Source organism: Mus musculus, chromosome 1, assembly GCF_000001635.26.
Source record: "Mus musculus strain C57BL/6J chromosome 1, GRCm38.p6 C57BL/6J".
Lineage (NCBI taxonomy): Eukaryota > Metazoa > Chordata > Mammalia > Rodentia > Muridae > Mus > Mus musculus.
Window position 1 is genome coordinate 6,079,198 of NC_000067.6, and position 72,089 is coordinate 6,151,286.

Here is a 72,089-nt window from a genome sequence, read left to right on the forward strand (position 1 = left end):
AAATGAAGTAAGAGGAGCCAATAAGGAGAGGCACTCAGTAGGCATGCATGTAGTTGGACCTATACACATGTTATGTATACATTTGCCTTCACACATTCTTACGTGTAAGGCCTCCACCACTCGATCACCACATTGACAAAGAACCATGGCACAATGTTCATTCACCCTTTCTCATGCATATATTTTTATTCAATGCAATGAAGCAAAAGACTTTTTTGTACACCTTTTCCTGTTATTATTGTTTATTATCAAAAATGAAATAAATGTAACTCATAATCACACGGGTATTTTGCATTAATTACATTGTTATTGAACATTAAAATCCTATGAAACAAAAATCCACTTTAGGTGCATGACAAATTTTGCTTTAAGTTTATTTTCTTCAGAAATCATGTACCCAAGTATGTGACCCCATAACAAAGCATACCCACAAGAGTATTATTTTTAATATTAATATCAGTATTCCTTGTATGTTATTACTTTATATAAACATTTGACCATTGCCAACCATGGACCAGATAATCACCCTAAGATTCATACCTGAAGAACATAAAGATGCTGTAATGAATATGTTCAAGTGCTGAGGCAGAGAACTGGCATTTGAAATAATGTTCACACCTTTGCTGATAAAAGGGATAGAAAGGATTTCTTTCATTTCTAACAAGGGTTTAGCAAGAGCTAAATCATATTGGTTCCACATCTCTAAACTTGAAATGAGTATTTCTGAGAATTCAATCCTGGTGCTCGAGGCAGCAATGTATGATCTTATAAAGTCATCTCAGAAAGGTAGCTACAGGGCATCTAAACCCCTGGAGAGCCTGCTGCCTATCAGTGCTGAGCTCTGTCTCTGGCTCATCAACACTAACGAACAGCTGGACATAGTGTCTTCACCAACCTGGGCCCAGGCAAGAAGTGAGTGCTGCTAGGGCTTCCCATTCCCTATTTCCAAGGCCATAAAGCACAGCACATATAGTGTTCACATTTGTTTGATCATTGTTTCAAACCTTTCAAATATTACTACTATAGCCAAGTCTACCAAGTGAACCATTTAAACTGATCGCAAACAATAGGAGTCACGGTTGAAACTCTAGCTCAGTGGGAGAGCACTTGCTTAGCTCATGCATGAGGTTCAGGGTAGAGTCCCAGGAAAGGGGTGAAGGGGTGGTGGGAAGACATGGGCATGTATTTGCAGTCCTGCAGTCCCACTAATCAAGAGTCTTGGGAAGAGGAATTTTTAAGTTGAAGGCCATCCTGAACTTCATAACAAGACACTACCACCATCCCACCACCACTATCACCAGCCTGTCTAAGGGAAAAAGCAAACAAACACATAAACACAAACAAATAGAATCAGGCCAATTCATAGTAAACTTTATGATGAACCATAAGACCATGGCAATTTTATTTTTTACACAATAAACATTTGCCAGTAAGTATTTATAGACACTATCAAATACATTTTTAAACTCTATTATTATTTTCATTATTGTACTATAATCATTATTATTTTTTATTTTACACAGGTTCTCACTATGCAGTCCTGGCTGCTCTGGAACCGTGTGGACCAGGCCTGCTTCAGAGTTCTATCTGCCTGCCTTTGTTTCCCTAGTGATGATAAAGGCATACACCACCATGCCCAGCCATCTTACTTTTTTCTGTAAACAAACAAACAAACAAACAAAAACAGATACCGGTTTTGAAGATAAAATGTTGTAATTCTTTGAGTCTAGTCTCAGCCTTTGGGCATGCCTGTGAGAGACTTCCTAGCTTATGTTAATTGAGGTGGTGTGGTGGCTTGAATATGCTTTCCCACACAGTGGCACTATTAGGAGGTGGCCTTGTTGGCGTAGGTGTGGCCTTGTGGTAAGTGTCACTATGGGAATGGGCTTTGAGACCCTCCTTCTAGCTGCATGAAAAACAGTCCTCTCCTGGCTGCAGATGAATTAAGATATAGAACTCTGAGCTTCTTGTTTGGCGCCATGTTTCCCACCTTGATGATAATGGTACTGAACCTCTGAACGTGTAAGCTGGCTCTAATTAAATGTTGTCTTTTGTAAGAGTTGCCTTGGTCATAGTGTCGTCTCTTCATAGCAATGGAAACCCTAATTTAGGCAGGTGGAAAGAAATACCCTAAATATGGGCAATACCACTCCATGGGCTGGTGACCAGGACTGCAAAAAAAAAAAAAAAAAAAAAAGGAGAAATGCAGTAATGAGCTGAAAAATGAATCTCTCTCTTTGCATTCTGGTACTCTTCTGCTTCCATTCCTTTTCTGCTGTGGTGGATTATACCCTCAAACTGTGACCCAAAATTAACCCTTCCTTCATTTAAAAAAAAAAAAAAAAAAGCCTGTCTCAGGTCAGACTTTGATGTTATATTTTGGGTGTAATTTTTTTAAATTCTTAAAGTACTAAGGATACTTACAAGGCTGGAAAGCACTGATAGGTCTGACTAATGAACTCTGACACAGAATGATGTAAGCGATATTCAGTAAGCAGTGACTGAAGACAGGAAACATGGATTACATGGAGAAATTCAAATTTACTTGATCTTCATCATCACATATTCTATAAATGTATTGAAAAATCACTTATACCACAGCTGTGTAATTTTTATGCCAACTTTATTTTTAAAAATATCAATGAGCACATTTAATAAAGAAGAAGAGAGCTACGGCTCTGGTGCAGTGAGGAGTTAAAAAGCTGACACTGTGTAGGGATGAAGTTACCTCACAGATGTGCTAAACTGTTATGCTGTTAAACTCTCCTCCAAATATTTATGTTCATATCTGTAGATCAGTGCTTCTCTCAGCCTGACCAGAGAAGCTTTTTTTTTTTGAACAGTGTACTGGCTAATACACAGACTCAGCTGGTAGGAATAATGCTGACTCAACAATGCTGAGAATAAGCTGTTTTGTAGAGCACATCAAATGCCACCAAGCTTAGAGAACACTGAGGAAGAGGCAGGTCGGGAGGAGTGCTGTGAAGTTCTGTCCTCTGGACACAACACAGCTGTTATATACATAACCTCACAGAACCTGTACCTGCCTAAGACCTTCACTGTTGGGGCCCGAAAAGCCCGTGGAATGTCCCTGGACCATCATCTAACACTCTTTTGCGTCTTCCACTATCTTGCTTCCATTCCATAATTGGGACATTTTACAATGAGGGCATTCTTTTCCCTTTAAAATGAGGACACTCCTTTCCCTTTACAATGAGGGAACTCCTTTCCAGACCTTTTTTACAATGGGGACACCACAGGTTTGGCCTGTGTACCTACGCAAATACCGTTTGCAGTTTTCATTTTTAAAAGCCCTCCATTTCCCAAGAATAAACGAGGCTTGAGCAGGATTTTTATCTTTCCTCCTTTCTTTGAGTCTTCTGATTCCAAAATTTATTGTTGTAACTTCCTCCCTTCAAGAACCCTGTTGTTTTAAGTCCTGCAGGTCAGACCACTTCACAGGACCATGATTGTAGCTGCCAGCAGCCATGGGTTACTGAGTTCCTGAAAGGAAATCTGGGGTGGGATGAGAAAGGGGGCAAGAGAAACAATGAGCCAAGACAAAGTTCTCTGATCAAGGCTCAATCTTGAATGTGCGGCACTGAATATATATGGGGGAAACCCAAGGACCCATCCCTTTGTTTTGGCTGGGTTCTGTTGCTAGTTTCAGCAGGACTTCAAGTTGCAAAGTAGGCTCTTGAGCAGCTCAGAAGTTGGGCAGTTCTCAGGTCTCTGGCAGGAAGATGGAAGTATAGCAAAGCCAGACTCCTGGCTCCAGCGTGTGAGGAGGTTTGTTTAGCCAACTCAAGGTGGGGGAAGGGCACACAGGATAGTTAAAATTTCAGCATAGAGGTAGGAGAGGCTTCCAACAACAACCCCCCTCATATCTTACAGACAGACTGATAGACAGATGCTGAGGTTGGGAGAATCACTTTGCTTTGGGGAAAGGTGCAGCTATTGATGGGTTATTCATGTCCCAGTGGCTGACACAAATTCTTATGTATGGGTACCACTAATTAGACTTAATAGGATATTGTGGTGGTTTTTAATGAGAGTAGCCCCCACAAGTTCCGATGTTTGAGCACTTAGTCCTTGGGTGACAATGCTTTTCAGAGAGGTTGACAAGGTGTTGTACAAAGTACATAACTTGTACATAACTGGGAATGAGCTTTGCGTACTTAAAACTTGTCCAACTTTCAGTTCACATACTCTTTCTCTTTTGTTCCTGCTGCCACTTGCTGCTGTGGTGGACTAAGCCCTCCTGAAACAGTGAGTCTGATAAGCTTTTACCTTCAGTTCCTTTCTTTTTGAAAAGATTTACTTATTTTCTTGTGTGTGAGTTGTATGTGTGTGTGTGTGTATATTTGTGTGTGATGTGTGCATATGTGTATGGGGTTGGGGAGGATGCTAGCAAATGAGCCTATATAGAAGCACGGAGACCAGAAGAGGGCACCAGGTATCCTTTTCTGTCACTTGCCACCTATTCCTTTGAGGCAAGGTCTCTCCTTGAAACTGGGACCTTAAGAATTTGAACAGTTGGGGCTGGTGAGATGGCTCAGCAGGTAAGAGCACTGACTGCTCTTCCAGGGGTCCTAAGTTCAAATACCAAAAACCACATGGTGGCTTACAACCACCCATAATGAGATCTGAAGACAGCTACAGTGTACTTACATATAATAAATAAATAAAATCTTTAAAAAAAAAAGAATTTGAACAGTCTTTTTGGTGTAGTACCATGTGGTCTACAAGTAAGTAAGAAAACTGGCTTCTTTCTGAGCATTAAATACAAGCAGCAGGAGTAAGCACCCTGATCTTAGATTAAATGCTCTGTGATTTCCCCATTTAGGTCAATAGTGGATTTTTCGGTTTGCTGTACATCTATCACCTGTTATACTGATATATGCTGCTTCTATTCCTAATTTATTCTGGGCTTTCATTATGAAGAGATGTTGGATATGATCAAAAGTCTTTGCTGCATCTTTTAAGGTTTCTGTCTTTAAGCTTTTTTTTTTTTTTTTTTAAATTTATTTATTTATTATATGTAAGTACACTGTAGCTGTCCTCAGACACTCCAGAAGAGGGAGTCAGACCTCGTTAGGGATGGTTGTGAGCCACCATGTGGTTGCTGGGATTTGAACTCCTGACCTTTGGAAGAGCAGTCGGGTGCTCTTACCCACTGAGCCATCTCACCAGCCCCTGTCTTTAAGCTTTTTAAGTGATGTGTGTATATTATATCTTTACTTTAATATTAAATCCTTGCTTTAAAGTGTTTAATTTTAAACTTTTGTATACCCCATCTTCCTGGATTACTTAAAGCAATTGGTCCAATCAGATAAATTACTACTTCTAACTTTAACTCTATTTTCTAGAACAAGGGATATGCAAAAGCTTAAATCAACTCTTCTAAATTAAAATAATGTCTCCTTCATCTGCTATCTTACCTTCTATAAGACATTCTATATTCTAGCTCATTTTAATTTCTTGGTTATTTTAATTTTAAAGTATCACCTGCAAAGATTATTGCAAAAGTAGTACATAAAACAGCAACAACAAAAACAAAGCAGAACACAGTGGTTAATAAATTAATATGATCCAGAAATTTTTCCCTTAATGGTTTGGTTATCAGATCTCTCTAACAATGCACTTTCCTAACATCTCAGTTTTATCGTTATAAGGTCTAGAATATGCTTCTAGGCACAAGAGCCATAACGTTATACATGCCACATGCACAAAGTCTGATGTTTGACCAACAGGAAAATATGGACTGAGGATCCCCAAAGAAGCTACCATCTGCTGGGCATGGTGGTGCACACCTTTAATCCCAGCACTCGGGAGGCAGAGGCAGGCAGATTTCTGAGTTCGAGGACAGCCTGGTCTACAAAGTGAGTTCCAGGGCTATACAGAGAAACCCTGTCTCGAAAAACCAAAAAAAAAAAAAAAAAAAAAAAAAGAAGCTACCATCTCTGTTGAAACTTCAACAAATTGTGCCTACATTATTAAAACTCTAGCAAGTATAGAGAGTTAGGATGTTATGGGTACAAACCCCAAATTACCTTGAGCTATTTTAGCCTTTTAAATAATTAGTACCAAGAGAGATGGATCAGCAGTTAAGACCACATATTGTTCTTCTTAGATGAACCTGAGTTCTGATCCCAACACCCATGTGAGGTGGTACACAAGTACCTGTAACTCTAGCTCCATGGGATCCCATGGGCACCTGCACTCATGAGCACTTACCCACACAAGACATATATGCATAATTAAAAATAATAATAATAATAAAACAAAATTGATAATAAACTAATATTAATATTATAAATTTTAAAAATAAAATATTTTAACATGGCCATCAATCACCTTCCTCTGAATATGATTTGTGATAGGAACTCCCAAACTGCTTAGTGGAATTAACTTCATGGATATATAAAATGACTCTACAGGAATCTTTCCTCCATGATGCCTTCTCTACTACTTTTCCTAATTTATCTTCAACATCCAAAAATAGCCCCTCAAGATGTCTGTTCTGTCATGGACATTTCCGTTTATTTCATCTTTCTTTGTGTGTGTGTGTGTGTGTGTGTGTGTGTGTGTGTGTGTGTGTGTGCTTGGCTATGTGACCCTAGCTTCCCTGAACTCACAGATATCTGCCTGCCTCTGTCTACCCATTCTAGGATGAAAGGCATGAACCATCATGCCCAGGTCATCACTATCTTCTTAAGAAATTTGATGCAAATTTCACTTTAAAACTTACCTCCTACCTTTCTGCTATTGATCCATACCTTTGGTTATTCCTTAAATGATTGTTTTAATTCTTTAGTCTGTATGACCTTCTGCAGTCCCACCAGTGACGACATTATCCATACTACCTGAACGTATGTGGACATCTTCTGGATTTATAAAACCTAAATACCAGCCTTTAACCCAGCCACCAACACCTGACTACCCACTATGGGATTTGGAGGCTCCATCCCAATACTACTATGCCCTGAGTCAACCTAAAAAGAGCAGACTTGACTTTAAGGTCTGTATCATTCATGGCTCCTTTCCTATAAGTTAATTCCTTTATTTCTTCTCTCTCTCTCTCTCTCTCTCTCTCTCTCTCGGCTAAGATTTATTTATTTATTTATTTGTTTATTTATTTATTTATTTATTTAATTTGAATACACTGTCACTCTCTGCAGACACACCAGATAGGGCATCAGGTCCCATTACAGATGGTTGTGAGCCACCATGTGGGTGCTGGAAAGAGCACCTCTGGTAGAGCAGTCAGTGCTCTTAACTGCTGGGCCATGGGTTGGAGAGATGGCTCAGTGATTAAGAGCACTGACTGCTCTTCCAGAGGTCCTGATTTCAAATCCCAGTAACCACATGATGGCTCATAACCACCCATAATGAGATCTGATGCCTTCTTCTGGTGTGTCTGAAGACAGCTACAGTGTACTTATATATAATAAATCAATAAATCTTAAAAAAAAAACAAAAACAAAAACTGCTGGGCCATCTCTCCAAGCCCCTCTCTTTTCTCCTCCTCCTTCTTTTTTAATGTAAAACAAAAAGGCTAAAAATGTTTATGTGCCTGCTTCTTTAGGATGCTGGATACTCAGATATTAGATCTGAGACCTGTAGAAATCAGGTCATTCTCCCTGTAATTTGAACTAACAGCGCCTGAAAGATATTAAAGCTAGAATATGCCCTGTGTTTACATGACTTTTTTCTCTAAAAACCTGGTGTGCCCTGCCCTACTTCTAACCTCATGGTGCCTGAGGTGGCTATCTCTTTTACATTATCATTTTTCTTTGTCTTTTAAAAATATTTATTTATTTTTATTTTATATATATGGATGTTTTGCTTGCATGTATGTCTAGTCTATGTGCCACATGTATGCTGATGCCTCACAGGCCAGAAGAAAGTGGAGTATGCCCTACAACACAAGTTACAGTCATGACCCACCATGTGAGTGTTAGAAATTAAACCTGGAAGAGTAACAAGTATTTGTCATCACTGAGCCATTTCTCTAATCGTAGGCTGTCTCTTATAATGTTTTCATAATGTCTATAATTCTCCTCATCCCAAGGCTTGATCATGGCCCCATGGTTTTTCTCTAGCTCGTTTCTGGAGGATAATTTATGTCTGTTCCATCCCCAAACTTGATGTTACGATTTGTAGCAACGTTTCATGTTTACTTCCTATGTGCATTGAATTACCTTTTTGTACCTCTGATGAAACCAAATTGACAATAGTAATGACCTTAATGTGTTCTCTGACTTGTTTTGTGAGAATGTTGTTGATAATTTTTGTGTCTAGATTTTTATAGAAATCAGTCTGTAGTTCTCTGGTTGTTGCTATTCCTTATTTGGTTCTGATACCATGGTAGTGCTGGCTTTATAGGATTCCCTCTTCATTTTCCATTGTTTTCTATCTTATGGATTGTTTAAGAAATATTTTTACCTCTAAATTTATGGATTTGGGGTTTCTATTTTTGCTTATTTGCTATGGGTTTGTCAGTCTTTTTAAAGAGTCAAATTTTTGTTTGATGAATTCTATGTTCTTTCATTTCCATTTCACTAATTTTTGCTCTCCTTTTTATTTCCTAGACAGGGTTTTATTATGTAGACCAAGCTAGTCTCAAACTCAGAGATCTGCCTACATCTGCCCTCCCAAGGACTGGAATTTAAAGTGTGTATTACAATACTGGCTGCCCTTGTTTCTTAATACAACAGAGCTGAAATTATTTCCTCTATCTTATCAGATCATATCTGCGGTGGTCAAAATAGGGAGTCAAATCCTATGTAACTGGAATTACAAGTAGTTGCAAGCTACTTGACATGAGTGCTGGGAACCAAACTCAGGCCTCTGTTAAAGCTGTCCATGTTCTTAGTTGCACAGTCATCTTTCAGCCCTGTGACTTAGCTTTTGAATGAGACTTCTAATTCTATTGTTGTCAGGAAGCTGTGTGGCTACAGCTTATTTCTTAAAAGCCAACCAAAGAAAGCACCAAAAGTATGCATCTCACATGCAAACTGTGTTTGACTCTGATATCCTGCTAATGTGGCTATGCCTCCTTGAGGATATGATAAGGAATCTATACTGGGCTAGGGTGGGGCTGGTGACACTTTGTAGCTTGTGAAGAACTCTGGATTCTGTTTCAGCACATACACCATAAGTAACTGAATAAATAACAGAATGAACATGCTGCTTCATTAACATGGACAGTTAAAAGTCCCACAATGAGTGTAGGTGAATTGGGTTTAACATCTGTCAACTACTTTTGTTTGTTTTTGAGACAGGGTCTGGCACAAACTAGTTTAGTCTCTAATTCTCTGGGTCGGTTTGGATGACCTTAAACATCTGATCCTCCTGCTTCTACCTCCCAAGTGCTGAGTGTACAGGCATGCACAACTACTTAGATTGTTTGTTGGGAATTGAACTCAGAGCCTTACTAATATTAGGCAAAAACTCTACTAATGAAGCAACACAATCAGCCCATAATTTACTTGATAGTTTAAGAAAAAGTCTTATGTATCACAGCTAGCCAGGAACTATTTAGCCAAGGATGCTAAATGTGAGCCTCCTGTCTCCACCTTCCATTGCTGACATTACAAGGTCCCCATCACTACACATAGTTTTTCAGTTACTTTTTAAATTTTTCCTAAGAGATTACTCCAACTTTCAGGAGCTGTTCCTCTCCTCTCACTATGGATTTCTGGGGATCATGCCCCAGTCAACAAGCTTGCATGAGAAGAACTTCTTCCTGCCCACCACTATCACCTATCCAGAAATCTGAAACTAAAGAACAAACTGCTGTAGCAATATTTATAGTCTTAGTAACAGTAATCTTTGTAAGCAATAACAATGCAATAGATGTAGTAAAATAAATGAAAAACATAATAAATATCATGTATATAATAAAAGTGGCTAATACAGACCATTAAATTTATAGGGCTGAATTAATTGCTTAGCTCAGAAAAAAAGCAAGTTTGGGTCAATTCCAAAATACACAAAAATGAGTTCTAAGGCTAAGTCTTTTTATTCTCAACACTTAAGTGAATTTATAAAATTAGAAAATACAAATAAGAATAGTTACATTTATAGACAGAAGGAACTATTATCCATTTGCCATAAATAAAATGAAGAACAAAATATAGACCATTATTAGTCACTAGCCTAATGATTACCTGGGTGAGAAGTCTATAAAAATCTTACAGAAATTTGTAAAATTAATAAAAAAATATTATTTAGCAAAATAAGTTACTTCTATATTATGTAGTAAGTGCATGTAATATAATTTATACTTGTGTATATGATATATCAGTGTGTATCTGTGTTTGGATGGATACACTCACGTGTATGTGTGTGTGCGTGTATGTGTATGTGTAAGAACACTCACCACTGAGAACATGGGTACACTTGCGGGTGTGCATGTTGGGGATACACTCTCCTGAAGTGGAAACTTAAGGGTTCTTTGGAAAGTCAGTTGTGTTGGATGGTGTTTTGCTGGAGCAAACACGTGAAGGCATGTTTTTCTGAAGTGGACACAAGTGAAAAGATGTTTTGCTAAAGCAGACAGGTGAAGGAATGTTGCAGTGAAGCAGACACAAATGAAAGGTTAAGGCAGACTAGTGTAGCCTCGCCTCCCCCAGCCTTAATGGTTCCACTGTTTACACCTGGATGGAGCTTGCCCTTCAATCGTTCTGCCACGCCCACTGCTGGAACCTGCCGCTTTGCTGTTCGGAGCCATACACGTGGTCACCCTGCTACTGGACACCAGGATTATTTGGTGGGAATCAGCCCCCCTTCCCCTCCTTCATAACTGCGTGTTGGAATAGTAAAATTGAGCTTTAATCAGAGTCTGTTTTGACTTGGCTCCGTTTTTTCTTCCATCTGTTTAGTTCCTCTCTTTCAGCCCAAGCTACCATCTCAGTTGTACCGTTCCTCATGAGCTGCTGGTCGGCCCGCAACAGACTAGCGAAGGAACAGTTTGCTGAAGCAGACACAGGTGAAAGGATGTTCTGCTGAAGCAAGCACATGAAAAGACAAATGATAAAGGATTCTTCACTAAAGACATTCAGGTATTGGTTCGTCTTACACTGTGTTGATGAGCTCCTTTTGTCAGTACTCCACAGAGAAAAATGCAGCAGAAAACTACTGGTGGTATATTACATGTTCTTACCACTGCTGCAGACTTCAGTTTATTGGCAGAGTAATGTCAGCAGAGACAGACTCCTGTGGAATTTTGCTAAGACAGACTCATGTGCTGAAGCAAGACACATGGTGAGGCAAGACCCATGGAGAACATGTGATGATTGTAGGGAGTATAAATAGGATGCAATGGACAGTAACAGGAGCTTTGCTAGGCTTGGCTAAGCTTGGCTTGCTTGCCAGTAGAGCTAGCTGTGCAGTGCTTTTGAGACAGGCACAACCAAAAACTTCTCCTTGTGTTCCTGTTGGCCCTGGTTCCTCCTGCTGACTCATGTCAATTTGGCTGAGGCCTGGCTGTCTCTGCTAGGTTGTGCCACACCAAACTGGACTGCTGGTATATTTGTGAAATATTTGCAAGCAGATCAAGCTGATGCTGTTGACCTGTGAACTGAACTGCTGATATCCTGACAATGCAGAATGAGAGTTGTTTCAAAGAACCATTTCTAAACAGTTCCATGTCTCCTGTATTCTTTCTTTTCTACTTCCTCTTGTGGGTGGTGAGATAGAGAAAGGTTAAAGCATTTAAGAACTATCATTAAAAGTAGAAAAATTAAAGTTGCACTCTCTGGTGAGCACATATTGGAAGGGAAGAACTCACTAGAGAGCATAAGTGCATGTGTGGGTATACTCACATGTGTGTGTGTATATGTTGGGGGGTATGCTCTCTTGTGAACACAAGTATATGGGAGAACACTAGCCTGTAAGGACATGTATATGTGGGCACACGTACCTGTGTGAACATGTGCAAAAGCTAAACGTGGGCAGAGGGTCTCTTCCTCTGTCATGTTTCACTTAATTTTTTTGGTATTTTCTTTTTTCCTTTTATAGAAAATCAATTCTTTTCTCATATATTGGATTACATTTTACCCTCTCAGTTCCTCCCTACCTTCCCTCCTATACAGATCTACTCCCTTTTGTCTCTCAGTAGAAAAGAATTAGCCTCTAGGAGATAATATTAAAGTATAAGAAAATAAAATAAAACAATTTAAAACAGCAACTATCACATTGAAATGGGATAAGACAAACCAACAGAAGGAAAAGAGCTCAAGAGAAGGAACAAGAAGCAGAGACCACTCATTCACACACATAGGAATCCCATAAAATCACTAAACTAGAGGCCATAATGTATATGCAAAGGACCTGGTACAAACCCATGCCTGCAAGACCTGTATATGCTGCTGCAGTCTCTGTGAGCTCATATGAGCTTTGCTCGTGTTGATTTAGAGGGCCATTTTTTTTCTTGGAGTCCTTCATCTTCTCTAGCTCTTACACTCTCTTTACTTCTTGCATGGGGTTACCTGAGCTCCGAGGAGAAGAATTTGATGGAGACATTGAATTTAGAGCTGAGTGTTCCAAGGTCTCTCTCAGTCTCTGTGTAGTGTCTAGCTGTAGATCTTTATAGTTATTCCAGTTTGCTTTGGAAGAAGCTTCTCTCACAATGGCTGAACACAGCACTGATCTAGGACAATCAAATGACTCATTAAGAGTCATCTTATCGCCGGGCGTGGTGGCGCACGCCTTTAATCCCAGCACTCGGGAGGCAGAGGCAGGCGGATTTCTGAGTTCGAGGCCAGCTTGGTCTACAGAGTGAGTTCCAGGACAGCCAGGGCTACACAGAGAAACCCTGTCTCGAAAAACCAAAAAAAAAAAAAAAAAAAAGAGTCATCTTATCACTACTGTTTTTGTAGACAAGTATTATTTGGTTTTACCCTAGGTTCCTGTGCTATTTAGTCTCTAGTTCTTAGTCAACCAAGCATTGTTAGGTTTCAGTCTCATTTTGTGGAGTGGGCTTTAAGTACAATCAGTTATTGGTTACTTATTCCTACAGCCTTTATTCTACCATTGCCCTATCATATCTTGCAAGCATTATACCATTGTAGATCAAAGGGTTTGTGGCTGGCTTGGTGTTTACATATCTGTTTTAGTAGCATGCAGAGCACCTTCGTGCACCAAAGACACTGGAGCATAGAGTTTATGTAATTAAAAAAATTGAACAAAATCTTTTCAGACTATCTTCAGAGGTCATTATATATCTCCATATTCATAAATTGTTATATATGACTTTATTTTATATATGATGTTAATGGCGATAATTCCAGGATTGTGTGTGTGTGTGTGTGTGTGTGTGTAAAACCTAACACTGAGTTTATAGAATATTTAAATAGATCTAAAATAAGAGAGGGACATAATGTATTCATGGATTTAAAGCTTCAGACTATAAACATAGGCGTATAGGCTAGCTTATATAAGCCTTATCAAAATTTAAAACACTGTGTTAGGAGTCTACATATTTGTGCATTTGGAGAGTATACATTTGTGTATCAAGGGATGAATCTATTCTAAGATATATGCAGAGTGAATGTATTGATTCACTGTAATCCCAAATTTTGAGAGATGGGAAGGACATCTGGAGAGAGTTTCCTTGGCTACATGCTAAATTTGAAGCCAGCCTGATATCTCAAAAGAAAAAATAATGGGGTCCGGCTTAACAGTTCAGTAGGTAAAGTCTAATTTGATAACAAGACCTAAATTCTAATTTGATGCCTGCATCCCACATGGCAGAAGGACAGCTCAGACTCATAAAAGTTGTCTTCTGACTTCCATTACCCCCCCCCCCACACACACACACAATATAAATAAATTCAGTTAATCAAAAAAGAAACTTGTTTTCCAAACCATTTTTCATGCCTCAAAGATACTATGTAGAATGGGGTATAATTCAGCAGTTAAGCGTTCAGCTAGCATAAGGCCCTGGTTTCCATCTCTGGTGCTAAGGAAAAATAGACATTGTATAAATACAGAAAAAAAAAGATTCTATGTATTTGTATTTTTCATATAATATATGAATAATAAATGTTATTCATCAATATTGACTGTTACCTTTTAAAGCTAAACATGTTGGCAGACATCTACAATCCCAGAACATAACAGGACAAGGCAGGAAAACAAAAATTGAGCCTAATCTGAGATATGGAACAAGCAAGACTGGAAAAATAAACAATATAAATGTATATTATTTCAGTTTCTCTAAACTTTCTAATGATTAAGAAGTCATGCTGGCTGTGGTGTCACATGCCTCTAATTTCAGTATTCAGGAGGAAGAGACAGGTGGGTCAGTATAAGTTACAGGCAGATGATCCTGCTATACATAGAGAGTTCCAAGCTGACAGTGAGATTTTGCTTCAAAGAGAAGAAGAAAAGGAGCAGGAGAGAGAAAGAAGAAGAGGGGGAGAAGAGGAGAGGGAGGAAAAGAAGGAGGAGAAGGAGAAAGTCATATAGGCATGTGGTTCAGTTACTTACTTGTCTCATGGTTTTCTAGAAGCTGACTTCTATCCCTTGCAATAATAACAAACAAGGTTATTCCTTAATTAGTGACATTAGACAATTATCAAGTAATAATCCTAATTTCATGTCATCAAATGGTGTGGGTACTGTCCTCTCTCCATTCTCACACAGGGAACTGGTACTGGGGTTGTTAGAAAAAAAAAAAAAAAAAAAGCTGGAAGCCACTCTGCTTAGACACACCAAACACTCACGTCAGGCAGACAGCTTGATGGGGAGAAGGGAGAACCTTCCTCCTCTGTTTGCAGAGACATGTGTTCTAAGGCACAAGAGGTTACATGGTCAAGGTGGTCTACAAAAACCCTCCCATTCTACCTATCTCCTTTGACCTCCTGTGGCCCTTAGCTTTAGGAAGCTGAGAGGTATGTTTCATAGGAAAACATGATATCACTGAGATTCAGAAACAGGCAGGGATGTGAAAGACAAATCTGAGTAATTTGAAGTTCATCTTTGTGAACTGTTCATGCTTGTTTTTGTATGGTTGATTGATTACTTGTTCATCTGTCTTGTAGTGCAGGAGATAGAACCCAGGGCTTCACAGGCATGTCCCGTCTGTGCTGTAACAAGTCAGAGATGTTTAGCATGAGATTCATCACTCAGTAAATATGTGCAGAGGGAGTAGACACAAGCAGATGGACTATGAGGAAGAAAAAGCCCACACAATATACCACAGAGAGGGTTTCAAACATAGCCAAGGCTCAAAGCCTCAGTACCATTTAGTCTTTAAAGCCTGATACTTGTTTACACCTAAGAAGACAACCCTAACTTACAGGGCTTTTCAAGTTAATGGATTTTGGTTAATCCTAGCCAGGTGTCAGTTCTTGATATAGTGTAGATTCTGAACAAAGTTACTTAACCTCATTATAATTGAAAGCACGTTGCTAGGAAACTACATCCATGGTTCTCTCTGATCCCAAATCAAGATATTCTGCCAAAAAGCATGTAAGCTCCTTTGAAGAGCAGAGTGCTAATGCTCTCTCATGAGAACTATGATCATCTTTCACTACACAGCTACATGAACAAAATCAGGCATTTCCTGACAGAAGCAGAGCATTCACAAGCCTAGTCCTGTGAGGGGATCCGGATCTCTTTGATGGAGATGGAACCCAGTTTAGAGGCAAGTTTTCTACTACTGCATTAGATGCCTTGCTCTTTTTTAGTGTTTATTTTATTCCTAATTTTACATACAATTTTATTTATTCTCTGAAAAATTCATAAACCTATATAATATATTTTGATCCAATTCACCCTAGTTACCTTCCCAACTCCCTCAGAGCCTCCCACTCAACATGCCCCCACCACAACTTCATGTCTTCATTTTTCTAAATAACTCACCGAATCCAATCATTGCTGCCCCCGTGTACATGGGTATGGGGCTATCCACTGGAACATGAGTAACATATTAGTGCTCATTACCCACAATTCCTTCCCCTAGCATCCATCACTGACAATAGTTTCTCAGATAGGGTGGGGCCTTGCTCTCGATCTTGCAATTCTCCTTTTTCAGGCACATGTACCATCACACCCAACTGCTTGGGAATATTTTTTAGCACCATGAGAGAATAATACACATTTCTCCCATGGAAGCGCTCTCTCTGTTGTTGTTTTTGTTGTTGTTGTTGATGATGATGGTGTTACTGCTTTTATTTATGTTTTGTTTCAGAAAGTAAGATCTCACTTTCTAGCTCAAGTTGGCCTTAGATTCACAACGTACCTCTAACTTGAGCATCCTGAGTGCTGGGATTATAGAGAAGAACCAAGCCCACTCTCTTTTGTTTGATTGACTTACTTTTGTAGACAAGGTCTCCTATAGCCCAAGCTGACCTGGAATTCACTGCATAGCCACATATGACCTCACAATCTTAATCCTACTGCCTTCACCTCCAAAGTGCAAGGATTACATGTATATACTACTACACCCAGCTTTCTCCTTGTTTGCAGGCACAATTAGAAAGGTATGAAACAGGTTGTGTGCAGAAAATATGGTTTCAATCAAAAGAGAGAATCTGTTAGAGTGATTGAATGCATGGAAAAGAGCTGTTCCAGAAGTTAGAGCATGGTGTTAGATGCAGGGCCATTAAGTTCATTCAGCACATGGACTCTATTCTCTCAGACACCAGGAAGGAAAGGCAGCAATACAGCACCTAAAACAAACACGAGATGAAAAAGGCATGGATGAGCACACAGCACTCAGCTGTCAAGAAGAACAAAAGCTCCAGGTCTGCCTGTGCTCCAAAGCAATACCTGTCTCAAACACACAGAGAATGAAGGAAAAAGAGAGGATAGGAGAGGGAAGGAGGCGAGAGGCTCCATGTTAGGGGTTGACGACAGACACAGAGGCAGGTTGTCCTTTGGAGTTAGAGATTGTTATTAGAAGAGTTACCAACACTACAAACAGACAGACAGGCAGACAGACAGCATGGCAGGGGCTCCAAGGAGTTCTGGCTCATATAGCAGAATGAGGGAAGGGGTTATAGACATGGTTGATGTGTAGTTCACAGAACAAGCCTGTAGTTAATGTTGCTCGGGCTGTCTCTGATTCCTGTATGACAATGGTAAGAAAGGAGGTTTTGTATTTAAAGGAAGAATTTTATAATTTGAGAATGTGTAATAAGTGGGAGGAGGGAGTCCTTAAATTAATGTGTATCCATCACATGGATACACTACTGCCAGTAGTCTATATATATAATCATCTATAAGGAAGGAGAGATACCCAGCTGTAGGTGACTGTGACCTAAGCAGTACTAGTTCTAGGTTTTAATAGCAGGAAGGAAAGGGGAGAGAAAAAATAGATGGAGAGGAAGCAGATGTGGGGTAGAAGAAAGAGGAGGAAAAATGAAGGGAACAATCGTGCAAGAGAAAAGATGTATGGAAGAAAAATGAAAAATAGATATGTAAAGAAAGGAGGAAAGATGGGCAAAGAAGGGAGGGGAAAGAAGGAAATGGAAGGTTCAAGATCTGCATACTATCTTCAAGAAAAGACAGGAACAGACTGTGTGATCTCCAAGGGTTGTTCTGTGCATACATTTTCACAAGATTAGCTCAAGTATCCCTACAATACAAGCCACTTACTATGAATTTTTGGTCAGTAATATTAATAATAATAGTCACTGCTGAAAGAGTGTGCCAGTAAAGACTTTTGAGACAAGTGTTAATGCCAGAAGCTACATTAGACATATTAATGCTCTGGAAGAATTCATTCACACAGGTTCATCTATTCACATTCTCCCTAAATATTGTTTGATTAAAATATGATGAAATATGGTGTTTTTGGCACAGAAGCCAAACAGATGTGGAAGAGCAAGTGTTTCCCATAAAGCCCTGAGGGCGGGCTCACTCCCTCTCCTCTGATTTTGTTTTTCTAATTAAAATCCAATCTATGACATACTCAGACTTCTCTACAGATAACGTGATACAAAGACAGCAACAGACTGAGTCAGCCTGAAGTGCAATGGAAGGCAAAGGCTTTCTGGTTTCCAAGCTCTGTAGTCTCAGCCATCAGAACCCAAGGAGTCACAGATTTGCTTGTCCCTGAACCTGCCCTGTAGGCACCAGCAGGACACAGTGACAGATACCAGGAAAGCTGATGCCAATAGCACACAATTCTTCCCCATTGTACTGGAAGAAGGTAACATAGCAATTCAAGAGCTAGGCCGAGGGGAAATTATTTCGTCTCTGAGTAATTAAAGCATGGGTAGCTGGCAGCCCTAGCCCTTTCTAGTATAATTGCTCATCTCAGCCTGGGTTTCCTAGCTGAGATGTATTTGGCTGTAAGTCACAGGTTCTCTTTTACAAAAGCAGTCATGCTTTTCATGGACTTGCCAGTCCCTTAGCTATTGGCAGAGTCCATCCTCTTCCAGTCAAAATTTGACAGTGAATACAAACAGCCCTAAATGGTTCAAGATCTGCATACTATCTTCAAGAATTGTGGAAAATAAAGCTTTCATTTTTAAATTAAATGTATTAAAAGAAAGTTGTGTCTATACAATAAGTACACATGGTTATTTTTTAGCCTGAAATATCTGTTTGAAGGTTAATTCTAGGTTTAGTTCTATAGTTTTCTTGGAATGTTCCTGTACTGGTCCCTGATGGGACTGTTTGACTAAAGCCAAGGGAAGTTTTCAGTGGTGTTCTGTTAAAGGAAAGGGAGAAGAGGTCACCATGCCTGTCTGTGACATGTTGCTGCAGAGACAGGATTCTTGATTAACGGTGCTGGCACAGTGGGTGATCTGCCAAAGGTGCCCATGAGGAGGAATCAATTTGTCCCCATAGTAGTGAACAGTGAGCACAGTAACAATATGACAGGAACTTAGTATATAAAAGAAAATGATATGATTTAAAGAGGAAGTAATTCACTGAACGTTTCTAATTGTGAAGGCTTCATCCCCAGCTTCATAGCTATTTGGGGAAGTTCTAGAAAGTTTAAGGTGAGAGAAGACCTGAAGATAGGCCACAGGGCATGGCCTTAGTGGGTCTGTCTTATCATAGCCTTCTCTGTCTCTTTCCTTCCTACTACCTTGATGTCAACAACCTCTACTATGTGCTCAAACAACCATGATGCTCTGCTAAACTTACCATGACCACCATCATCACAGCAAAGGACCACAGACTGAAATGTCTGAAACTGTGAACCTAAATAAGTAATTCCTCTCTTTAAGGTGTTCTGTCAGATACTGTCACAGTATTTAGACAGTCTGAATGTCAAAGAAGGGGGTTAATCTACTCATCTCTTTTCTTAAATATTAAATTATTTATTTTTATTTTATATGATAAGTGTTTCGCCTTCACATGTGTGTATATATAATATATGTATGTCTGATGCCTGCATAGGCTAGAAGAGGGCACTAAGATATGCTAGAACTAGAACTAGAATTAAAGGCAGCTCTGGGCTACCATGTTGGTGCTAACAACTAAGCTCAGGCCCTCTGTCAGAACAGCCCATCCTCTTGACTACTGAGTCGTTTCCCCAGCCTTCCTTTCTCCTTTTGAGACTTTATTTGTTTTTACTTCGTGTGTGGGAGTGTTTCGACTAACTATGTAAGTACACCACATTCATGCAATGCCCACAGTGGTCAGAAGAGAGCACTGAATCTGCTAGAACTAGAGTTACAGAGAGTTGTGAGCTGCAATGTGGCTGTTGGAAACTGAACTTGGATTCTCTGCAAAAGCATGCAGTACTCTTAACCACTGAACCATCTCTCCAGGACCTCCTTTTATTTCGTTCTTTCTCTTTCTTTCTTTCTTTCTTCCTCCCTCCATCCTTCCTTCCTTTCTTCCTTCCTTCCTTCCTTCCTTCCTTCCTTCCTTCCTTCCTTCCTTCCTTTCTTTCTTTCTTTCTTTTTTTTTTTTTTTTTGACAAGGTTTCTCGGTAGCCTGGAGCTCACTTTGTAGACCAGGCTGGCCTTGAACTCAGAAATCCGCCTACCTCTGCCTCCTGAGTGCTGGGATTAAAGGCGTGCACCACCATGCCCTACTGTTTTTTGTTTGGTTGGTTGGTTGATTTGGGTTTTTTTTTTCTTGTTATTGTTGGTTTTTGGGGGGTTTTTTTGTTGTTTTGGTTTTTTCCCTCTTTTTTCTTTTAAAAAAATCAGTGTAAAATCACTTCTCTTATCTAATGAATTTTCTCTTTTTTTCACATTTTTATTGGATATTTTCTTTATTTACATTTCAAATGTTATGCCCTTTCCCGGTTCTTCCACCAACACTGGAAACCCCCATCTCCCCAACCCTGCATCTATGAGGGTGTTCCCCCACCCACCCACTCCTGCCTCCCCACCTTCTGTAAAATTCCCCTTTTGTAAAGAAGACTATAAAATATTTGATGAGATAACTATACAGATTCTAGATGAGAAAAATGTGCTGACAAGATTTGAAAAGGAACTCTTACTAGGTAATAGGTAAATGGTGGTATAGAACCGTTTTGTTGTTGTTTGTTTGTTTGTTTGTTTGTTTTGCCTTAAATGAGGTTATTAGCTGTTCCAATTATTTTATTCAAAATATTTCCCAGAAATATATTTTTAACAAGTTACTTTGCAACAATTTAGTTAGTTGTGTCCAAATTCTTGATTCAGCAGGAATCAAATCAGACCAAAGAGAGTGAAGGAGACTTTTCCTTTTTCAAGTGCTCTTTGGTTTCCACCTTTCCCCCCTGCATCTGTCTATCATTTTTGTCTGTCTTTTGTCCTCACAGGTTATCTCCTTTCACTCCTCCATAGTTACCAGGCTAGATGCTGAAGTCAGGACAGAGGTTAGTCCACAGCGAACATGGGACATCAAGTTTCCGACTTCTTTCTAAACACATTACATACTCTAAGCATAAGACTTTAAAGAGCCAAGCATGGTGGCACTTTTAATCCCAATCCTGGGGAGAAAAATTCAGGCAGTGATGGACTTGTCTGATTCCATCTCAGGGAAAAAAAGCCATTTTGCTATAACAGCATAAGTTGTTTCTGTTTGCTAAAATTCAAGTTTGGCTCACCCATACTCTACCCTAATAAGATAAGACATTCTATCAAAGAATGATGAGATGCCCTGTTTCTGGAATGGAGCTTGACTCCCGTGGACTCCATCCTGATAAGATATGATGTTCTGTCAAATAATAGAATCTACTATCTGCTTCTGTAAAACTCACTTGCAATATCCTTATGGAATAAAATCTCCAGTTTATACTCATTCCCTATAATAAGAAGCCTCAAATTTAACCCACATTGTACTCTTAAGTCTCATTTTTGAGAGTTAGACCTATGCATAGTAAATAAAGATTGCTGAATGGGCTTTAATTTGGATGGTGATTTTCATTCTTGTTTGGAGGGATTAGCAGGAGATCCCCATAACTCAAGGCCAGACTAGTCTGAATAGTGAGATCTAGACCAACCAGTGTTACATAGTGAGATCTAGTCAGGGAAAAAGAAAAAAAAAAAGACTTTAAAGAATTTCAAAGTTGAAGCCTAGTTCATTCTTAATAATCTAAGAAGCAGACTCTTGTACAGGGAACAAACCCTTAAATGAAGGTTTGAATATTGCACAGAGCCATTTTCATATGTACAGTAATGCTTTTCACAAAGTTGCATTATTCTAGATGCGTATGTGTGTGTCTGCAGACTGAACCAATTATTGTAATTATACTCTTGAAAAAACTGCTTGAATTCAATTTAAAGTGGCTTCTGCTAGCTGTCATTTTAACATCCTGCTTATGATTAAAAAGACTTGACACTTGGAATAAACTATTTTGACTGTTCTTTGACCCTTAGAAACCTCACATTAGCTTGGAGCAATCAAATTAAAATTTTCAACAAATATCATTAAACTTCACTGAGCCAAACTATATGAAGTGTCAGGCTCACAGAACATTTATAACAAAAATAATATTCCTTATAAGGAAATATGTTTTTCCTTTATTTGCCTCTATATTTAAACAAAAGAAGTTGAAATAAGCAGATATAAATCAAAACCATAAAATATAGTTATCCCACCTATATGTTAAGTACATATTGACTGTCCTTGTTAGGGCTATTATTGCTGTGGTTAGACACCATAACCAAAGAAAACTAGGAAGGAAAGGGTTTATTTTGTTTATGTTTCCATATAACTGAACATCAATGAAGAAACACAAAACAGGAACTCCAACAGGGCAGAAACCTAGAGGTAGGAGCTACACAAAGGCCATGGAGAGGTGCTGCTTACTGGCTTGCTTCCCATGGCTTGCCCAGCCTGCTTATAGAACTTGGGGTCACCAACTGAAGGAAGACACCCCCCATATCACATCAGGCGTTAAGAAAATACCCTACAGGCTTGCCTAGAGCCTGGTCTTGCAGAATTAGTTTCTCAATTAAGGATTTCTCCTCTCTGATCACTCTAGCTCATGTCAAGTTCACACACAAAACTGATTATCATGTGGATTAATAACACTAGACTCTTAAAAAAAAAAAAACAAAAACAGTAGACCCTTAAGACATAATCTTTATCTGAGTGAAAGTTTCTAAAGGACAAAGGAACTCCTCACTCAGATAACAGTGTGGTCTGTGTCTCTTGCTGCACCAAGGCTAAGTCTCTTTGGGGGCTTTTCTGGGATCCATCACCAGTACTGCTAGTGAAATTTTTCTTGGTTGCTGCTTTCTCTGCTTAGCTGTACTCATTCCGCTTGATTTTTTTTTAAACCCATATAACTTAGAAAACCCTATAGATATGCTGTGCCCATCCCTGGGTCAGATTGAATAGTGCATTGGTTGCCCAGGAGGACATCCTATAAATATTGATGTTCCTACATCACAGCAACTTTGAGAGCTACCCAAGACTCTGTTGAGGTGAGATGAGTTCCACTTGGAACTATTGACAGAAAGACAAGGCCTATTGTTAGAGGTCCCAGATAGATTATAGCACATTTCAGCAAATCTTGGAGGCAACAAAGATGACTCTAGTGCCTCTTTCCTAGAGCTGAGTGCAAGTCAATCATCCAAAGACTCACAGCAAAGAAACACACGGCATCTGGGTGGTGGTAGCTCACATTTTTAATCCCAACACTCATGCTGAAGCAGATGAGTACAAGGACATACAGAGCTATACAGTGAAAACCTGTCTTGAAAAAAATGAACAAACAAGCAAAAAGTTGTACACTGAAAATGTCTTATTCCACCAGAGAATCAAAATTCTATTGCTCCAAGCAGATTTGAAAAACAAATTATTAAGCAACTTCATGACTCATGACAGCTCAAAATACAGACATTAACTGTGCTAGTCCTTTGTGTCTTTGGGGGAAAGTATTTGAGTCAACAACAACAAAAATAAGGGCCTATCTCTGTAAAAGCCTAGACTATAAAACCAAGCCTCCCCCTTCTTGTAAGCTAGTACAAACATGTAAGAACAATCTGGAAGATACTGGCAACTCAGGTTCCTCCTTCATGCTGCCCTACCAAACAAATGTCTTCTGATGTTTGGTGACACCATCTGGCTGAGTAAACGCCTACCCCACCCCAACTAAACCGAATTCCAAAAGAAGTACATTCTTTAAAACAACACTGTCCTCAATAATCGCCTTCGCACTATTTTCCTTATAATCTACTCCACCATTGGATTCCCTCTAGAAATTGTTCTTTTTGCTTTCTGTTTGCCTAGGATCAATGTACAGCTGTCAGTATGCTCTTCTATACCACAACAGATCTCTGTCCTCAACTCAAAAGCTAAGATGATCAAGGAAGACTGCAATAGCCTATGCAATTGCAACAGCAGCACAAGGAGACTCTGTGCCAGAATTCATAAATCTCAAATCAATACTGCATTGTGTCCTACATTTTAAAGGGCATTTGAAACACCATGCCTCTCAGTCACTCTGAGACAAATGGGTCCTGATGATCTCAGAATGAGTCTTATCCAGCTGCTGTATGCTTTGTTGATTATGTGGTTTTGAGATACCTAGTGAAGGAGAACTCTTTGGCAGTAAGCACAGACCTTCCAAGATCAGATAGACCAAGACTCTTGATCCCTGAATGGTCAAGATCTATGTGTATGTTTAACAGCAAAAAAAATTCCAGGAAATGAAACTTCATGCTTTTTAATATTAAAGAATGAATATCTCAGTGGAGGAGATTCTTACAGGATGGAAGACAGGGGAAAGTATGGGGATATGGGGAAGGAGAGGAAATTCTCACTGCAATGTCTGGTTGAAGCCTCTCTCAGGAGTTCTAGTGCAATTAACAGTCTCTGCCATGGCAGCCTACATAGATAGCATTCGTTTACATAGAAATATTGAAATAACAACATTCAAATAGCTCCGTGTGATGGTGCATGCCTTTAATTCTCACTTGAGAAATACCGAATGCCTGAGAAACACCTGAAAAAATGTTCAACATCCTTAATCATCAGGGAAATGCAAATCAAAACAACACTGAGATTCCACCTCACACCAGTAAGAATGGCTAAGATCAAAAATTCAGGTGACAGCAGATGCTGGCGAGGATGTGGAGAAAGAGGAACACTCCTCCATTGTTGGTGGGATTGCAAACTTGTACAAACAGTCTGGAAATCAGTCTGGCGGTTCCTCAGAAAACTGGATATAGTACTACCGGAGGATCCCGCAATACCTCTCCTGGGCATATATCCAGAAGATGTCCCAACTGGTAAGAAGGACACATGCTCCACTATGTTCATAGCAGCCTTATTTATAACAGACAGAAGCTGGAAAGAACCCAGATGCCCCTCAACAGAGGATTGGATACAGAAAATGTGGTACATTTACACAATGGAGTACTACTCAGCTATTAAAAAAGAATGAATTTATGAAATTCCTAGGCAAATGAATGGACCTGGAGGGTATCATCCTGAGTGAGGTAACCCAATCACAAAGGAACTCACACAATATGTACTCACTGATAAGTGGATATTAGCCCAGAAACTTAGGATACCCAAGATATAAGATACAATTTGCTAAACGCAAGAAACTCAAGAAGAATGAAGGCCAAAGTGTGGACACTTTGCCCCTTCTTAGAATTGGGAACAAAACACCCATGGAAGCAGTTACAGAGACAAAGTTTGGAGCTGTGTCAAAAGAATGGACCATCTAGAGACTGCCATATCCAGGGTTCCATCCCATAATCAGCTTCCAAACGCTGACACCATTGCATATACTAGCAAGATTTTGCTGAAAGGACCCAGATATAGGTGTCTCTTGTGAGACTATGCTGGGGCGTAGCAAACACAGAAGTGGATGCTCACAGTCAGCTACTGGATGGATCACAGGGCCCCCAATGGAGGAACTAGAGAAAGTACACAAGGAGCTAAAGGGATCTGCAACCCTATAGGTAGAACAACATTATGAACTAACCAGTACCCCGGAGCTCTTGACTCTAGCTGCATTTCTATCAAAAGATGGCCTAGTCAGCCATCACTGGAAAGAGAGGCCCATTGGACTTGCAAACTTTATATGCCCCAGTACAGGGGAACACCAGGGCCAAAAAGTGGGAGTGGGTGGGTAGGGAAGTGGGAGGGAGGGTATAGGGGACTGTTGGGATAGCATTGGAAATGTAAATGAGGAAAATACCTAATAAAAAGTAAAAAAAAAAAAAGTAAGAAGCAGATATATAAAATATATGAGCAACTTGCATGCTTGTAGCTTTTTATAACAAATATCTGTAGTTTCCAAACTGAAACCATTCCTCTGTAGTATCTCTTGAAAGTATGATCATTTTCCTCCCCATGAATGTGATCTTTAAGTTTCAGAGCCTAATGCTTTTACCCTTTATTAAACACCAAAATACCTTTTATAAAATGCTAGATTCAAACCTAATTATACTTTTTAGAAGTTCATGTTTCCTGCAAACCCATTCCATTTAAATATTTTCACTGCTTCAATTACTTTCTACCAAAACAAAAAAGAAGCAATAAACTACCTTTAACAGCACCAGTAGACACCCAACAAGCATACTGTCTGTTAGATCCAGAAGGCAATGTATACCTGCAGTCTCAGTCCTCGGACCAGCCTTTTGAATACGCCATTATTACTCTACAGTCATTGTCTTCAGTTTCAGTTTCCTTTTTTATCTTTGGAATCCCTCACTTATTTCTTCTCTTTGCTCAAGACTCCTTCTTCTCTCAGACTATGTTATTAAAATAGCTTTCTTTCATGATTTCAAACTGCATCTATACACCAAAAGTAGTTCTGTGGCTCTGATGTCTGAATGCCACTTTTTTTTACCTCAGCACAATCCCCTCTCATTGAATCAATTCTGAACTGCTACTACTCTTGATTTTAAAGAGTGGGAATAATAGCCACCCATTTATCTTTCTATTATTCTCATTGGGTTTTAGCTTTCTTTCCTAATCTATCAGGACAAGTCCATCACACTCTTAAGCAAAGACCACACTCAGTCTCATTTCTTTAACCCATCACTTAGTAAGTTATCTCTTCTTGAAGAATCAGGTCAAGCGATGCCTCCCTCAAGCCCTCAGATTGTAACTTTTCAGATCCCTGAATGTGATTTAGAGATGAGTTCACACAAATTATTAGCTAAATTGTTTTTTCTTTCTTCCTTCCTTTCTTTCTTTCTTCCTTTCTTTCTTTCTTTCTTTCTTTCTTTCTTCCTTCCTTCCTTCCTTTCTTCCTTCCTTCCTTCCTTTCTTCCTGCCTTTCTTTCTTCCTTTCTTCCTTTCTTTCTTTCTTTCTTTCTTTCTTTCTTTCTTCCTTTCTTTCTTTCTTTCTTTCTTTCTTTCTTTCTTTCTTTCTTCCTTTCTTATTAAGCTTTCAGATACAAGCTTCTTTCTTAAAAGACAAGAATGAAATGAAAACAAGAACTTTCTATATAGCAACAGTAAGTATAAAATAGTGTAACAAAATGTTCCTGCCTATAATATCACAGCAACAGTAAAGATGAAATCCGTAGAAATCTGTAACAAAGGAAGTTGAAACAAAAGAGAAGCGCTGATGTCATTGTAGGAGCCTTTTTATTTTGAGAAGTTGCAAACCCAAATTAATCTATGAGTATAAGACAGCTACCATTTTCCCTATATTGACAAGTGGTTTATAATTTATTTAGACAATAAATGCAAGAATGACTTAAGTATTTTAGAAAAAATATATAAGTGATTAAACTATCACAGAAAATAATTGATTGTGATTAAACTATCACAATCAATAATCAATAATACTCATAAAAGTCTAATTTTACAAGTATTAGATAATGAAAAGAGTATACTTTTGCCAGAAGAGGTGACATAGACCTCTAATCCCAGCACTCTGGAGGCAGGGGCAGGTGGATCTCCAAGTTTGTGGCCAACTTGGTCTATAGAGCTAGTTTCAAGATAGCCAGGGTTACAACAGAAAAATTCTGCATCAAAAATCCAAAAGTAAATAAATACAAAAGAGTATAAACTTATCCAAGCAGAGTGTCATGCCCCTGTAATCTCAGCTTTAAGGAGGCTGAGGCATGAGAAGCCTGCCTAGGCACTGTAGGAAGTTCTCGCTCAGCCTGAGGTACACTGTGGGATCCTGACTCAAAGAGCCAAGGCCTGAGGATAGACACAATGATAGAATATGTGTTTAGCATGTGGCAGGCCCTGGGTTCAAGCCTCATAACTGCAAAGAATAGTATTACTTAATATAATTTAATATAAATAGATATTATATATGTTCAAGTCAGATTAAGCACCAAAAAAAATAAAACTAATGACTCTACTTTCTGATTTTTTGGAAATAGTACAATTTGGCTATGTCTGCGTGTGTTTACTTAGTACAATAGAAATAGTTAAGTGCACTATAATATATATATTATTAAATAGTATTTAGCCACTATAAGAAATATATAGACATATTTGCATATATCTTTAATGTTTCTAAGCAGACCACTTCATGGAAAAACCAAGTAAGACAAAAAGACATATATTTAATATTATTTGTTGGGTTGTAATTCAGTTTGTGGATGTGTATAAACGTACTGGAATGCTAAGGACTAAGCAGGGTGGTACACAGGTGAGTGAATGTGCAACCAGGGACAGAAAAGGAAAGTCAGTTTCAGATGGACCAGCAAGTAAAAGTTTGCTATGCAAGAATGGTAACATGAGTTTAATTTCTAGAACCCATACACAGGTAGAAAGAAAACGAACCCCAAAAGTTGTCCTCTCACCTCCCATAGGTACTGTGGCACAGGTATCCCTCCCCCATGCACATCATGCATACACCCTATAATAAAGTTTACAAATAAATAAATTGGTGACCTGTATAATAAAAATACAGTTAATTATTTCATGCCAATAGCAACCTAAAGAACTGAGAGATTCTCCAAAAATGAAAACAAAATACAGTAAATTTCAGACACAAAGAGCTTAACATAAAAAGATGTTTAAACTAGCAAAATACATGAAATTTTAGTAAGCTACTTTGATACAGGTTTCTTAGTTTGGGAGACCTAAGGTAGAGGTTAGTGTGACTTCAACAATGGAGGTGCCACTACTGGGTATGTTAGTTACTCGTCTTGCTGCTTTGACAAAAGCCGCTGGAGGAAGGAAGGGTTTATCTGAGCTGACCGTTCTTCATGGAAGAGAAGGCATGGCAGCAGGCATATGAGGCAACTGGTCACATTGCCTCTGCAGTCAGGAAGATGACAGCAATGACTGTTTGTGCCCAACTCACGTTCACCTTTCTGTTCTGTCTGAAGACCCAGCCCATGGAAGAGTTCTATCTATGTATAAGGTGGGTTTCTCATCTCAGATAATCTAATCTAGAAAATTCCCCACAGACTCCTCGAGAAAGTTGCATCTAAGGTGAATCTAGAACCCATTGAAATGACAATAGGTGACCTCTCCAAAACATCTTTCCTGGGTATAACAGTTTTAAAGGATATCAAATTTGATCCAGTAAGGTGGCTCACTGGGGAAAAGCACTTAACACAAAGCCTAATGGCCTGGGTGCAATCCTTGGTATCCATATAGAGGAAAAAGAAAACCAACTTCAGCAAGTTATCCACTGACCTACATAAACACGTGCATGTACAGCGCACACACACACACACACACACACACACACACACACACACCTAATAAAATGTAATTGGGATGGAGATGAGACAGGGTTTCTGGGTAGACCAGAACTCACTACGGCCAGACTAACTTCAAACTTACTGAGATACAACTGCCTCTGCCTTCCAAATGCTAAAATAAGGAATGTATGTCACTGCTTCTGACCCAGTTCATGTAATTTGAAAAAAAAATGTCAAATGTCAAACTCAATGTTAAACTCAGAGAGAGAGAGAGAGACAATGGTAAACTGACAGACATGGGTTCTGAGGTCACTCAAAATGGCTCCAGCATAAACTATCTTATTTACTTCAAGAAGAGAGTTGTGTTTTTAAAACAATCCCCATTGTAATCGTAGAGACCCACTGTTGTGTCAGGCTGCAATCCTACACAAGGCACCACTGAAGTCACCCTATAACCTCCTTTATTAAAAAAAAAGAAGAAAGGTTATTTAAAACCCTTTGAGGGTTAGTGAAATGGTTCCGTGGCAAAGGTTCTTGCTGCCAAACATGACACTCTGAGACCAACCCCAAGACCCACCTAGTGAAAAAAAAAAAAGGAACCATTTCCTGCAGATGATTCTCTGACTTCTACCCATGTGCTGTGTCATGTACACATACACATGCACACACATTAAGTAAATAAAATTTTTAGATAAAATAAATCCTTTGAGATATAACTTGAGACCCACCAAATTCATATATTTGGTTACTGATAAGACATGTAAGTGTTCTCCCCCTTGAGAGAGTGGCATCCTCACTTGGGGTATACTGTAATTTACCTGAGCACTTTCTTTCTATGAACTTCTATTTTTAAGCCTCTGATAAAATCTCTTTGTTGGGGCTGGAGACATTTTTCAGCAATTAGGAGAGTGTGCTGTTTTCTAGACATGAATTTAATTACTAGAATCCACATCAGCTAACCATGTAAAACTACCAGCCCAGAAAGATCTACCATTTCTGACTATATGTGCAGAACCACATTCAAACAATAAAAAAATAAATAAAATAAAATCTTAAAATATTTTTAATTGAAGCATCCACTGCTCAGGTTCAGGTTACTTGAACCAGAACAATATAGATAAGAGCCCAACTTGGTATATGAATCTGCTCACTCCCTCCATTCTGAGGCTAAACACCTAAGTTTCAGACACACCCACCCACCCCAACTGCTATGGTCCATATCCCTACTTGGGGATATATCCATACTCAAATTCAGGCCACACTAGTCAGAAGAATAGAGATCTGCTTGCTGGACCAAAGTCCATGTTAACTACTAGAAGTCCAGGCCTCAACTCTGACTGAGACTCCCTGCTGGACCAGCAAGCAGTCAGTAATACGGTCCACAAGGTCCAGAAGACCAAAGGCAAAACAGAAACTAAGGAACAAAACACACACCCAGGGTTCTGGAGAGATTGCTCAGTGGTTAAGAGCATTGACTTTTCTTCCAGAGGTCCTGAGTTCAATTCCCAGCACCCGCATGGTGGCTCAAAACCATCTGTACTGGGATATGATGCCCTCTTCTGGTGTGTCTGAAGACAGCTACAGTGTACTCATGCATAAAATAAATAAATAATTATTTTAAAACACTCACACACGCATCCAACAACAACAAACTCAGAAATTGGCTGCAAGACCTATACTCATCTCAAAGACACATGCCTAGATACCATTATAAGATCACTATCAACAAAAGCCAGGGCAGTATGGCACCACCAGAGCGACCTGAAATACTTTAACGGAGTTGAAGCACAAGAAAATGACTTTGCAGCTAACTTTATGAGGATGATAAAGGTCCTTAAAGTTGAAATGAAAAATAAAATACCTTTAAAAATTCCAGAAAATGTAAACAAACTATGGGAAGAAATAAATAAATCTGTTAAGAAGAGCCAAAAAATGAGTAAATTGTTCAAGACCTGAAATTGAAGATAGAAGCAATAAAGAAAACACAAGAAATTCTGTGGAAGGAAAACCTAGGTAAGGGTGGGTCTTCCAGCTCTTGTGGATTGTCAGTCTGTACAATCCATATAGGCAATGGGAGCAAAGACATTGAACAGGGAGTTTAGAAGCCCTATAAGTATGTACAGTGAATAAACCACATCAGAACCCACAGTTAATAGGAAGATCAACTTTACTTAGGGTGAATGAAGGCTTACAAAGTTTTGGGGGACTGAGTATAGGACATAAGGGATGGAAAAGGGTCACTGGCTGGGGCTTAGGGTTCCTGGAATGCCTCATTAGTATGGGGAAGCATTTTGAAAATCACAGGTGCTGGTTGACAGGTTTGTCAGGAGAGAGGAAATTGATCCTATAAACTAATTGAGGTTACATGACAGTTCTCATGTAGAGGCCAGTATAGGGCCATAGAACTGCCCAGAGAAGGAGAAACTCTGCTAATGAGGGAATTCCTCCATTATGTGCCAAGCCCTAGAAGGCTACTTGGTCAGTGGTAGACTTCAACCTTAAATAGCATAGTTTTCCCTAAGGTAGGTGAACAAGAACTACATATCCAAGTATGACCAACATAATAGAGAAGGCAGAAAGAATCTCAGTCTTAGAGATATGATAGAAAAAAATAACACATCAGCCAAAAAATGTTAAATCTAAAAAATTCCTGACACAAAGTATCCAGGATATCTGGGACACTAAGAAAAGATCAAATCTAAGAATAGGAATAGAACAAAGAGAATAATCCCAGCTTAAAAGCCTAGAAAATATTTTTAACAAAATCATACAAGGAAAATGTCATAACCTTAGGAAGGATAAGCCTATAAGCTACAAGGTTATAGAACACCAAATAACTTGGACCAGAAAACAAATTCCTCTCTTCACATAATAACATAACCATATAGAACAAAGAAAGAATATTAAAGTCTGAAAGGAGGAAAGACTAAATAACATATAAAAGCAGACCTATTAGAATTACACCCAGCTTCTCAACGGAGACTCTAAAAACCAGAACAGCCTAGATAAATGTCTTGCAAACTCTAAGAGCCCAAGAATTCTAATGAAGACTAGTAAAACCAGCAAAACTTTCCATTGCCATAGATGGAGGCAACAAGATACATGACAAAGTCAAATGTAAACAATATCTGTCCACAAATCCATCCCTACAGAAGGTACTCTGTACCCAATCCAAGGAGGTAAACTACAACTAAGAAAACTAAAAGAAGAGAAAATCTCTTGCCCTCTCTCCTCCCCTCTCTCTGTCCCTCCCTCCTTCTCTCACTCCCTTCCCAGGAACATGAAAATAACAGGAATTAACAATAATTGGTCATTAATATCTCTCAACATCAATAGACTCAATTCTCCAATAAAAAGACACAAGTAACAGAATGGATTTTAAAACAGTATCCATTGTTCCTGCTGCATACAAGAAATACATCTGAACATCAAAGATAGACATTACCTCAGAGTAAAGGGCTAGCAAAAGATTTTTCAAGCAAACGGACCCAAGGAGCAAGCAGGAGTAGCCATTCTAATATCTAATAAAATAGACTTACAACCAAAATTAATCAAAAGAGGTGAAAAGGGACACTTCATATTCATCAAAGGAAAAATCCTCTAAGAGAATGTCTCAGTTCTAAACATCTATGCCCCAAATGCAAGGGTACCCACATTAAAAAAAAATTACTAAAACTTAAAACACACTAATAGTGGGAGACTTCAACACCACTTCCTCACCAATGGACAGGTCATCCAGACAGAAACTAAACAAAGAAATAATGGAACTAAGACATGTTGTCACTCATATGAACTTAACATATATCTACAAAATATTTCACCCAAACACAAAGAATATACCTCTTCCTCAGTCCCTCATAAAACCTTCTCCAAAATTGACCATATACTCAGTCGAAAAGCAAGTCTCAACACATACAAGAAAATTAAAATAACCCCTTGCATCTTATCAGATCATGGATTAAAACTGGACATGAACAACAATATAAACAACGGAAAGCTTACAGATTCATAGAAACTGAACAACTCTCTACTCAATAACCACTGGGCCAAGAAAGCAATTAAAGATGGAAGAGTTAGAGAAAGAACTGAAGGAGCTGAAAGGGTTTCCAACCCCATAGGAAGAACAATATCAACCATCCAGATCTCCCAGTGTCTAAACCACCAACCAAGGAGTACACATGGAGGGACTCATGACTCCATCTGTATATGTAGCAGAGGATGGCCTTGTTGGGGATCAGTGGGAAAAGAGGCCCTTGGCCCCATGAAGGCTCAGTGCCCCAGTGTAGGGAAAATCATCGAGGTTGGGATCCAGGAATGGGGGTGCTGAACAGTTTTAGCACAGAACTGTAGTAGGAATATTTTAATAAATTCTGCTACACAGAATTCTACCAGACTACTAAAAAAGAGCTAATACCAATACTCCTCAAATTATTTCACAAAATAGAAAAAGAAGGAACGTTGGAATTTTTTTTATGAGGCCACAATGACTCAACAATGAAAAAAAATTATAGACCAATTTCCATTATCAACACTGATGCAAAACACTAAAAAAAATACAAATAGAGCTGGGCGTAGTGGCACACGCGTTTAATCCCAGCACTCGGGAGGCAAAGGCAGGCAGATTTCTGAGTTCGAGGCCAGCCTGGTCTACAACGTGAGTTCCAGGACAGCCAGGTCTATACAGAGAATCCCTGTCTCAAAAAACAAACAAACAAAAACAAAACAAACAAACCAAAAAAAAACAAAACAAAACAAAACAAAAAAAAAACAAATGGAATCTAAGAACACAACAAGATCATCCACCTTGGTCAACTAGACTTCATTAAGAGATGCAGGAATGGTTCAAAAAATAAAAATCTATCAATGTAATCCATCATATATACAAACTGAAAAAAAAAAACACAGTCATCTCACTAGATGCTGAAAAGCCTCTGAGAAAATCCCACACTCCTGCATGATAAAAGTTATGGAGAATGAAAGGAGTTACAGAGACAAAGTTTGGAGCTAAGAGGAAAGGATGGACTATCCAGAGACTACCTCACCCGGAAATCCATCCCATAATCAGCCGCCAAACCCAGACACTATTGCATATATCAGAAAGATTTTGCTGAAGGGACCCTGTTATAGCTATCTCATATGAGGCTATGCCAGTGCCTCGCAAATACAGAAGTGGATGCTCACAGTCATCTATTGGATGGACAGGGCCCCCCATGGAGAAGCTAGAGAAAGTACCCAAGGAGCTGAAGGAGTCTGCAACCCTATAGGTGGAACAACACTATGAACTAACCAGTACCCCCAGAGCTCATATCTCTAGCTGCATATGTAGCAGAAGATGGCCTAGTCGTCCATCACTGGGAAGAGAGGCCCCTTGGTATTGCAAACTTTATATGCCCCAGTACAGGGAAATGCCAGGGCTAAGAAGTGGGAGTGGGTGGGTAGGGGAGCAGGGCAGAAGGAGGGTATAGGGAACTTTTGGGATAGCATTTGAAATGTATATAAAGAAAATATCTAATAAAAAGAAAAAAAAGAAGTGGAAGTAAAAAAAAAAAAAACAACAAAAGTTATGGAGAGGTTAGGGATATAAGGAACAGGCCTAAACATAATAAAGTCAATTTACAGTAAGCCTATAGTCAACATCAAAGTAAATGGAGAGAAACTCAAAGCAATTCCACTAAAATCCTGAACAAGATGAGGCTGTCCACTCTCACCATATCCTTTCAATATAGTACTTGAAATTTTAGCTACAGAAATAGGACAACAAAAGGAGATCAAGGGGATACTATTTAAAAAAAAGAAGTCTGGCTGGAGCGATGGCTCAGTGGTTAAGAGCATTGACTGTTCTTCCAAAGGTCCTGAGTTCAAATCCCAGCTAACACATGGTGGCTCTCAACCATCCATAATGAGATCTGATGTCCTCTTCTGGAATGTCTGAAGACAGCTACAGTGTACTTACATATAATAAATAAATAAATCTTAAAAAAAAAAAAGGAAAGAAGTCAAAGTATTATTATTTGCAATGATATGGTACTTTGATTTGAATTGTATTTGATAAGTAATTTTCATAATTGTCATTAGAGTTTATTAATATTAAAGACGAAGCCTTTTATTGGATTAAAAGGGGAAGAAGTAGAGAGAATCTCGTGTATATTGTGTGGAAGCACCATCTGTCAAAAATAAGCTGATGGCCTATTTTCAAAAGGCAGAATATTTAAGGTATAAGTTCTGGTAAAAGTGGAACTCTGGGTCAGAGTCAGAGGTAGGAAGATTTACCACCCAGACTCTTAGGAATCTGACATATGAAACTGAGAAAAAACAAGCCATGTGCTTGGACACAGTTAGAAGAAACAGGATATATAAGTTATGAGCTAATGGGGAAGCAAGCACAAGCTTAAATCCTAAACATTTATTATCAAATAATTAAATCTCAAACTTTTTTCCAGGAACTGAGCTGTGTGTGGAAAAGCATGCAGTTCCAGTCTTCAGCTCTCCTCAACAGGTATCCCATAGTTCTGGTATCTCCAAAATTTGGGGGTCTCTAAGGCAATACAGGCCTCAATTTCACCTCTTCAAACAATGGCCTCCCTGGACACTAATGTAGGGACACTTCTGACATGGGCTTGGCCTCAGTGGCTTTCCTTAGCTTTGGAGTGAGATTCCATCTCTCTGGACACCAATTCTTATATCCTTAATTCTGTCTTATATCCTTAATTCTATAGCCAGAACTGCATGTGCAACACTGCCAAGTTTTTCTGCTTGCTGTGGCTGTGAATTTGACCTTCCAATTCAAATATATTTTCACCAGCTTTTTTTTTTTCTGTTTTTGATAGTTTCCTTCACTGCTTAAGTTTTCCTTTATTTATGTTCATAGGTTTGAAGCTAAGCTGGGTGAGGTCTTACCCTGAGATGCCCACTCCCCTTATTTGTCTAGCACCAGACTTTAAACTTTTTTTCTCTTTGAGCACTAAACTTAGCATCATTACATTTTCTGGTGCTCTTTCTCTCTTTATACTGTACATTTTGTATTTTTCCTTGTTCAGTTTGCTAGTTTTCATTATAGATTTCCATGAGAATGGCCACAAATAACCACATAACACAGTCAATACTAGACTCTTGAAATCACTTTTGTCAACACCATTAATCCAAAACTCCTCAGTTATAATGTCAGGCAGGGTTTTTTGTTTGTTTGTTTTTTGTTTTTTTGTAAAAAGGCAAAAGGCACCTACTTTTTTTTCCTCAAAATATCACAAGAATGGTCTCTAGGCCACTTACTAATATTCTTCCCCTATGAAACTTCTTGAGCTGGACCTGCACAGTTCAAATTGCTTTTAGCACTATCTTCCAACGTGTAGTATAGTCATGCCTGCTGCAGCAATACTCTGCTATCCTGGTACCAACTTATCGTAGTTAGGGTTTTTATTGCTGAGATAAGACATCATGACCAAAAAGTGAATTGGGGAGGAAAGGCTTTATTTGGCTTACACTTCCATATTGTTATTCATCATCAAAGAAAAAAGAAAGTCAAAAGAAAGTCAGAACAGGAACTCAAAGAGGGCAAAAACCTGGAGGCAGGAGATGATATAGAAGCCATGAAGGGGTGCTAATTCCTAGCTTGCTCCCTGGGTTTTCTCAGCCTACTTTCTTATAGAACCAGAGACCACTAGCTCAGGAGTATCCCCACCCACAATGATCTGAGCCCTCACCCATCAATCACTAATTAAGAAAATGTCTTACAACTGAATCTTATTTTTTTTCATGGTTTTAGATGTTTGTTGAAGAAAGGCAGAGAGAGAGAGAAAGAGAGAGAGAGAGAGAGAGAGAGAGAGAGAGAGAGAGAGAGAGAAGGTAGAGAAGGAAAGGCCAACCATAGCCACATGGAGAGAAGGTAGAAGGGAACAGGAACAGGAGAGCAAAAGGTGAGAGTATGAGAACAAGAACTTAAGAGCTGGAGTCATTTCTTAATGGATGTTCGCTCTTTTCACATAACTCTAACTTGTGTCAAGTTGACATAACATTATCAAATACAACCCTGGAGTTTGGACATGCATAACAATTATGATAGCGGTTTGTCACTGTTCTAGCACAGAACTCCTATGAAAACATACAACTTGGGCTAGAGAGATGGGAGTTAAGAGCACTGGCTGCTCTTCTAGAGGTCCTGAGTTCAATTCTCAGCAACCACATGGTGTGGCTCACAACCACCAAACCACCTCTAATCAGATCTGGTGACCTCTTCTGGCCCGCTGTATATGAAAGAAAGAAAGAAAGGAAGAAAGAAAGAAAGAAAGAAAGAAAGAAAGAAAGAAAGAAAGAAAGAAAGAAAGAAAGAAAGAAAGAAAGAAAGAAAGAGGGAGGGAAGAAAGAGAAAGAAAGAGAGAAGGAAGGAAGGAAGGAAGGAAGGAAGGAAGGAAGGAAGGAAGGAAGGAAGGAAGGAAGGAAAAATAGGACTTAAAAAAATCTAGAATGCACTGTGTGTTTGCTGGTTAGTTTAATCACGACCAACTAAAGACACCTGGAGAAATCAGCCTCTACTAAGTGATTACCTCTATCAGAATGCTTGTGAGCATGCCTAAAGGGTATTTTCTTAGTTGGTGGTTTTTTTTTTTTTTTTTTTTTTTTGGTTTTTCGAGACAGGGTTTCTCTTTATAGCCCTGGCTGTTCTGGAACTCACTTTGTAGACCAGGCTGGCCTCGAACTCAGAAATCCGCCTGCCTCTGCCTCCTGAGTGCTGGGATTAAAGGCGTGCGCCACCACGCCCGGCCTTAGTTGGTGGTTTTGTGGGAGATCTCAACATGCTGGAGGTGGTAGCACCTCTGGGCAGGTAGTCCTGGGTTATATAAGAAAGCAAACAGCAATCCATAGGAAACAAGTCAGTAAGAGGCTTTCATCCATTCCTCCTGCTTCAGTTCTTGCCTACAGGTTTCTGCTCTGAGTTCCTTCCTGGCTTACCTCATTGATGAACTGTGATGTGGAAGTAGATGTCAAATAAATGCTTTTCTCCCCAACGATGCTTTTGGCAGTTTTATCACTGAAATCAAACTAGACCAGTGTCCAAATATTTCCCCAAAATTATCCAAGGAGACAGCTGCTCACGTGTGGGTATTCATCTCCTAAAACATTAAAAAAGAAGAAGAAAAAGGAATTGGGACAGGGTTCAAGGTTAAGAGCTAAAGAAAGTGAGTCCTGTAATTTTGTTGAAGAACTAATACTTATTTTTCCTAAACTCCAATACAGGCTAAGTATCTCCCCAAATTCTGTGTATATTTGACTCCAGTTTTACTTCTAGTATTGTCACTTTAGTTTTTGTTTTTCATATTTATTATTGTTTGAGACTATCTCTGTGGTGGTTTGAATGAAAATGGATGGCCCCTGTAGGCCCATAGGGGATGACACTATTGGGAGTTGTGGCCCTGTTGAAGTAGGAGTGGTTTGGTTAGAGCAGTTGTGTCAGTAGCAGTGTGTTTTGAGGTCTCAGAAACTCAATCCATCTCTCTGCTTACTGCCTGTGGATCCAGATGCAGGAGATGCTTTGTTTGGGAATCTGCATGTGAATGTTGAAGGTCATGTTCCCCAACTGGTTCTTGATTGATCAATAAAGACACTAGCAGCCAATGACTGGGCAGAAGAGGCTGGACTTCCAGGTTCCCACAGGCAGGCTAGGAGACGCAGAAGGAAAGAGGATTCCCCATGCTTCAGAGGGAGAGAGAGTGGACTATCAGCCATGTGAAATCTCAGGTGGAGTGGCCATTGGCAGCTTCCCTGACTGAGCTTGGGGTAGCAGGCAGGAGATTAGAAATGCAACTAAGTTGAGGGCAGATTTAGGGTGCTGAGCAAAGAGAAGGTAGCCAGGCAACTAAGTCAAGGACAGATGTAGAGTGTTGAGCAGGGAATAAAGAGAAGTTCATGCTAGCAAAGGAAGGCTTAGAAGAGCCCAGACTTTGAACCATAAGGCAGGTTAAAAATGAGCTTGTGTGTGTGTGTGTGTGTGTGTGTGTGTGTGTATTTCTTTCATCCTTGGATCTAAGGAAACCTGGACAAGAGCTGGTAGTACTATTTGCCCAGAGCTTAAAGTGGGGTAGTAGAAACTACATGCTACATCCTGTTAGTGAACTGTCAATTTCTTCTCCAAGTGTGATTTTACATGTCACCATGCTTAATCCCATGACAGTAATGGGACTATACCTTTGAATGATAAGCCACCCCCAATTAAATGTTTCACTTTGTAAGAATTGCTGTAGTCATGATGTCTCTTCACAACAATAGAAAACCTAACTAAGACAGTCTCATCATTTACCCTAAGGTGGCCTAGAACTCTTCAATTCAATTCAATTCAAGCCTCAATCTCCTGAGTACTGAAATTAAAGGCTTCCTCCAGCTAAAATTATTTGTATTTTATTTATTCTCAGTTGCTATAACAGGTGAAAAAAGCTTCAAATTCATCATGAGGAGTGGCTTATCAAATTAACTGTAGTAACTAAATGATTAAATATTAAAATAATTATTTGTTTCTATTTGCCTATATCAATAATTTGGAGGCATTTTTTGGGAGAGTGCAGGGCCTAATTCTTACTCCTATCCTGGTTTCTATGTGATATCTTTCCTTTATCTGTTTAGCACAAGAGAAGAAATCCCACTGATGATTAATCTTGGTGTTGATATATTGTCCTTGCCTAGTTAATATTTTCTGACACACACCTTTCTACACATGAGGGAAATATGATGGAAAACACATAAAGGTTGCCCTTGACTCATGGGAATTGTGTTTAAATGGAAATAGGAAAAAATAGCAATAATAATCTATGCATGAGTTTTTACTGTGACTCTTTCTTTAGAATAAAACAGAATGGATGATGTGATAAAAATGAGGCTATGTGGGTGGGAGGAGGCTATCGAAGACTGAATGATGGGAAGGACCCCCTGAGAGTCTGTAAAAGCTGAGCCCTTAGTGAAAAGAAGGAACCAGGTCACAGCAAATGAAAATGAGTCTGAAGTGTTTATGAAAAGGCAAGGTGAATTTGTGCCTTGCAGTAAGGAGGGCATGTAGCTGGAGGCTGGTACAGACACAGAAAACCACAGATAGCATTACAAAGTTTGGGATTATTCTCACTACAGTGTAAAATATTGAACAGTTTATGCAAAGGACTGCCACAAGAACTTTGTTTAAACAAACAAAGAGATATCTCAGACAGGTGACAAGCTGTTGCCACTTAAAAATAGAAATAACAATTCTGTAGCTGAACAGAAAAGAATCATTTTGGATAACGGGTGCCTGCAGAATGGAAAAAGCCTAACTGAGACAGTGCACTGGAGGGATAGTGCATGCTGCCAGGTGCCATAGCCAGCGTGGAGACAATAGGTCCCCCTGAGGAAGAAGATGATCAGGGCCAGCATCAATCACTACACTAAGACATAGAAACTTCCCATTAAATGACATCGTGATTCCCTGAAAGACACCACTGTCTAGATTACTGTTTCATACCTCAGCCCCTAGACCAGATCTCCTGAACCAAATGGAGATGGAAGGCAGATGAAAACAGAGAAGATCTGGCAGCTGGAAGCAAGGGAATGAACATTTAAATGTTTTGAAAAAAATCTTAGGGGCTGAAGAGATAGCTCAGCAGTGAAGAGCTCTGACTGTTCTTCCAAAGGTCCTGAGTTCAATTCCCAGCAACCATATGGTGGCTCACAACCATCTGTAATGAGGATCTGATGCTCTCTTCTGGTGTGTCTGAAGACAGCGACAGTGTAGTCACATATATAAAATAAATAATTTTTGATCCATCTTCGGTGTGATCTTGGTGGAGGGCCCTAAGGTCCCCAGAAGACTCTCCACAGTGCAGGCACCTAGCACAGCCGAGTCCTTGAGATCACTGGTGAATGGAACACACCATCAGTTCCAAAAAAAGAAAAAAGAAAACCCAGTGGGTCTTGTGCTAGCAGCAACAGGGTCAAAAACAAAGGAAGGCCCTAGCATATCTAGAATCTTGGGATCACTGAGACCAAACTATGCAGGAGAGCATGTGGGCAGTAGAAGCAACAAGCTTCTTGGACAGGGTCCCTTCATTCATCCTCAGCCAAGAGACAGAGCAGAAATCTACACCCCTGGACACCTTCCCTGCCAGAGGAGAGTCGGCCTACAGGGAGGTCTCTGACCCCAAAATCAGGAGTTGGACCTGAGCTCCAGACTTCTGTGCAACTTCCCTGCAAGAGGAGAGCTTGCCGTCAGAGAGTGTTTTGACCACTGGAACACATGAGAGAGTTGGTCTCCCAGGAGTGCAGACAGAGGCTAAAGAATCATAGGAAGAACAAGCTCCAGCTAGAGACAGCTAGAACATATACCACCAAAGATTACCAGATGGCAAAAGGCAAATGAAAGAATCTTACTAACAGAAACCAGGACCACTAGGCATCATCAGAACCTAGTACAACCACCACAGCGATTCCTGGATACCCCAACACACCCAAAAAGCAAGATTTGGATCTAATATCATATCTCAGGATGCTGGTAGAGGATTTTAAGAAGGAAATTAATAACTCACATAAAGAAATACAGGAGAACAGTGCTAAACAGGTAGAAGCCCTTAAAGAAGAAACACAAAAAATCCCTTAAAGAATTACAGGAAAACACAACCAAAGAGGTGATGGAATTGAATAAAACCACCCAAGATCTAATAATTGAAATGGAAACAATGAAGAAAACCCAAAGGGAGACAACTCTAGAGATAGAAACCCTAGGAAAGAAACCAGGAAGCATAGATGCCATCATCACCAACAGAATAGAAGAGATGGAAGGGAGAATCTCAGGTGCAGAAGATTCCATAGAGAACATGGACACAACAATCACAGAAAATGAAAATGCAAAGAGATCCTAACCCAAAATATCCAGAAAATTCAGGACACAATGAGAAAACCAAACCTAAGGATAATAGGTATAGATGAGAATGAAGATTTTCAACTTAAAGTAAATATCTTCAACAAAATTATAGAAGAAAACTTCCCTAGCCTACAGAAAGAGATGCCCATGAACATACGAGAAGCCTACAGAACTCCAAATAGACTGGAACAGAAAAGAAATTCCTCCCAAAACATAATAATCAGAACAACAAAAGCACTAAATAAAGATAGAATATTAAAAGCAGTAAGGGTAAAAGGTCAAGTAACATATAAAGGCAGGCCTATCAGAATTACACCAAACTTCACACCAGATCTATTAAAGCCAGAAGGTCCTGGAAAGATGTTATATAGACCCTAAGAGAACACAAATGCCAGCCCAGCCTACTATACCCAGCAAAACTCTCAATTACCATAGATGGAGAAACCAAAACTTTCCATGATAAAACCAAATTCCCACAATACCTTTCCATGAATCCAGTCCTTCAGAGGATAAAAATGGGAAAACCCCAACACAAGGATGGAAACTACACCCTAGAAAAAGCAAAAAAGTAATCCTTCAACAAACCTAAAAGAAGACAGCCACAAAAACAGAATCCCAACTCTAACAACAAAAATAACAGGAAGCAACAATTACTTTTCCTTAATATCTCTTAATATCAATGAAGCCAATTCTCCAATAAAAAGTAATAGACTAACAGACTGGCTACATAAACAGGACCCAACTTTTTGTTGCTTACAGGAAACACACCTCAGGGAAAAAGACAGATACTACCTGACGGTAAAAGGATGGAAAACAATTTTCCAAGCAAATGGTCTGAAGAAACAAGCTGAAGTACCATTCAAATATCAAATAAAATTGACTTCCAACCCAAAGTTATCAAAAAAGACAAGGAAGGGCACTTAATACTCATCAAAGCTAAAATTTTCCAGGATGAACTCTCAATTCTGAATATCTACGCTCCAAATACAAGGGCATCCACACTCATTAAAAAAACAAAACAAAACTATAGTAAAGTGCAAGGCACACATTGCACCTCACACAATAATAGTGAGAGACTTCAACACACCACTCTCATCAATGGAAAGATCCTGGAAACAGAAACTAAACATTGAAACTAACAGAAGTTATGAAACAAATATATTTAACAGATAGCTACAGAACAATTTATCCTAAAACAAAAGGATATACTTTCTTCTCAGCACCTCATGGTACCTTCTCCAAAATTGAACATAACACAATTGGTCACAAAACAGGCCTCAACAAATACAAAAATATTGAAATTATACCATGGATCCTATCAGATCACTACCGACTAAGACTGATGTTCAATAACAACATAAATAATAGAAAGCCAACATTCACGTTGAAGCTGAACAACACTCTACTCAATGAAAACTTGATCAAGGAAGAAATAAAAAAAGAAATTAAAGACTTTTTAGAGTTTAATGAAAACGAAGCCACAACATACCCAAATTTATGGGACACAATGAAAGCATTCCAAAGAGGAAAACTCATAACTCTGAGTGCCTCCAAAAAGAAACTAGTGAGAGCATACACTAGCAGCTTGACAACACACCTAAAAGTTCTAGAACAAAAGGAAGCAAATTCACCCAAGAGGAGTAGACAGCAGGAAATAATCAAACTCAGGGCTGAAATCAAAGAAGTGGAAACAAAAAGAACTATTCAAGTTATCAATCAAACCAGGAGCTGGTTCTTTGAGAAAATCAACAAGGTAGATAAACCTTTAGCTAGACTCACTAGAGGACACAGGAACAGTATCCTAATTAACAAAATCAGAAATTAAACAGGAGACATAACAACAGAACCTGAGGAAATTCAAAACACCATCAGACTGCAGAAGGCTATACTCAACAAAACTGGAAAACCTGGATAAAATGGGCAACTTCCTAGACATATATCAGGTATCAAAGTTAAATCAGAATCAGATTAACAATCTAAACAGTTCCATTTTTCCCTAAAGAAATAGAAGCAGTCATTAATAGTCTCCCAATCAAAAAAAGCCCAGGATCAGATGGGTTTAGTGCAGAATTCTCTCATACCTTCGAAGAAGACCTAATTCCAGTGCTTCTCAAACTATTCCACAAATAGAAACAGAAGTTATTCTACCCAATTCATTCGATGACACCACAATTACTCTGATACATAAACCACATTAAGACCCAACAAAGAAAAAGAATTTCAGACCAATTTCCCTTATGAATATCGATGCAAAAATACTCAATAAAATCCTAGCAAATCAAATCCAAGAACACATCAAAACGATCATCCATCATGACCAAGTAGGCTTCATCCTAGGGATGCAGGAATGGTTTAATATACGGAAATCCATCAACGTAATCCACTATATAAACAAACTCAAGGACAAAACCACATGATCATCTCATTAGATGCTGAGAAAACACTTGACAAAATCCAACACACATTCATGATAAAGGTCTTGGAAAGATCAGGAAATCAAGGCCCATACTTAAACATAATAAAATCAATCTACAGCAAACAAGTAGCCAACATCAAACTAAATGGAGAGAACCTGTAAGCAGTCCCACTAAAATCAGGGACTAGATAAGGCTGCCCACTTTTCTTCCTACCTATTCAACATAGTACTCAAAGTCCTAGCCACAGCAATTAAACAACAAAAGGAGGTCAAGGGGAAACACATTGGAAAGGAAGAAGTCAAAATATCACTATTTGCAGATGATATGATAGTATATATAAGTGATCCTAAAAATTCCATCAGAGAACTCCTAAACCTGATAAACAGCTTCAGTGAATTACCTGGATATAAAATTAACTCAAACGAGTGAATGGCTTTTCTCTACGCAAAGGATAAACAGGAAAGAAATTAGGGAAGCAACACCCTTCACAATAGTAACAAATAATATAAAATACCTTGTTGTGACTCTAACTAATGAAGTGAAAGATCTGTATGATAAGAACTTCAAGTCTCTGAAGAAAGAAGTTGAAGATCACAGAAGATGGAAAGATCTCCCATGCTCATGGATTGGCAGGATCAATATAGTAAAAATGGCTAACTTGCTGAAAGCAATCTACAGATTCAATGCAATCCACAACAAAATTCCAAATCAATACTTCACTGAGTTAGAGAAAGCAATTTGAAAATTCTCCTAGAATAACAAAAAACCTAGGGTAGCAAAAACTCTTCTCAATGATAAGAGAATCTTTGGTAGAATCACCATGCCTGACCTAAAGCTGTACTACAGATCAATTGTGATTAAATAAATAAATAAATAAATACTGCATAGTACTGGTACAACAACCAACAGGTAGATCAATGGAATAGAATTGAAGACCCAGAAATGAACCCACACACCTATGGTCACTTGATCTTTGACAAGGGAGCTAAAACCATCCAGTGGAAGAAAGACAGCATTTCCAACAAATGGTGCTAGCACAACTGTCGGTTATCATGTAGAAGAATCTGAATTGATCCATACTTATCTCCTTATACAAAGCTCAAGTCTACATGGATCAAGAAACTCCACATAAAACCAGAGACACTGAGCCTTATACAGGAGAAAATAGGGAAAAGCCTCGAAGATATGGGCACAGGGGAAAAATTCCTGAACAGAACAGCAATGGCTTGTGCTGTAAGATTGAGAATTTTCAAATGGGACCTCATAAAATTGCAAAGCTTCTGTAAGGCAAAAGACACTGTCAATATGACAAACAGGCCACAACAGATTGGGAAAGGATCTTTACCAATCCTAAATCAGATAGGGGACTAATATACAATATGTATAAAGAACTCAAGAAGATGGACTCCAGAAAATCAAATAACCCTATTTTTAAAAAATGGGTTACAGAGCTAAACAAAAAATTATCAACTGAGGAATACCGAATGCCTGAGAAGCACCTGAAAAAATGTTCAGCATCCTTAATCATCAGGGAAATGCAAATCAAAACAACCCTGAGATTCCACCTCACACCAGTCAGAATGGCTAAGATCAAAAATTCAGGTGACAGCAGATGCTGGTGAGGATGTGGAGAAAGAGGAACACTCCTCCATTGTTGGTGGGATTGCAAGCTTGTACAACCACTCTGGAAATCAGTCTGGCGGTTCCTCAGAAAATTGGACATAGTACTACTGGAGGATCCAACAATAACTCTCCTGGGCATATATCCAGAAGATGTTCCAACTGGTAAGAAGGACACATGCTCCACTATGTTCATAGCAGCCTTATTTATAATAGCCAGAAGCTGGAAAGAACCCAGAGGTCCCTTAACAGAAGAAAAGATACAGAAAATGTGGTACATTTACACAATGGACTACTACTCAACAATTAAAAACAATGAATTCGTGAAATTCTTAGGAAGATGGATGCATCTAGAAGATATCACCCTGAGTGACTTTACTCAATCACAAAAGAAGTCACTTGATATGCACTCACTGATAAGTGGATATTAGCCCAGAAACTTAGAATACCCAAGATACAATTTGCAAAACACAAGAAAATCAAGAAGAAGGAAGACCAAAATGTGGATACTTCATTCCTCCTTAGAATAGGGAACAAAATACCATGGAAGGAGTTACAGAGGCGAAGTTTGGAGCTGAAACAAAAGGATGGACCATCCAGAGACTGCCCCACCCAGGGATCCATCCCATAATCAGCTACCAAACCCAGACTCTATTGCATATGCCAGCAAGATTTTGCTGAAAGGACCCTGATATAGCTGTCTCTTGTGAGGTTATGCCAGTGCCTGGCAAATACAGAAGTAGATGCTCATAGTCATCTATTGGATGGAACACAGGCCCCCAATAGAGGATCTAGAGAAAGTACCTAAAGAGCTGAAAGGGTCTGCAACCCTCTAGGTGGGACAACAATATGAACTAACTAGTACTCCCTGAGCGCCTGTCTCTAGCTGCATATGTAGCAGAAGCTAGCCTAGCTGGCCATCATTGGGAAGAGAGGCCTCTTGGCTTGCCAACTTTATATGTCCCAATACAGAGGAACACCAGGGTCAAGAAGTGGGAGTGGGTGGGTAGGGGAGCAGGGCTGTGGGAGGGTATAGGAGACTTTACAGAAAGCATTTGAAGTGTAAATGAAGAAAATATCTAATAAAAAATTGAAAAAATAAATGATATTTTAGAGATAAAAAAAATTATTTCAGATGTAAAATCAATGGGAACATTTCCAGATGTACAATTATATTTTTCTCTCTAATCTCTATAAAAAGTTATTTCAAAACAAATCAATCAATCAATCAATCAATCAATCAATCAATAATTTTTGGTGGTCTTTGTCCCTGGTCTCTCAGAGACCAGTCTGCGAAGGAAGGTCAGTTCACGGACTGCAAACGGTGAGCTATCAGACTGCAGAAGTGATACAGCTTCTGGGACAGACCCCTTTTTAGGCTCCAGACATCCAGGCACACCTTCCCTGCCAGAGGAGAGGTGTCTGCAGGGGGGTAGGGGAGGGCGCTTTGCTAAAGCAGGTGAGGGAGCCATCTTGGGTCCTGGATCCCTCAGAGACTAGTCTGTGCAGGGAAGAGTGCAGACTACAGAAGCGACACAGCTTCTGGGATAGGCAGAAGTGACACAGCTTCTAGGACAGACCCTGTTTCGGGCTCCAGACATCTGGACACCTTCCCCCCCACCCAGAAGAGAGGTGTCTGCCTGGGAGGGCTCTGACCACCAAAGCAGGTGAGAGAGCCATCTTGTGTCCCATGTCCCTCAGAGACCAGTCTGTGCAGGTGAGCATACAAACTGCAGAGGCAACACAGCTTCTGGGACAGGCTCAGTTTCAGGCCTTCATCTTCAGACAGGAGGCAGGTCCGAACGCCAAATATCTGCACCTTCCCTGCAAGAAAAGAGCTTGCCTACAGAGAGTACTGTGACCACTGAGACTCAAGAGAGAGCTAGACTACCAAGTCTGCTGACAGAGGCTAACAAAAACTACAGGAGGAACAGGCTCCAACCAGAGACAACTATAACAACTAACTCCAGAGATTACAAGATGGTGAAAGGCAAATGTAAGAATCTTACTAGCAGAAACCAAGACCACTCACCATCATCAGAACCTATCACTCCAAACTCAGCCAGTCCTGAATATACCAACACACCCAAAAAGCTAGACTCGGATTAAAAATCAAATCTCATGCTGCTGGTAGAGGACATCAAGAAGGGCTTTAATAACTCACTTAAAGAAATACAGGAGAACACTGCTAAAGAGGTAGAAGTACTTAAAAGAAATACAGGAAAATACAACCAAACAGGTGTTGGAATTGAACAACAGCATCCAAGACCTAAAACGGGAATTCTAGGAAAGAAATCTGGATCCATAGATGTGAGCATCAGCAACAGAATACAAGAGATGGAAGAGAGAATCTCAGGTGCAGAAGATTCCATAGAGAACATGGGCACAACAATCAAAGAAAATACAAAATGCAAAAAGATCCTAACTCAAAACATCCAGGAAATCCAGGACACAAAGAGAAGATCAAACCTATAGATAATAGGTATAGATGAGAATGAAGATTTTCAACTTAAAGGCCCAGCAAATATCTTCAACAAAATTATAGAAGAAAACTTTCCTAACCTAAGGAAAGAGATGAGCATGAACATACAAGAAGCCTAAAGAACTCAAAATAGACTGGAACAGAAAAGAAATTCTTTCCTACACATAATAATCAGAGCAACAAACACACTAAATAAAGATAGAAGATTAAAAGCAGTAAGTGAAAAAGGTCAAGTAACATATAAAGGCAGACTTTTTAGAATTACACCAGACTTCTCCCCAAAGACTATGAAAGCCAGAAGATCCTGGACAGATGTTATGCAGACCCTAAGAGAACACAAATGACCGCCCAGTCTACTATACCCAGAAAAACTCTCAATAACCATAGATGGAGAAACCAAAGTATTCCATGATAAATCCAAATTCACATAATATCTTTCCACGAATCCAGCCCTTCAAAGGATAATAAAGAGAAAACACCAACACAAGGACAGAAACTGCACCCTAGAAAAAGCAAGAAAGTAATCCTTCAACAAACCTAAAAGAAGACAGTCACAAAAACAGAATCCCAATTTTAACAACAAAAATAACAGGAAGCAACAATTACTTTTCTTTAATTTCTCTTCACATCAATGGACTCAATTCCACAATAAAAAGACATAGACTAACAGATTGGCTACACAAACAGGACCCAACATTTTGTTGTTTACAGGAAACACACCTCAGGGGAAAGGACACACACTACCTCAGAGTGAAAGGCTGGAAAACAGTTTTCAAAGCAAATGGTCTGAAGAAACAAGCTGGAGTAGCCATCTAATATCAAATAAAATTGACTTCCAACCCAAAGTTATCAAAAAAGACAAGGAGGGTGTACTGGCTAGTTTTGTGTCAACTTGACACAGCTGGAGTTATCACAGAGAAAGGAGCTTCAGTTGAGGAAATGCCTCCATGAGATCCAACTCTAAGGCATTTTCTCAATTAGTGATCAAGGGGGAAAGGCCCCTTGTGGGTGGGACCATCTCTGGGCTGGTAGTCTTGGGTTCTATAAGAGAGCAGGCTGAGCAAGCCAGGTGAGGCAAGCCAGTAAAGAACATCCCTCCATGGCCTCTGAATCAGCTCTTGCTTCCTGACCTGCTTGAGTTCCAGTCCTGACTTCCTTTGGTGATGAACAGCAGTATGGAAGTGTAAGCCAAATCCCTTCCTCCCCAACTGCTTCTTGGTCATGATGTTTGTGCAGGAATAGAAACCCTGACTAAGACAGCACCTCACACAGTAATAGTAGGATAATTCAACACTCCACTATCACCAATGGACAGATCCTGGAAACAGAAACTAAACTGAGACACATGGACACTAACAGAAGTTATGAAAGAAATGGATTTAATAGATATCTACAGAACATTTTATCCTAAAACAAAAGGATATACCTTCTTCTCAGTGCCACATGGTACCTCCTCCAAAATTGACCATGTAATTGCTCACAAACAGGCCTCAACAAATACAAAAATATTGAAATTATCCCATGCATCCTATCTGATCACCACGGACTAAGACTGATCTTCAATAGCAATATAAATAATAGAAAGCCAACATTCACGTGGAAACTGAACAACATTCTACTCAATGATTCCTTGGTCAAGGATGAAATAAAGAAAGAAATTAAAGACCTTTAGGGTTTAATGAAAATGAAGCCACAATATACCCAAACTTATGGGACACAATGAAGGCAGTCCTAAGAGGAAAACTCATAGCCCTGAGTGCCTCCAAAAAGAAATTATAGAGAGAGTATACACTAGCAGCCTGACAGCACACTTAGAAGCTCTAGAACTAAAGGAAGCAAATTCACCCAAGAGGAGTAGATGGCAGGTTATAAACCCATGGCTGAAATCAACCAAGTGGAAACAAAAAGAACTATTCAAATTATCAACCAAACCAGGAGCTGGTTCTTTGAGAAAATTAACAAGGTAGATAAACCCTTATCCAGACTAACTAGAGGGCAAAGGGACAGTATCCTAATTAACAAAATAAAAATGTAAAAGGAGATGTAACAACAGAACCTGAGGAAATCTAAAACACCATCAGATCCTACTACAAAAGCCTATATGCAACAAAACTGGAAAACCTGGATGAAATGGACAACTTCCTAGACAGATACCAGGTACCAAAGTTAAATCAGGATCAGATTAATGATCTAAACAGTTCCATTTTCCCTAAAGAAATAGAAGCAGTTATCATCAATTGTCTCCCAACCAAAAAAAGCCCAGGACCAGATGAGTTTAGTGCAGAATTCTATCAGACCTTCAAAGAAGACCTAATTCCAACTCTTCTCAAACTATTCTACAAAATGAAAACAGAAGGTACTCTACCCAATTCATTCTATGAAGCCACAATTACTCTGATACCTAAACCACACAAAGATCCAACAAAGAAAGAGAACTTCAGACCAATTTCCCTTATGAATATTGATGCAAAAATACTCAATAAAATCCTAGTAAATCAAATCAAATCAAACACATCAAAACAATCATCCATCATGACCAAGTAGGCTTCATCCTAGGGATGCAGGGATGGTTTAATATACAGAAATCCATCAACGTAATCCACTATATAAACAAGCTCAAGGACAAAACCACATGACCATCTCATTAGATGCTGAAAAACACTTGACAAAATCCAACACCCATTCATGATAAAAGTCTTGGAAAGATCAAGAAATCAAGGCCCATACCTAAACATAATAAAAGCAAACTACAGCAAACCAGTAGCCAACATCAAACTAAATGGAGAGAAACTTGAAGCAATCCCACTAAAATCAGGTACTACACAAGGCTGCCTACTTTCTCCCTACCTATTCTATATAGTACTTGAAGTCCTAACCAGAGCAATTCAACAACAAAAGGAGATCAAAGGGATACAAATTGGAAAGGAAGAAGTCAAAATATCATTATTTACAGATGATATGACAGTACATGTAAGTGACCCTAAAAATTCCACCAAAGAACTCCTAAACCTGATAAACAGCTTCAGTGCAGTAGCTGGATACAAAATCAACACAAACAAATCAATGGCCTTTCTCTACACAAAGGTTAAAGGGACTGAGAAAGAAATTATGGAAACAACACCCTTTACAATAGTCACAAATAATATAAAATACTTTGGTGTGATTCTAACTAAAGAAGTGAAACATCTGTATAATAAGAACTTCAAGTCTCTGAAGAAAGAAATTGAAGATCCCAGAAGATGGAAAGACCTCACATGCTCATGGAATGGCAGGATTAATATAGTAAAAATGGTTATCCTGCCAAAAGCAATCTACAGATTCAATGAAATCCCCATCAAAATTCCAACTCAATTCTTCACTTAGATAGAAAGGGCAATTTGCAAATTCATCTGGAATAATAAAAAACCTAGGACAGCAAAAACTATTCTCAACAATAAAAAAAAGCTCTGGTAGAATCACCATGCCTGACATTAAGCTGTACTACAGAGCAATTGTGATAAAAACTGCATGGTACTGGTACAGTGAGACATGTAGATCAATGGAACAGAATTGAAGATCCAGAAATGAATCCATACACCTATGGTCACTTGACCTTAGACAAGGGAGCTAAAACCATCCAGTGGAAAAAAAGACAGCATTTTCAACAAATGGTGCTGGCACAACTGGTGGTTATCATGTAGAAGAATGCAAATTGGTCCATTCTTATCTCCTTGTACAAAGCTCAAGTCTAAGTGGATCAAAGACCTCTACATAAGACCAGAGACACCTAAATTAATAGAGGGGAAAGTGGGGAAAAGCCTCGAAGATATGGGCACAGGGGAAAAATTCCTGAACAGAACAGCAATGACTTGTGCTGTAAGATCAAGAATTTACAAATGGGCCGGGCGTGATGGAGCAGGCCTTTAATCCCAGCACTTGGGAGGCGGGGGCAGGCAGATTTCTGAGTTCGAGGCCAGCCTGGTCTACAAAGTGAGTTCCAGGACAGCCAGGGCTATACAGAGAAACCCTGTCATGAAAAACCAAAAATAAATAAATAAATAAATAAATAGATAGATAGATAGATAGATAGATAGATAGATAGATAGATAAATGAAATAATTGACAAATGGGATCCCATAAAATTGCAAAGCTTCTGTAAGGCAAAAGACACCATCAATAAGACAAAAAGGCCACCAACAGATTGGGAAAGGGTTTTTACCAATCCTAAGTCTGATAGGGGACTAAAACTGGACTCCAAAAATTCAAACAACCCTATTAAAAAATGGGGTACAGTGCTAAACAAAGAATTCTCACCTGAGGAATACCGAATGCCTGAGAAGCACCTGAAAAAATGTTCAACACCCTTAATCATCAGGGAAATGCAAATCAAAACAACCTTGAGATTCCACTTCACACCAGTCAGAATGGCTAAGATCAAAAATTTAGGTGACAGCAGATGCTTCAAGCATATGGAGAAAGAGGAACACTCCTCCATGCTGGTGGGATTGCAAGCTTACACAACCACTCTGGAAGTCAGTGTGGAAGTTTCTCAGAAAATTGGACATTATACTACCAGAAGTGCCAACAATACCTCTCCTAGGCATATAACCAGAAGAAGTTCCAACTGGTAATAAGAACACATGCTCCACTATATTCATAGCAGCCTTATTTATAATAGCCAGAAGCTGGAAAGAACCCAGATGTCCCTCAACAGAAGAATGGATACAGAAAATGTGGTACATTTACAGAATGGAGTACTACTCAGCTATTAAAAACAATGAATTTATGAAATTCTTGGACAAATGGATGTATCTCGAAAGTTCCCTATACCCTCCCCCTGCCCTGCTACCCTACCCACCCACTCCTGCTTCTTGGCTCTGGCATTCCCCTGTACTGGGACATATAAAGTTTGCAATACCAAGGGGCCTCACTTCCTTGTGATGGCAGACTACATATGCAGTTAGAGACATGAGCTCTGGGGGTACTGGTTAGGTCATATTTTTGTTCCACGTATAGGGTTGCAGACCCCTTCAGCTCCTTGGGTGCTTTCTCTAGCTTCTTGAGATAACGTTTGAAATGTATATAACGAAAATATCTCTTTTTTATTTTTTATTAGGTATTTTCTTCATTTACATTTCCAATGCTATCCCAAAAGTTCCCCATACCCTCCCCTCCTACTCCCCTACCCACCCACTCCCACTAATATCTAATAAAAAAAAATTACTTTTGGTTTGGTTGGTTGGTTGGTTCTTTTTGGGGTTTTTTGTTTTTGTTTTTTGGTCTTTTTTGTTTGTTTGTTTGTTTGGTGGTGGTGGTGGTGGTGGTGGTGGTGGTGGTGGTAGTTTTTTTGGGGTTTGGGTTTTTTTTGGGGGGGGGATGGTTTTTGGTTTTGGTTTTGTGTTGGAGACCATACCATGAGAAAAAGCCTTTCACTATCTCCCACCGGGATAAGCCAAATGGCCTTGTGCTAGGAGCCAGTTGTCACTCCCTTCTCCCTGTTCCCTTTCTGGCACCTGAGGCTATAAAAGCTGAATTATAGTCCCCTCTTTCTTATCTCTTCCTGACCCCCATGACTTCCAAGGATGTGAGTTATGTGCTGAGTCCTGCCTGATACCCAAGGCTGTTAAGGAGGATCTATGTTTCGGAGATAAGACACAGAGTGCTTGCTGCCTGGAGCCTGACTTTGGCCCTCATGTCAGCAGATGCCCACTTCTTTGTTCTTTGTTAATTCCCCCTCAATCCCTCCCTATTCCCCTCGAAGTATGCTTTAAAACCAGGCGTTTCAGCCTAATAAATGGAGACCTTGATAGGAAAGATCTACTTTGTCTTCAGCTCTTCCTATTTTCTTCCAGGTGTGCGGTCCCCCTCGCACCCACGAAGAACTGAGTCCCGCGGAACGGGATAGTTTTGGTTTTGGTTTTTGATAGTGTTTTTCTGTGTAGCCCTGGCTGTGCTAGAAATCACTCTGTAGACCAGACTGGTCTCCAACTCAAAAATCTGCCTGCCTTTGCCTCCTAAGTGCTTGGATTAAAAGTGTGTGCCACCACTATCTGGAAATAAATAAATCGAAAAGGAAAGAAAAGAAAAGAAAAGAAAAGAAAAGAAAAAAAAAGAAAAGAAAAGAAAAGAAAAGAAAAGAAAAGAAAAGAAAAGAAAAGAAAAGAAAAGAAAAGAAAGAAATATCAGAAGAAATTTGACTCCTTCAGTGCTTTGGGTTTTCAAAGTAAATGTAGAATTTCGTGAATTAGGAAGGAGTCAAAGGTCAGTGTGGTGGGTGGTACAATAGTGTATCCTAGTGGGAGAAAAGGGTTATTGTTTATTGTTGTTTTGTTGTCGTGGTTGTTTATATCAAAGGTAGTCAGCCTGACAAGGATTCATATCTCCTGAACCTCCTCTTATCCTTTGTGTTGAGGAGCCAATTGTACAATTGTAGCAGATTGTGAAGCAGAGCTCCCATCAATGGAATGGCACATGGTCATCAGCCACATCAAGGATAAAAGATGGGTCCTGGCACATCCTTACTACAAAAAAGAGGGGGGAGGTTGCCTTGCCAAGCTGTTTGCTTTGTTCCCATGTCCCTTTGTGCACAACTGAGATCACTCTTTGTTTTTAACATTTTGGGGTTCATTTCAAATACATCTATCTCAGAGAGTGCTCAAATCAGATACCCTCCCATGGGGGAAACACAGCTCCTGTCATGGCGCTGTGTCTCCTATGAGTCTCATGTGAACTACTCTCTTCTGAATGCTTAATATCCCAGGATAGAAAATTTCTTGGAAATCTGGGGAAAGAGCGCGGAAAAGTACCACAGCAACCAGGAAAACTTCAGAGACTGAGGTAAAAGTTGCTTGCTTGGTGGTCAGGTTTTCTGAAGGTTGTTTGAGAGTGCCTGAGTGAAGGGTTGTACCTCTAAGGGACTCTCAACTTAGATGCCAGAAATTCTTAGAGGTAGGTGATTGAGCAATAAGCACCAAAATAGGAAACAATCGGGTCAAAAATGCTCCACAAGAAATAAAATAAAATAGATTTCCCTAGATAGGAAATTTGTCTTTGGTTGCCCCAGAGGCTGTTACACTCCATTCAATATACTGTGCCTGCCTGGGCTACAGAGACATGAACAATGTGTAAGAAGAGACCTTCCAAATCCAGTTTAACTCCTGTTCTCTCTCTCTCTCTCTCTCTCTCTCTCTCTCTCTCTCTCTCTCTCTCTCTCCTTGTTCCCTCTCTCTTTCCCTTCATCATGCCTCCACTCAACTGATTCACTGATTCTCTTTTCTTCCCTTTCAACCATGTTTCCTTAGAGAACCTAGAAGTGCTTGGATCAGCTTTTGGAGAAGGGAGAAAAATAGTTACTTGGTATACTTAGGTCAGATATTACCTTATACCATGTGACCCCAAGCAGATGCCTTTCTGAATAAAATTGCCATGCCAATATATATATTGGCTTTTCGAGACAGGGTTTCTCTGTATAGCCCTGGCTGTCCTGGAACTCACTTTGTAGACCAGGCTGGCCTCAAACTCAGCAAAACTATATTTTAAGGAGGGTTTTTTGTTTTTTTGTTTTTTGTTTTCAGAAACTTAAATTTCAGCCTACATAGACGAGCACAAATCCATCTGATCACAGTCTATGCCATTCTTGAATGAGGCAAAACAATGCTAAGGGAATGTTCCCAGTTTCTCTGTGTAACAAATCAATAGCTCCATCTACTGGCAGTGGGCACACCTCATTCCGACCTCCTTCATGGGTAACTTTCCCAGTGACACCTTGTTTCTGTGAGCTGAGGGGATCTCAAAGAGAGTTCTACACAATATCACTTGCTGTCCATTGTTACAGTTTGTATGGTAAGATATATGGATTCATCTTTCTTGCATTGACACTGGAATTTCTTCGTTCTTTGTTTTTCTACTTTCTGCCCGCATGCCTAGTTCATAGGTATCTCTCCTTTATCTATGCTAACTTCAAATGTTTTTTCTAGTATTTTTATGTGTATATCTGTCTGTATGCTTGAGTTTATGTGTGTGTATCACATGCATATGGAGTCCATAAAAGTCAGAAGATCCCCAGAACTGTAATTATAGACAGTTGTGCTTTGTCATGTGAAATTTGGAAACCACACCTGAGTCCTCTTCAAGAGCAGTAAGTTCTCATCTCAGGTGTCTTTTTAAGGAAAGAAGGTGTCATCACATTTAATCTGTGAGGTGCATGAATCACAAAGGGAGTTGTGTCCTGGTGAAGGATGGACTCCTTTTATCCTGGTACTAAACTCACCACAAGCAAAAGGTAACCACGTTAGTTTTGCCTTCATCTTCCTGGAAGCAAAAATAATTTCAGCTGTGTAGGAAGGATGCTGGAGAAACAGTCTGCTGGGAATTAATGCCTGCTTTTTTGCCCAGTTTCTCCAAGCCTGTTTCCTTTAAAATATTCTCTCCCTTCCCAAGACTCCTTTGTTCCATGCTGGTTGTCTGCTTTCATTCCTGTACTACTAAGCCCTGGACATTCTTCCTTTTTTGTTTCTGCTTTCCAGTTACAATAATATAAACAGGCTAACGAGAACAAGCTGATGGCACCTCTTACAGATTTCTGTGTTCTGAACCTCTAAATTGCAGTTTCTCAAACAAAATAACAGTAAAGTAAAAGACTGCTGACAGTTTGTGGTGGTTTGAATAAAAATGGCCTTAATAGGCTTATAAATTTGAATGCTTGGTCATTAGGAAGTGGCACTATTAGGAGGCATAGCCTTGTTACAGTAGGTATGTCCTTGTTGGAGAAAGTGTGCCACTGGGCAGGTAGGTTTTGGGGTTTCAAATGCTCAAGCCAAGTCAGTGTTTTTCTTCCTCATACTGCCTGGTGAACTCTTGGCTCCTTCTCTAGCACCTGTGTGCCACCGTGCTTTCCACTATGCTGATAATGGACTAACCTCTGAACCTGTAAATAAGCCCCAGTTAAATAAATGTTTCCTTTTATATGTGTTGCTGTGATCATTGTGTCACTTCACAACAATAGGACATTGACTAAGATACACAGTCCATGGAGAGAATAGAGTACTCTGCCACCCAACCAAGAGAGAGAGAGAGAGAGAGAGAGAGAGAGAAACCTTGTAATATAATTTCAGCATCATAGATTTCCAGGCCTCCTTAGTTGCGCTCTGCTGGACATTGTAAACTGCAGCTTGAGAATTCTCTGTGTACTACTGTTTCTATCTGCTGATACATTCATGTAAAACAAAACAAGGCTCTGTAAGATCAATCTCTGGAGTGTAGAAAGCATTTTAAAAATGTTTTTTGACTGTGTTAGTACTAGGGCATTCCAAACCCAGGCACTAACGATGGGTTGCCAAGCCAATGACCCTCCTATCCCAGAACCCACTTGGCTCACCTCCCACCCTTACTTGTGTTACATCACTTTCCTTATAAATTAGGAGATCACCCCCTCCTCACTCTCTTTTTCTTCTTTCCCCTTCCACTTGCCCTGCCGCTCCTTTTCTTCTTTCCCTAACAGTAAACCATTCTCATGAGCAACTGCCTTGGCCTGGTGTGCTGTTCAGGTATATCCACAAAATATTATTATTATTAATACATCAGACTGTCTTGTCTTTTATGTACGATTTATCTGGGTTTTGAAAAGCCACATCATTTGCTTATTTATATATCATCCATGTATGTAGTTTGGATCCAGCTTTCTTTTTCTTTTCTTTCCTTTTTTTTTTTTTTTTTTAAGATGGTGTTACATAGCACTGTCCTCTAAGTCAAATAATTTCCATCTTCATAAGACCAGCTGTTTCTGCTCACGAAGGTTTATTGCAACTGGGCTTGTTTGTTTGTTGATGATGTTTCTTTTATAAAGGGGGGAATGAACAGATCAGGATCCTCATCTAGGGAGCCAGCGACCCCTCCCAGACAATGGTAAGCAATTCTGCCCTAATTTCATGTAGCCTTTGGGGATTAGGGAGGAGCTAGAGTACAAAGACTGTGAAAGAAAAGGGAGAGGAGGCTGTCAGTAACCCCTTACCAATACTAAACAAATAAACCCAATAAAGTATCGTCCTCCCCACTCCCAGAATGATCTCTGATGAAACTGAACTTTAGTTATTGGGACCTTATGAGAAGGGATAAAAATTGTTTAATCCTCCCTACACAACAGGGAGAAAATTCTCAAAACTGATTTGTTAATATTACTATATCCAAGTAAGAAAGAAAAAGGCCTGTTGTGATAGTGTATGCCTTTAACTCCAGCACTCAAGAAGCAGAGGCAAGTATATTCAAGGCCAGTCTGGTCTACATAGCTGGTTCCAAGATAATCAAAACTACCTAACATAACTCTGTCTCAAAAAAAAAAAAAAAAAAAAAGTTCCACATGGAAATATCAGTATGTTCTTTTAGATTCATTTATTTACTATATGTGTATGAATATTTTCCTGCATGCATGCACTTCTTACACTTCCATATTGCTGTTCATCATCAAAAGCAGTGAGAGCAGGAACCTGGAGGCAGGAGATGATGCAGAGTCCATGGAGGGTGCTTCTTACTGGCTTGTCCCTCACGGTTTTCTCAGCCTGCATTTTATACAACCTAGAACTGTAGAACACCAGCCTAGAGGTGCCAACACCCACAATGGGCTGTGTCCTCCCTCACCAATCACTAATTAAGAAAATGTCCTACAGGCTTTCTTATGGCCCAACATTATGGAGACTTTTTCTCAATAGAGGTTCCCTCCTCTCAAATGACTGCATCTTATGTCAAACTGTCATAAACATAGCCAGCACAGGCCCTGATTTCTGGTTTCAAAATGATTCTTGGTGGGATTGCAAGCTTGTACAACCACTCTGGAAATCAGTCTGGCGGTTCCTCAGAAAATTGGACATAGTACTACCGGAGGATCCCGCAATACCTCTCTTGGGCATATATCCAGAAGATGCCCCAACTGGTAAGAAGGACACATGCTCCACTATGTTCATAGCAGCCTTATTTATAATAGCCAAAAGCTGGAAAGAACCCAGATGCCCCTCAACAGAGGAATGGATACAGAAAATGTGGTACATTTACACAATGGAGTACTACTCAGCTATTAAAAAGAATGAATTTATGAAATTCCTAGGCAAATGGATGGACCTGGAGGGCATCATCCTGAGTGAGGTAACCCAATCACAAAAGAACTCAAATGATATGTACTCACTGATAAGTGGATATTAGCCCAGAAACTTAGTATACCCGAGATATAAGATACAATTTGCAAAACACATGAAACTGAAGAAGAACGAAGACCAAAGTGTGGACACTTTGCCCCTTCTTAGAATTGGAAACAATCACCCATGGAAGGAGTTACAGAGACAAAGTTTGGAGCTGAGACAAAAGGATGGACCATCTAGAGACTGCCATATCCAGGGATCCATCCCATAATTAGCCTCCAAACGATGACACCATTGTATACACTAGCAAGCGTTGGCTGAAAGGACCCTGATATAGCTGTCTCTTGTGAGACTAAGCTGGGGCCTAGCAAACACAGAAGTGGATGCTCACAGTCAGCTATTGGATGGAGCACAGGGCCCCCAATGGAGGAGCTAGAGAAAGTATCCAAGGAGCTAATGAGATCTGCAACCCTGTAGGTGCAACAACATTATGAACTAACCAGTACTCCAGAGCTCTTGACTCTAGCTGCATATGTATCAAAAGATGGCCTAGTCAGCCATCACTGGAAAGAGAGGCCCACTGGACACGCAAACTTTATATGCCCCAGTACAGGGGAACGCCAGGGCCAAAAAATGGGAATGGGTGGGTAGGGAAGTGGGGGGGGGGAGGGTATGGGGGACTTTTGGGGTAGCATTCTAAATGTAATTGAGGAAAATACATAATAATAAAAAATATTTTTAAAAAAAAATGAAAAAAAATGATTCTTAGGTTACCTTTTCAGAGAGGGAAATAATAAAATACTAGTAGCTGGATATGATGGCACTCATCTTTAATCCCAGCACTTAGGAGGCAGAAACAGGAGGATCTCTGTAAGTTTGAAGCAGCCTGATATATTTAGTTCCAAGATAACCAAGGCTATATAGAAAGACCCTGTCTCATAAAGAAAGTAAGTAACACCAAACCCAAAGTAAACAACCACTGAAGGCTTCTGAAGACAACGTTCTTCTAGTCAAGAGAATAACATTGTACCTTCCAGTTGAGCCAGGTCAATCACTCAGTCAAGAGACCAGGATCATCTTAAAGCATACTTAAGCCATCACTTATTGTAACAATAACTTATGTTACCTGGTATTGCATGGTCAACATATTCTAGCTACATTTGGGGGGGGGAGTAAAATAAAGTGGAGAATCAAAGTAACCATTTGGGAGTTTTATTGTTGTTTCTATCAAAAGTGATCGTTAAAGGCTAGGTAAAATATTTAGGTTTAGATGAAATGTTAAGGCCTAGATGGAACGTTAAGCCCTAGGTTATTGTTAACTGGCTAGCCTGCCATTGTAAGGAAACTTTCTCATATGTTTCTACTGTCACTAGGAACCTTTCTATGCCAAGTTGATTACATATTCTGTTATGTTCTGTGCCTCTGGAAACCGATCATGATTAGAAGTCAGTAAAACTGCTTTGTATAGTTACCCACAATAAACCTGTTACCCACCCAACAGCACTTCCTGCACCTGTGTATAAACTTTTACAGTGTTAGCTTTTATAAGATGCCCCTGTGATGGACCCCAACTTAAGAAACTATTTAAAATAAGACTTCTATTTTGAGTAGTAGTGGAGTAAAGTTTAAGTTCCCAAGACCTCCCTGGAAACTGACATCCTACTTGGCAGAAAGAGGCACGTACACGGGTAACTGACATCCTGGTGGGTGGCAAGTTAAGACATATTAGACAAGACAAGTCCCATCTTGCTAGACAAGTTAAAGCATGTTCGAAAACACAAGACAAATCTTGGTAGACAAGTTAAGGCATGAATACAACAAAGACATAGTCCTGAGGAAATCCTCTATCTTTAAGTCCTGATTGGTAGTATAATTTGGCACAGATATCTGTAGATTTTAGTATTAAAAGCCCTGTAGGATATTAACTCGATGTCATGGTTCAGTTCTTTTATCTGGACCATGGACCTGGTAAATCAGTCCTGAGGTATATACTTCATATTGGCTCAATAAAGTATCCCTGTCTAATGGATATAGGTGTTTTGTGTTGTTTGTGAGGTGATTTCTAGACCCTAACAGGAATTAGGTATTCTGTTTTTGCTTTTTGTTTGTTTGTTTGTTTTTTGTTTGTTTGTTTGTTTGTTTGTTCGTTTTTAAACAAAGGTAGAGACTGAAGCAGGAAGACCATGAGTTCAAGGACAGCCTGCCCCTGTAGTGAGACCCTGTCTTAAAGCATATAAACAGCAATGTTCAATGTTGAGAATTTCTGGAGGAGGAAGAGTAAAAACACCGAACACTGGCTGATTTAGAAGTAGCCCCTCACTTTTGTTTGTTGGGTTTTCTTGCTTGTTGCTTGAGACATGCTGAGATGGAAGTGAAGAACTCATTTCTCCTACTTGGCCTCTTGTGACCTTCTCGTTGCATTCTAACATTGATATCTATGATGTCCTACATTCTGAAGCATGGCATGTAAGAACCAGAGCAGAAGAGAAGGGGAACCACTGAAGAAAGGGCTGAAGTGAATGGAGAGAAAAACCAGTAGAACTTGTATGTGTCTAGAAGGCTAGTTTTCTGGTAGCACATAATGGCTGCCATTAGAAGGAACAGAAGAGACTAGAAGCCAGCAGCCAGGTGGCATCAAGATTCTTTTCTTGAGGCTAGTGAAATGGCTCAGTGATTAAAAGTACTTGCTGCTTTTTAGAAGACCTCAGTTTGGTTCCTAACACACAAATCAGCCAGCTCCCAGCTCTAGGGATCCGTTCCAAGGGATCCAATGCACTCTGGCCACCAGGGGCACCTGCACATACACCCATGCAGGCAGGCACTTACAAATACAAATAAATAGAAGTGAAGGTTTTGCTTCCTTTCTTTATATACGCCCCCCCCCCTTCATTTTGAAAAGGTGTTATGGTTCAGGTTGGCTTCAAATTCTTTGGTCTACCTCAACCCTTCAGTTGCCATATTGCTTCTAAGAGGAATAGATGTGGAAGAGGTGAGAGTTAAATTGGAGGAAAAGATGGAATAGAATAATGAACATGAAGATGAAATCCTTTTTGTAATATTTCAAACTCAGTAGTGCAGCTTTCTAGAATTTTTACAAAGTTAAAGGTCTATCATCTTAATGACATCTCACAAGAGCACAAAACTATGACTTCTTTTGGTGTTTCAAAGTTATTTTTGAATGAGAATTCAGACTCTGAAGGGAGCCCTCTCTATCAGCAGAGTCTCAATAGTGACTCTAATGAATCAGAAGCTTCTATTCCAGAGATAGCTAAAATAATAATAGCACCTTCTCAGTCTTCCTTATATGCCCTGAGAGGAACCTTTGGTTCATTTGAACTTATCTGTCTTTTCTTTTTAGTTCCCCATCTTAGTTGAACATCCTGTTCTCTGGATGGTCTCTTGCCTTATTAATTCATTATATTGCACCATTCATCTTTTTCTAATAATATATTTTTAACCAAAAAAAAAACCCACCAACAACAATAAAAAACAAACAAACAAACAAAAAACCAAGGAGGGGGCTGGAGAGATGGCTCAGCGGTTAAGAGCACTGACTGCTCTTCCAGACGACCTGAGTTCAATTCCCAGCAACCACAAGGTGGCTCACAGCCATTTGTAGTGGGATCTGATGCCCTCATGTGGTGTGTCTGAGGACAGAGACACTGTACTCACATAAAAATAAATAATAAATAAATCTTAAAAAAAAAAAAACCCAAGGAAAGAACTTGCTTCATAATTCCTACTCACATTCACACAGGTGCATTCTCCCTCTATTCTCATTGGAACCTACTTATTTTGTAGGGAAAAAAAACACAACATGGATATATTAATTTAATGTCAGAATTCAAGATGCCAGGGGAAAAAATAGACCAGAGAGTATAATGTATTGGGAACTTACTGTCAGAATAGGATCCTGGGTATCAGGAAGACCAGGGTGATCCTCATGATTTTGGGCCAGAAGGAAGGTATGTTTAGTGGTTAGTGTTAGGTCTGGGTTGATTGATGGAGGAGCTGCAGAAATAAAAGGAGACTGGCTTCTATAGATTCTATAGAGGTAGATAAAGTTTAGCAGTCTCTCTGTGAGAGCAGAGTGTACCCAAGCATGGTGGGGAAATGGGAGAGGGGGTACTTGGGGCTTTCTTAGGCAGAAGGAACTTAGGGGGAGGAAAGTTTTATTTTAGATTTGCTGTTTGTAGCTTCGAGGCCGATATGCCTGCAGGGCTTCTTACTGCTGAGAAGGTTCTTGCCCTGCAGGTATTCTTATGGGTATGCTGATTTGGGATTTGTTTCTCAGTTTGAGATTCTTTGTGTTAAGTCATTAACCCTTCAGGATGGGGGAGGGGAGGCCCCAAGCAGTGTGTGGGCCTTTAATCCCAGAAAATGTACCTGTCTTTGCATACCTTTAGTCCCAGAACTGGGGAGGCAGAGATAGGTGGATCTCTATGTGTTTGAGGCCAGCCTGATCAACATAGAAAGTTTCAGAACAGCCAGGGCTACATATAGAGTCTCTGTCTCATAAAATAAACAAACACATCCAAGGATTCAGTTGTGCTAGTAAAGCCTGCAGTTACATCCGTGGTACTGACAGCCACACAGCCAGTGTCGTATCACTGTGATGGCTTTGTTTAGCTTTGGTGTGCTAGAACACTATGGAGAGCAGTACTGATTAACAGCACTCTGGCAACCATGGTGTTTTCCCATGTAAGGTATCTGTAGTCACATCAAGATGAATCTTAATAGTGGTTGAAAAAGGGACAGCTCTACTTCTCTTAAAAGGGAAATAACACCAGCTTGCTATCCTCTCAGCTCTCCTGGTGACCAAATGACATATTTCTAAACTAGTCTGGGTTCCCTGTGTGCAGCCTGGGTTAATAACAATACAAGCAGCTAATGTAAAAACTCCTGAACTGGGTTAGGAAGGGAAAGGTAACTCCAAGAAGAGAAGGTCACAAGCAAATGGGGGAGAAGGATTCAGTGGGAGTGCCTAGGGAGGGGAGAAAATGACAAAACACATGTCTGTGTGTCCTTCTGCAGCTTCTGAGGTTCACTGTTAGTGAGGGCTAAGGGTGTCAGTAGAGTGCTGTGAGCCAATGCGCACACACTTTTCCAGTGGCAGGAACTGTGCCATAATTATTATTTCTTACTAGAAAGCACTTTTATTTAGATAGGTTTACCATCTTGATTTGAGCCAACAATGATTCACCATATTATAAACATTGATCTCTTAGATTCTCTTCTCTCTCCACTGGAGTCTACAATTTACAACAGTAGTAACAGTAATAATGATAAAAATAATTATGGGGCTGAAGAGATGTCTCAGTTGTTAAAAGCAGTTTCTGTTCCTATCACCCACATCAGGTGGCTTACAATTACCTGCACCTCTAGCTCTTGAGGATCCTGTCCCTCTTCTGGCCGAATCAGGAACTGCACTCCCAAGCACAAACACACATATACATATATTTAAAAATAAAAATTAAATTAAAAATAAATAAAAAGGATTATTAGCTGGTCATTGTGGAATGCATATACAGTCCCAGCACCAAGACAGGAGGAGCATGAATTTGAGGAATGTTGAGCTACAATAGTGAGTTCCAGACAAGCCTTGGTGAGATAGGAGAGACACTGTCTCAAAAGTTTTTTTTTTTTTTTTTTAATTAAAAAAAAAGTTAACTGGGCATGGTGGCACACGCCTTTAATCTCAGTACTCAGGAGGCAGAGGCAGGAGGATTTCTCAGTTCGAGGCCAGCCTGGTCTACAAAGTGAGTTCCAGAACAGCCAGGGCTATACAGAGAAACCCTGTCTCGAACCACCCCCCACCCAAAAAAAAAAGTTTTCCCAGGCTACCCTGAAGCTTACTATATGTGGGGATAACCATGAGCTTGGATTCTCCCATTGCCATCTATAAGTGATAGGATCACAGGCTGTGCCACCACACCACATTTAACAATTGGGATTATTATGTAGGGAAATTTTTTTGCTTATCTGTGGTGCAGATTTCACAAAAATTATAAACAGATCCATGTTTTCCCATCAGCTTTCATTAATGTGTTTAATGTGTGGTGCAAGACAATTCTTCTTTATCCAGTGTTGCCCAGAGAAGCTAAAGGATTGGACATCCCTGCTTTAAGACACTGAGGAAAAGAAATTGAAGAAGACACTAGAAGATAAAAGGAAGAGGGAGAGATGGGGGAGGGAGGAAAGGAGGGAGAGAGAGAGAGAGAGAGAGAATAAGAGAGGAGCCTACAAAACAGAAAAGTATCCTTCACATCTACACATCAAACAGGGAATTACTTTCTTTTTTTTTCCCATTTTTTATTAGGTATTTAGCTCATTTACATTTCCAATGCTATACCAAAAGTCCCCCATGCCCACCCAACCCCACTCCCCTACCCACCCACTCCCCCTTTTTGGCCCTGGCGTTCCCCTGTACTGGGGCATACAAAGTTTGCATGTCCAATGGGCCTCTCTTTCCAGTGATGGCCGATTAGGCCATCTTTTGATACATATGCAGCTAGAGTCAAGAGCTCCGGGGTACTGGTTAGTTCATAATGTTGTTCCACCTATAGGGTTGCAGATCCCTTTAGATCCTTGGGTTCTTTCTCTAGCTCCTCCATTGGGAGCCCTGTGATCCATCCATTAGCTGACTGTGAGCATCCACTTCTGTGTTTGCTAGGCCCCGGCATAGTCTCACAAGAGATAGCTACATCTGGGTCCTTTCAATAAAATCTTGCTAGGGTATGCAATGGTGTCAGCGTTTGGATGCTGATTATGGGGTGGATCCCTGGATATGGCAGTCTCTACATGGTCCATCCTTTCATCTCAGCTCCAAACTTTGTCTCTGTAACTCCTTCCATGGGTGTTTTGTTCCCAATTCTAAGGAGGGGCATAGTGTCCACACTTCAGTCTTCATTCTTCTTGAGTTTCATGTGTTTAGCAAATTGTACCTTATATCTTGGGAATCCTAGGTTTGGGGCTAATATCCACTTATCAGTGAGTACATATTGTGTGAGTTCCTTTGTGAATGTGTTACCTCACTCAGGATGATGCTCTCCAGGTCCATCCATTTGGCTAGGAATTTCATAAATTCATTCTTTTTAATAGCTGAGTAGTACTCCATTGTGTAGATGTACCACATTTTCTGTATCCATTCCTCTGTTGAGGGGCATCTGGGTTCTTTCCAGCTTCTGGCTATTATAAATAAGGCTGATATGAACATAGTGGAGCATGTGTCCTTCTTACCAGTTGGGGCATCTTCTGGATAAATGCCCAGGAGAGGTATTGCTGGATCCTCCGGTAGGACTATGTCCAATTTTCTGAGGAACCGCCAGACTGATTTCCAGAGTGGTTGTACAAGCCTGCAATCCCACCAACAATGGAGGAGTGTTCCTCTTTCTCCACATCCACGCCAGCATCTGCTGTCACCTGAATTTTTGATCTTAGCCATTCTGACTGGTGTGAGGTGGAATCTCAGGGTTGTTTTGATTTGCATTTCCCTGATGATTAAGGATGTTGAACATTTTTACAGGTGCTTCTCTGCCATTCGGTATTCCTCAGGTGAGAATTCTTTGTTCAGTTCTGAGCCCCATTTTTTAATGGGGTTGTTCGATTTTCTGAAGTCCACCTTCTTGAGTTCTTTATATATGTTGGATATTAGCCCCCTATCTGATTTAGGATAGGTAAAAATCCTTTCCCAATCTGTTGGTAGTCTTTTTGTCTTATTGACGGTGTCTTTTGCCTTGCAGAAACTTTGGAGTTTCATTAGGTCCCATTTGTCAATTCTTGATCTTACAGCACATGCCATTGCTGTTCGGTTCAGGAATTTTTCCCCTGTACCCATATCTTCAAGGCTTTTCCCCACTTTCTCCTCTATAAGTTTCAGTGTCTCTGGTTTTATGTGAAGTTCTTTGATCCACTTAGATTTGACCTTAGTACAAGGAGATAAGTATGGATCGATTCGCATTCTTCTACATGATAACAACCAGTTGTGCCAGCACCAATTGTTGAAAATGCTGTCTTTCTTCCACTGGATGGTTTTTGCTCCCTTGTCGAAGATCAAGTGACCATAGGTGTGTGGGTTCATTTCTGGGTCTTCAATTCTATTCCAGTGGTCTACTTGTCTGTTTCTATACCAGTACCATGCAGTTTTTATCACAATTGCTCTATAGTAAAGCTTTAGGTCAGGCATGGTGATTCCACCAGAGGTTCTTTTATCCTTGAGAAGACTTTTTGCTATCCTAGGTTTTTTGTTATTCCAGATGAATTTGCAAATTGCTCCTTCTAATTCGTTGAAGAATTGAGTTGGAATTTTGATGGGGATTGCATTGAATCTGTAGATTGCTTTTGGCAAGATAGCCATTTTTACAATGTTGATCCTGCCAATCCATGAGCATGGGAGATCTTTCCATCTTCTGAGATCTTCTTTAATTTCTTTCTTCAGAGATTTGAAGTTTTTATCATACAGATCTTTCACCTCCTTAGTTAGAGTTACGCCAAGATATTTTATACTATTTGTGACTATTGAGAAGGGTGTTGTTTCCCTAATTTCTTTCTCAGCCTGTTTATTCTTTGTATAGAGAAAGGCCATTGACTTGTTTGAGTTTATTTTATACCCAGCTACTTCACCGAACCTGCTTATCAGGTTTAGGAGTTCTCTGGTAGAATTTTTAGGTCACTTATATATACTATCATATCATCTGCAAAAAGTGATATTTTGACTTCCTCTTTTCCAATTTGTATCCCCTTGATCTCCTTTTGTTGTCGAATTGCTCTGGCTAATACTTCAAGTACTATGTTGAAAAGGTAGGGAGAAAGTGGGCAGCCTTGTCTAGTCCCTGATTTTAGTGGGATTGCTTCCAGCTTCTCTCCATTTACTTTGATGTTGGCTACTGGTTTGCTGTAGATTGCTTTTATCATGTTTAGGTATGGGCCTTGAATTCCTGATCTTTCCAAAACTTTTATCATGAATGGGTGTTGAATCTTGTCAAATGCTTTTTCTGCATCTAACGAGATGATCATGTGGTTTTTGTCTTTGAGTTTGTTTATATAATGGATTACATTGATGGATTTTCGTATATTAAACCATCCCTGCATTCCTGGAATAAAACCTACTTGGTCAGGATGGATGATTGCTTTAATATGTTCTTGGATTCGGTTAGCAAGAATTTTATTGAGGATTTTTGCATCGATATTCATAAGAGAAATTGGTCTGAAGTTCTCTATCTTTGTTGAATCTTTCTGTGGTTTAGGTATCAGAGTAATAGTGGCTTCATAAAATGAGTTGGGTAGAGTACCTTCTACTTCTATTTTGTGAAATAGTTTGTGCAGAACTGGAATTAGATCTTCTTTGAAGGTCTGATAGAACTCTGCACTAAACCCATGTGGTCCTGGGCTTTTTTTGGCTGGGAGACTATTAATAACTGCTTCTATTTCTTTAGGTGATATGGGACTGTTTAGATGGTCAACTTGATCCTGACTCAACTTTGGTACCTGGTATCTGTCCAGAAATTTGTCCATTTCGTCCAGGTTTTCCACTTTTGTTGAGTATAACCTTTTGTAGAAGGATCTGATGGTGTTTTGGATTTCTTCAGGATCTGTTGTTATGTCTCCCTTTTCATTTCTGATTTTGTTAATTAGGATTTTGTCCCTGTGCCCTTTAGTAAGTCTAGCTAAGGGTTTATCTATCTTGTTGATTTTCTCAAAGAACCAACTCCTCGTTTGGTTAATTCTTTGAATAGTTCTTCTTGTTTCCACTTGGTTGATTTCACCCCTGAGTTTGATTATTTCCTGCCGTCTACTTCTTTTGGGTGAATTTGCTTCCTTTTTTTCTAGAGCTTTTAGATGTGTTGTCAAGCTGCTAGTATGTGCTCTCTCCCGTTTCTTCTTGGAGGCACTCAGAGCTATGAGTTTCCCTCTTAGAAATGCTTTCATTGTGTCCCAAAGGTTTGGGTATGTTGTGGCTTCATTTTCATTAAACTCTAAAAAGTCTTTAATTTCTTTCTTTATTCCTTCCTTGACCAAGGTATCATTGAGAAGAGTGTTGTTCAGTTTCCACGTGAATGTTGGCTTTCCATTATTTATGTTGTTATTGAAGATCAGTCTTAGGCCATGGTGGTCTGATAGGATACATGGGACAATTTCAATATTTTTGTATCTGTTGAGGCCTGTTTTGTGACCAATTATATGGTCAATTTTGGAGAAGGTCTTGTGAGGTGCTGAGAAGAAGGTATATCCTTTTGTTTTAGGATAAAATGTTCTGTAGATATCTGTTAGGTCCATTTGTTTCATAACTTCTGTTAGTTTCACTGTGTCCCTGTTTAGTTTCTGTTTCCACGATCTTTCCCTTGATGAAAGTGGTGTGTTGAAGTCTCCCACTATTATTGTGTGAGGTGCAATGTGTGCTTTGAGCTTTACTAAAATGTCTTTAATGAATGTGGCTGCCCTTGCATTTGGAGCGTAGATATTCAGAATTGAGAGTTCCTCTTGGAGGATTTTACATTTGATGAGTATGAAGTGTCCCTCCTTGTCTTTTTTGATAACTTTGGGTTGGAAGTCGATTTTATCCGATATTAGAATGGCTACTCCAGCTTGTTTCTTCAGACCATTTGCTTGGAAAATTGTTTTCCAGCCTTTCACTCTGAGGTAGTGTCTGTCTTTTTCCCTGAGATGGGTTTCCTGTAAGCAGCAGAATGTTGGGTCCTGTTTGTGTAGCCAGTCTGTTAGTCTATGTCTTTTTATTGGGGAATGGAGTCCATTAATATTAAGAGATATCAAGGAAAAGTAATTGTTGCTTCCTTTTATTTTTGTTGTTAGAGTTGGCATTCTGTTCTTGTGGCTGTCTTCATTTTGGTTTGTTGAGGGATTACTTTCTTGTTTGTTCTAGGGCGTGATTTCCGTCCTTGTATTGCTTCTTTTCTGTTTTTATACTTTCTTTGAAGGGCTGGATTCATGGAAAGATATTGTGTGAATTTGGTTTTGTCGTGGAATATTTTGGTTTCTCCATCTATGGTAATTGAGAGTTTGGCCGGGTATAGTAGCCTGGGCTGGCATTTGTGTTCTCTTAGTGTCTGTATAACATCTGTCCAGGCTCTTCTGGCTTCATAGTCTCTGGTGAAAAGTCTGGTGTAATTCTGATAGGCCTTCCTTTATATGTTACTTGACCTTTCTCCCTTACTGCTTTTAATATTCTATCTTTATTTAGTGCATTTGTTGTTCTGATTATTATGTGTCGGGAGGAATTTCTTTTCTGGTCCAGTCTATTTGGAGTTCTGTAGGCTTCTTGTATGATCATGGGCATCTCTTTCTTTATGTTTGGGAAGTTTTCTTCTATTATTTTGTTGAAGATATTAGCTGGCCCTTTAAGTTGAAAATCTTCATTCTCATCAATTCCTATTATCCGTAGGTTTGGTCTTCTCATTGTGTCCTGGATTTCCTGGATGTTTTGAGCTAGGATCCTTTTGCATTTTGTATTTTCTTTGACTGTTGTGTCGATGTTCTCTATGGAATCTTCTGCACCTGAGATTCTCTCTTCCATTTCTTGTATTCTGTTGCTGATGCTCGCATCTATGGTTCCAGATCTCTTTCCTAGGGTTTCTATCTCCAGCGTTGCCTCGCTTTGGGTTTTCTTTACTGTGTCTACTTCCCTTTTTAGTTCTAGTATGGTTTTGTTCATTTCCATTACCTGTTTGGATGTGTTTTCCTGTTTTTCTTTAAGGACTTCTACCTGTTTGGCTGTGTTTTCCTGCTTTTCTTTAAGGGCCTGTAACTCTTTAGCAGTGCTCTCCTGTAATTCTTTAAGTGACTTATGAAAGTCCTTCTTGATGTCCTCTATCATCATCATGAAAAATGTTTTTAAATCTGGGTCTAGATTTTTGGTTCTGTTGGGGTGCCCAGGACTAGGTGGGGTGGGAGTGCTGCGTTCTGATGATGGTGAGTGGTCTTGATTTCTGTTAGTAGGATTCTTACATTTGCCTTTCACCATCTGGTAATCTCTGAAGCTAGCTGTTATAGTTGTCTCTGTTAAGAGCTTGTACTTCAGGTGACTCTGTTAGCCTCTATAAGCAGACCTGGGAGGGTAGCACTCTCCTTGGTTTCAGTGGGTAGAGTATTCTCTGCAGGAAAGCTCTCTTCTTGTAGGGAAGGTACCCAGATATCTGGTGTTCGAACCGGACTCCTGGCAGAAGTTGTGTTCCACTCACTAGAGGTCTTAGGATCCCGTGGGGAATCCCGTGTGGGCCCTTGCGGGTGTCAGGCGACTCCGCTGGCAAGGAAGCCCGGGGCTCGAGTGGAGCGGAAGGGGCTTTTGCCCCGGGTCAGGCCCGGGCAGCCTGCTTCCCTATGTACCGCAGTCTCAGGTTCCGCGCGATTGGATTGGGGCCGGCGCTGTGTTCCACTCACCAGAGGTCTTAGAATCCCATGGGGAATCCTGTGTGGGCCCTTGCGGGTGTCAGGCAACTCCGCTGGCCAGGAAACCCGGGGCTGGAGTGGAGCGGAAGGGGCTTTTGTCCCGGGTCAGGCCCGGGCAGTCTCGGGAATTACTTTCCAGGATACATAAAGATCTAAAAAACTGAAACACCCCAACATAAGTTACTCAAT